The sequence below is a fragment of the Ranitomeya variabilis genome, chromosome 8, assembly GCF_051348905.1.
Source record: "Ranitomeya variabilis isolate aRanVar5 chromosome 8, aRanVar5.hap1, whole genome shotgun sequence".
Taxonomy (NCBI): Eukaryota; Metazoa; Chordata; class Amphibia; order Anura; family Dendrobatidae; genus Ranitomeya; species Ranitomeya variabilis.
Window position 1 is genome coordinate 188,636,421 of NC_135239.1, and position 60,948 is coordinate 188,697,368.

The following is a 60,948-nucleotide window of genomic DNA, read 5'->3' on the forward strand; positions in this document are numbered from 1 at the left end:
TAGTCAGACAAGCCGAGTCAAAAAACAGTCAGAGGCAGAAGTACCAAAGGTAGCAGCAGTACACGTGGTCAGGAACAAGCCAGGGGGTACAGCAACGGTCGAAAGCAGAAAAGACAAAGACAGAAGGCAGAAGCAAGTCCAAATACAAGCCAAGTCAAAAACCAGAGAATCAAACCAACAAACAGGGAAACACTGGAAAAGGGCAGACAGAGGGAGTCAACATACACGGGGCAAGTCAGGGATCACACCAGGACAAAACAAGAGCTACCACAGTCAGGTACACACGCCGAAGGCAGAACTATAGCTGACACCGCCAGCAGGATGCATCGGAGCTAAATAGCAAACCTGAACCCAGAATGAGGCAGAGCAAAGTTAACCCTTGACATGATCCACCCGGAAAAAGGGCAGGTAGGACAAGACCCAGGAACGGATCAAGACATCTGCCAAGGAAACTTAGTGCAGCAGATGAAAGATGCTTACTTCCCTTTGACATCAGAAGATGTCCAGCAGTGCCATCAACTCAGAACTGGCAGCAACCAATAGGACCCAGCTACACCATGTACAGTTTGGAGAAGTCTGCCCAGAAGTGGTCTTCATGGAAGAATGGTGTCCAAAATCCAATACATGTGACATGGAAACAAGGCCAAGTAACTTAATTATGCATAAAAACTAAAGAACTTGGTAGCAGAAATATGTCAGCAGGTGTTCTGGACTGATGAGTCAAAATGTAAAATATTTTGCTGTAACAGATGGCAGTATGTTTGCTGAAGGGCTGTAGAGTGGCACAATAATGAGTGTCTGCAGGATCAGTGAAGATCAGTGGAAGATCCACTCCTTGCAAGTTTGAGCTGTCTTTCAGGAAATTGAGTTGAGGATTAATAAAATAAACTATTAACACTTCTATTTTTAAAGCATTCTTACTTTGCAGCATTTTTTCCACATCTGCTTAAAAATTTGCACAGCACTATATATATCGTAATGATGTAAAATGACTTGATGGAATCAGAAAATATTAATTCTTGTTGACAGGTGCACATGAATGCTTTGTTCTGTAGGCAGCGACAGTATGTGGAATATCAGCTAGAGCAGGCTGCATATAAATGGGTAATTAATGCAAAGATCATCTTTTCTCTGCGAGATCTGCCGGTTTAATGTCAGCAAAAAACCCTTTCTCTTCTACTTTTCTCGAATTTGATTTGCAAAAATAGCTTTCTGTCTCTAATCTGTGCATGAAATATAGATTTGCTGTGCAGAAGATCCTGCTAATCTTCCTTCTTAGATCTGATAGGAAGTGCAAAATGCAAGTGGCACCGAACTTTATTAAAGCAAGGACACCGACTAACCTTGTATTTGTCATTAAAGGCTTAGTCTAATGTTGCGTAAGTGTTACTGGATAAAGTCACCTAAATCTAAATTACGGGAATTTTACTGTCAATATTTTTTTAGAAGAGTTATGTTTCTGTAAACATGGGATATACATGGGACCTACGTGATCGTTGCCATTTTCTTTTCCCCAACAATTGATCTTTTTAAAATTTCAATTTTTAGACATTTTGTAGAAAAAAGTCTAAAAATTGGAATTTTTTAAAAGATCCATTTAGTGACATCATACATATGGCTGTTGTGGAAAATTAAAGTGTAAAATTATGGAAGAAAAAAATCCACGTTACCTACCCACCTGCAGTATATGAACCATCTTTCATTGTATGGAAACATTTTAATTAGGTGTTTTGTTTCTGTAAACATGGGATATACATGGGACATACGTGATCGTTGCCATTTTCTTTTCTACAACAACCATATGCATGATGTTACTGAATGGATTTTTTTAAAGTTCCAATTTTTAGACTTTTTGTAGAATTATGGAAAAACAAAATTAAGAAAAAATCCACGTTACCTACCCACCTGCAGTATATGAACCATCTTTCATTGTATGGAAACATTTTAATTAGGTGTTTTGTGCTTATAGTACAGAATAGACTGGGCCGAAATTAAGGAGGAAATCGGAGCAATTGTCCAATGGCCCCCATTCCCTTGGGGACCCTTAGTGTCTACAGCAGGAGCAATACTGATAAAGCTATGATCACTTTAGCTTCCAATGTAGAGACTGCTTCAGGACCTTTGGTGACATCATGATCATGTAACCCCGTCATGTGACCATTATGTCACCACAGGCCTTGACCGTGTATATACTGTATGTGTGTATATACTGTGCAGTGTATATACTGTGTGTACGGTACATAGTGTATGAGTATTGTATACATGGTGTGCGTACTGTATGTTTATATACTGTGTATGTACTAGATATACTGTATGTACTGCATAGAGTGTTTGTTGAGACTATATATACTGTGTGTGCACCGTTTTATCTGCGTATATGCACTGTGTATACCGTGCGTTTATATATAAAGGAATAATATATGTATATTTATACAGTCATGGCCGAAATTGCTGGCAGCCTTGATATTTTTATGGAAAATTAAGCATTTCTCTCCTAAAATTATTGCAGTTCCACAGGTTTTGTTATACAGATGTTTATTTACTTTGTGTGTACTGGAACAACACAAAAAAAAAGACAAAAAAAAGGCAAGTTGGACATAATTTCACACAAAAGTCCAAAAATAGGCCGGTCACAAGTATTGGCACCCTTAGCTTAATATTTGTTTGCACACCCTTTGGAATAAGAGGGAGGTTTCTTGTTGAGGTGATCTTACAGCGCTGCCCAGAAACATCCAGTCCAGACCGAGAAAAGTAGGTTATAAAAATGTTATTTGCTATGCGTTTTGGAGCAGTTCCTGTTCCTTCTTCAGGATCATTGCCTGAGGAACGAGCAGAAACTGCTCCGAAGTGCGTAGGAAATATAGTTTTTAAAACCTAATTTTATTGGCCTCGACTAGACTAGACGTTAGTGGGCAACGTTGTAAGATCACCTCAACAAGAAACCTCCCTCTTCTACATATTCCAGGTCCTGTGGGGGATTCAGCAGGTGGAGCAGCAGCCCTATTGATTCACACATAGGGGAGCCTTTGACTAACTTTTATCATTGGTGGTCTTAGCTAATGTGCACATGTTGCGCTTTCCTTCCTTCTTTTATATCGCACCTTTTGGAATAAATAGCTGCAATCAACCACTTCCTATCACCATCAACAAGCTTCTTCCACCTTTCAACTGGAATTTTGGAGCACTCTTCTTTTGCAAAATACTCCAGGTCTCCCAACAACAATTTTAAGATCTCTCCACAGGTGTTTAATGAGAATTTGATCAATGACCTAGGATGCAAACCCAGCTTTCTGACTCTGGGCACTATATTGCTACGCAAAATCCTTTGCTAATCTTCAGATTTCATGATACCTTGCACACAGTCATGGCACCCAGTGCCAGAGGCAGCAAGACAACTCCAAAATATCTTTGAACCTCCACCATATTTGACTGTAGGTACTGTTTTGTCTCATTTCATTTTCGGTAAACAGTAGGATGTGCTTTACCAAAAAGCTCTATCTTGGTCTCATCTGTCCACAAGACATTTTCCCAGAAGGATTTTGGCTTACTCACGTACATTTTGGCAAACTGAAGTCCAGCTTTTTTATGTCTCTGTGTCAGCAGTGGGGTCCTCCTGGATCTTCTGCCATAATGCTTCATTTCATTCAAATGTCGACGGATAGTTTGCGCTGACACCAATGCATCCTGAGCCTGCAGGACACTTACTGTGTTGCTTGGTGCAGTTTTGATACAATCGCTGTTTTCTCTGCTGTTGATATAGCAGTGCTCAGAATGTTGAGCTCTGTATAACCCCACCCACACCCCTGATTGACAGCTTTCTGTGTACATTGTCAGCAAGCTGCCAATCAGTGGTGGGGGCGGGGTTACACACGTGAAACCTGACTGTCCTGCACGTAAGACCTAGTCCGGCAGTGATAATCTGGTGATAAAACAGAGATTGTATTAAAACTATAAGGGTATGTTTCCACGTTCAGGAAACGCTGCGTTTTTGACGCTGCGTTTTTCTGCTGCGTCAAAAACGCAGCGTCCAGATGTTACAGCATAGTGGATGGGATTTTATGAAATCCAGACTCCACTATGTGTTTAAAAACGCATGCGTTTTTGCCGCGAAAACGCATGCGTTGTGCGTTTTTTCAAAACGCTGCATGTTGCTACTATGAGCAAAACACGCAGGTACACCGCAGGTGACCTGCCAGTGACCTCAGGTGCAGTTTTGGTCAGGATTTTACTTGCATAAAATCCTGACCAAAGACTGATGCAATCCTGAACGTGGAGACATACCCTAACACACAGCCTAGTAAGTGACACATCGCTGGAATCAGGCTTCTCTACTCCTACATTATGCTACTCTTAGATTAAATATAAAAAAAAACTACTGACAGATCCTCTTTAATTTGTTTCACTCTGCTCGTCTTCAGGGGTTTCTGGAATCAATGCATTCTTGAATAAAGGCATCAGTGAAACCATTCTATATTTTCTTTCTTTCATTTAAAGATGTATTTTCAAGATCACATTTGTGGCTCAGTGCCTTGCAAACTTAGAATCAGAAATCTTTGTAAATAAACTTATATTTCCAAAATGTTCCATTTCTCACTCCCCTAAAAAATCCCTTCTCTTTATCTGTTTCCCCACTATTGCTCCTGGGCACATCCATCAGTCATTTTACATTTGGTAGCCAAGCATGCGCAATATCTTCTCCCTTTTGTCCGATTTGCTCACTGTGCCTCTAGACAGGAAAACCGCGCATGCGCAATCTCCCTTTCTTTAGTGCATGTGCAGAGATGAACCTACTATGACCATCCTTTTTATAGGAAGGCTTCCTCCACCCTACTTGGGCCTAGGGCCGGTTTCACGAGTCCAACAACAAGCGGCTGCATATTCCTGCATATGAAAATCCTGATCCTTTGTTGCGTTCCCACCTGCAACACCGTTTCAATAGAAATTACAAGTTATTTGGACTTAATTTATTAATGAATGCAGCCTTTAAATTTAGAGATTGTTTGCAGCCCTTTGCTCAGTACAAAATGAAATCGTAGATTATTTTTCATCAATTTACATTATTATTATTTTGTGTTTTTTATCTACATAAAAATCCCCAAATAATAATAATATAAATTGATGAAAAAAACAATCTATGATGAGACCTGTTGTCAAAATGAAGAATTGTTACCTTTTGCCTTCGCTAGGTATGTGCTACCATGCTGCCCTCTGCTGAAGAATCTGTATAGATACAGGGTAAATAAATCGGAGCACATCTTGTCAATGAATTGACTTTAAGGGGAAAATAGTCCTTTAATGCCATAGTCATACAAGTTTGGATGCCATTTTTGTTTAACCACAGCCAAACATAGTGGATCTAAAAGCTTAAAGGGGTTGTATCATCTCTTTTCTTCAGGAGCACACAGCTTCCCGGCCTCCTGTTCCTGCTTTGCCAGGAGCGCTGTGCTCCAGATTGACAGGTCTGCCCAACAGTTTGGTCGCGGAGCTGGCCCAAATTGAGCGCTCTCTCGGGCTACAGGCAGGAGAAACATTGCCTCTCTGGAGAAGAGCACGGGCACCGAAGATTCAAGATCCATCTTCAGAGAAGCACTTGCAGGCTTCAAAACAGAACACACTCTTTGCCTAGGACTGTAAAAACGGCAACCGGAAGAAGTTCTTGAGAAGAACGGAGAAGATTTTTAACAAGGGTTAATACAAAGTTCTTATTTTTACAGTTTGCAATTTTACCCATTAAATAAGGTGAGAAAACCCCTTTAAGGCAGATCTATCACCAGATTTCAAAATACAAACTAAATACATTATTAAATAGATCTGTAAGCCCTGATGAGACTGGTATACTTACTTTAAAAATTCATGTCAGAATGCATATATAATACTGATATTAAATTGTGCATTTTTAATAATGGGCAGGGAAACGTTCTCAGCTATTCTGACATGTATTTCCACCAGTATCAACACGTCTTAGAGATACTTTAAATAATACCTATATCACCTATATATGGATATGAAGTATCCATGAACCAGTCAAACAAAAATATAAAATCAGTAAGGTTTTATTCAACATTCATTCTAAAAAACATATAACATACAAACAAAAAACATGTATATATGAGGTCTGTAACAAAGAAGATAATTCAACTATAAGAAAGGGTGGCGAGTCAAAAAAATACATATTATAAGGTAAAAGTGCCCCATCAGACCAAATCAATTAAACATGATTACCGGATGAACATTTATACATCTACGATAAATTTGATCTATGTTCATCTTAAATTCAATCAATTCATCATGAAAATATAGATACCGAATGGCTATCAATAAATAGAGCTACGGTAAATATCAAAATAATCTGATTGGGTTATGCAGATGGTATTGTTGAGAAGTCAGTGCTTACCAATGATCTCTATGGAATCCTAAGCGCCACCTCAAAGCCCCGACGCGCGTTTCGCTCACATGCTTTCTCAAGGAGAGTGTGCTCTTTCGTAGCCTTAATTGGCATTTTTGAGATGGAGTTCTGTGTTCCTCATTTGGAGAAGAGTTTGTTCAGAGGGAATAAGAGTGAAATGGTAGCTCGGCGGTTAGCACTAGAGATGAGCAAACCTTTCAAGATTCGGTTTGGTTCGATTTGCCGAACGTTTAGACATTCACTGAACATGAAACCATTGGTGGTTTGACTGGATTGCTCCTCCCACTTGAACCTGATTGGCCGCGTTACGGCGTGAGTCATTTGACTCTGCCTAAAGACATGCCCTTGTACACTTACTGGTCTCCTGATGGTATAACTCCTCCCAACTTACATCGATTGGCTTCACGATGGTATAAGTCATATGACGCCTATCCATAGACACACCCCCAGGAAGAAGCAACCGCGAAACGTGCGTTGGGGTCAGGAGGCACAGCCTGTCACTCGGCAGTGGATTCTTTGTGGGACACACTTAGAGGTAATATGTTGAGGAACTGATCTTGTGCAATCTATATATGTGTGGGTTGTTGAAGGGATGATACAATGGTATTTGATTAGGGGTGTTCTGTTGTATGGGTGAATTGCGCCCTTAGCACTTGCTTTGAAACTGCGGATATGACTTCCGTCTTTTCCCCTTCTGTCCACCGACAGTATGGATAAGTTGCTAGTTGCAAATATTATACTATTACTGTTCAATGGAAAGTATTGCAATGTGTCATTGACTATACATACATATATACCTCTAGAATTAGAAGATCTCAAATTATGTGGATGAAGGAAAAAAATCTTTTCACCCAGTATTTTTTTGCGGAGTTCCACGTGTTGCTTGGCCTCTGTTTTGTTTTGTTTGGTCTGAGGCACCATCTGTTTTTACTGTTTGGTTGTTTATTGATGTTTGAATAAATAATTTGAATTGTTTTAAAAATCGTGTTTAGTAACACTTCTTGATCCTATTGTTGAGAATCACATGAGGATCGTTATGTTTAAATCTTGTTATGAAGTGTGGCCTACTCCCGTGTAGGGTTTATGGGCTTGGGTAATATGTTTATCAAGGGGTAAACAAGTAGAGTTTCTGGGGCCGGAGACCTGTGTGGGAAGACTTGGCATGGTGACGGAGGAGGAAGAAGCAGCAGATGAGGTTGATGGGAAGGCTGGTGGTTGGCAAGGCCCGCCAGTCCATATTTTAGCGCAGTGAGATTCCCACACTAAGGCATGTTGATCGCGCATGTGCTGGTTCATGCATGTATTGTCAAATTATTGCAATTTTTGCTTCTACTGAGGTTTTTTTTGCAAATTCGGCAGATAACATGAGTTGGGTCATCCTTTGCGGTCTCAAAAAAGGCCCAGGTTAGGCAACTCATGCCACCCCTGCGAACTGCACACTCGCAACTGGTGCTGGCCACAGCCAGATTTGGGGCTGAGGATGTTGTGCTTGTTGTTGTTGCATCACTTCTTGTCTGTGTGGGAAGCCGCAACGTAACCTCCTTATCTTCCTCCTCCTCTGAACTAGTCAGCTGTGTACCTCTGGGTTCGCAACAAGTGGGATCTACAACCTCATCGTCATCCTCTCTGTTCTCACACTCCTCACCGAGAGTCACCCTCCTCGTCTTCCTTCCCTGACACCACAGTACAGTACGCATGCGCCTCTGGTTTCCATCTAGTGACGAGGGTCAGGATTCTGCTCAGACCCTACTTTGTCTGGCCCCGGATCCAACATGAAAAGATTTTGGGCATCGGTGCAGACGCTTTTCTCCTCTGGATTCTGTGAATCTTTGGAACAGAGACCTCTGATGCCCATGGAATAGAATGTGTGAACATCTCTCCAGAATAGCCCATCTGTGGTTCACCACAGTCAATTGGGAGTTTGAAAATTTGTGATGTGGGGGTAAAGAAGGGTGATTGGCGTGCCACCTCTGAGGAGTGTACTGTGTGCGATGTTAAGTAGGAGGAAAGGTCACTTGATGCATCACTTGCCATCCACAGCAGAGAAAACAGGGATTGTATAAAAACTACATGTACACATGGCTGGAATCAAGGTCTCTGCCTCGCCCTACCTCATGCTGCAGTCAGATTACATGGCAAAAAACTGCTGAGAGATTTCCTTTAATACTTTACAAAAAAACTAAGACCACATGCTACTACAAAAATATATATTTTTTAAAACGTATAAAAAATATGTATCTTTAATGCCTCATTTATTCTTTGTTGTTCTTTACCGCCAGAGCTCATTTTTCATTTTCAAACAGCTTTGGTAAACTGTAAGCTGTACTGTGATTGGCTGCTATGAGCAACGAATACTGTTTTGATAAACGTATCAAAAGCATAAATTTCTCTGCCTGTGTGTGGCGCTATTACCCTCGCGTGAATTCAATTCGCCGTTTTATTCTCGCCAAAATCCCTAGTCCATCACCTCTTATAGCATGACGGAACAACCCGCCCTTATGGAAGATGGCGCCGCTAAAATCAACAGACACTGGCAGGCAGCCAATCAGACTCGTCATCACAATGCTTTTTCCAACCGTCACCCGGTAAGTAACGCGAGCGTTGATTGGTCACTCTACGATCCAATGGTTGGCAGTGTTTTTGAGCGGTGCCAGCAACCAACGTACACACTGGGAGTCCGGGAAGTGCTGAGCTCAGGATGCCCGGGGGCTGAGAGCGGAGAGGAGCCTGACAGGACGGTGCTGAAGCCGGGGAGCTGGGGGCCATGAACCTGGGGTGAGTGCGCGGTGTACCGGCCTGGGGCAGCCACTGCTGCTCCATTATTATTAGTGCGGCCATAGAGACCGAGAACGGAGCAGATACGGCCGGTAACGGAGCAGATACGGCCGGGAACGGAGCAGATACGGCGGGAATATACATTTGCACTGGTGATAAATATTGTACTTGACGTGAGACGATATTTATATTCAATGTCTGTTCTCCTGTCTAGTTGCCATAGTGATGGGCACTGCACCACCTTGAGACTATTATTAGGGCTCCATGCAGGGACGAGACGCTGTGGCCTCAATTCATTATTTGGAATTTTTTTGTGTTTTATGCATCGAAGTGTTTGATAAATTGTTGGAAAATTCACACATGCAAATTTTGAGCAAAGTAATTGCTCCGTCTCCTCTGCTGCCGGCGTCGGCAGGAATCGCACGTGTTTCTCACGCACCCATAGACTTACATGGGTGCGTGCGATCCGCATTTGGCATGCTATGATTTTTTCGGTGCAGGAAAATAACAGCCATTTATAACAGAAGCCCAGGATTAAATTTGTACGAATACGATCAGATTTTTAATCCTAATTAATCGCAAGTGGGACTGAGCCTTTACACTCTGTTTGCTTGTGGATTAACCCTGTATCTGCAGGTAAAAAGCATTTTCTCGAGGCAACAGGATCGCTTTAAGTTCAGGTCATTTCTTGCTCTGCGGTGTGTATAAAGATGCGCAATATGGATTTTTTTTAGTATTTTTTTTTATTTTTCAATCGCTTGTTTTGCACTCCTGCTGGAGTTTTCCTTGTGGATAATGTGAGTCCATTCAACAATGAATGCTGAGCTGTGTATAACCTGCCCACAACACTGATTGGCAGTAGTGAGGAGCGAACGTGCTGGGATAAGGTGTTATCTGAGCATGCTCCGGTGCTAACTGAGTGTCTTTGCTGTGCTCAAGTAATATGTTTGAGTCCCCGTGGCTGCAGGTCTCACGGTTGTTTGATATCCACAACACATGCTCATGCCTAACTAACAGGCAGTCTCTGCATGTGTGCGGCTGTCAAACAACCACGAGACCTGCAGCTGTGGGGACTCGAACATATTTTTGGAGCATGCCGAAGACAGTCAATTAGCACTCGAGCGTGCTCAGATAACATTTTATCCGAGCATTGGATCGCAGATATCAAGGTATCATTTTATTCAGCTTCCTATGACCTACCGTACATCTACTATATAATTGTCTAAGGGTCACTTCCGTCTGTCTGTCTTTCTCTCTGTCACGGAAATCCCAAGTCGCTGATTGGTCGCGGCAAAACGGTCACGACCAATCAGCGACGGCCACAGTCCAGCGGCAAAATGGCCACTCCTTACTCCCCACAGTCAGTGCTCACAAAGGGTTAATGGCAGCGTTAACGGACCGCATTATGCCGCGGTGTAACGCACTCCGTTAACGCAGCTATTAACCCTATGTGACCAACTTTTTACTATTGATGCTGCCTATGCAGTATCAATAGTAAAAAGATCTAATGTTAAACATAATAAAAAAAATAATAAAAAATCATTATATACTCACCCTCCGTTGGCCCCACGCATCCAGCCGAGGCCTTTCCCGCTTCTCGCGACGCTCCGGTGACCGGTCCATGCATTGCGATCTCGCGAGACCATTCCGTCATCATCTCGCGAGACCGCAATGCACTCTTGGGACCGGAACGTCACGAGGAGCATCGGTAAACGCTTCGGCTGGATCCGGGGGGCCGACAGAGGGTGAGTATATAACTATTTTTTATTTTAATTCTTTTTTTACACAGGGATATGGTGCCCACATTGCTATATACTACGTGTGCTGTGTTAGATACTGCATGGGTTGTGGTATATACTACATCTCTGTGATATATACTACGTGGCTGTGGTATATATTACGTGGCTGGGCAATATACTACATTGCTGTGCTCTATACTACATGGCCTGTGTTATATACTGCATGGGCAGTGTTATATACTACGTCTTTGTGCTATATACTACGTGGCTGTGCTATATACTATGTGTCTGCTATATACTGCATCGCTGTGCTATATACTACGTGGCCTGTGTTATATACTGCTTGGGCTGTGTTATATACTACGTCTCTGCTATATATTACGTGGCTGTGTAATATATTACGTTGCTGTGCTATATATTACGTGGCTGGGCAATATGCTACATCGCTGTGCTATATACTACGTGGCCTGTGTTATATACTTCATGGGCTGTGTTATATACTACATCTCTGCTATATAGTACATGGCTGTGCAATATACTACGTGGCTGTGCAATATACCGCGTGGCTGTGCAATATACCGCGTGGCTGTGCAATATACCGCGTGGCTGTGCAATATACCGCGTGGCTGTACAATATACCGCGTGGCTGTGCAATATACCGCGTGGCTGTGCAATATACCGCGTGGCTGTGCAATATACCGCGTGGCTGTGCAATATACCGCGTGGCTGTGCAATATACCGCGTGGCTGTGCAATATACCGCGTGGCTGTGCAATATACCGCGTGGCTGTGCAATATACCGCGTGGCTGTGCAATATACCGCGTGGCTGTGCAATATACCGCGTGGCTGTGCAATATACCGCGTGGCTGTGCAATATACCGCGTGGCTGTGCAATATACCGCGTGGCTGTGCAATATACCGCGTGGCTGTGCAATATACCGCGTGGCTGTGCAATATACCGCGTGGCTGTGCAATATACCGCGTGGCTGTGCAATATACCGCGTGGCTGTGCAATATACCGCGTGGCTGTGCAATATACCGCGTGGCTGTGCAATATACCGCGTGGCTGTGCAATATACCGCGTGGCTGTGCAATATACCGCGTGGCTGTGCAATATACCGCGTGGCTGTGCAATATACCGCGTGGCTGTGCAATATACCGCGTGGCTGTGCAATATACCGCGTGGCTGTGCAATATACCGCGTGGCTGTGCAATATACCGCGTGGCTGTGCAATATACCGCGTGGCTGTGCAATATACCGCGTGGCTGTGCAATATACCGCGTGGCTGTGCAATATACCGCGTGGCCTGTGCTACATACCGCGTGGCCTGTGCTACATACCGCGTGGCCTGTGCTACATACCGCGTGGCCTGTGCTACATACCGCGTGGCCTGTGCTACATACATCTCTGTGCTATATATTATGTGGCTGGGCAATATACTACGTGGCAATTTGAACCACGCTTGACTAATTGGTCGCGGCCGGCCAGCCGAATCCTGTGTGTAAATTGCATTATTCTGAAAACTTCATAAATAAACTACATACAGATTCTAGAATACCCGATACGTTAGAATCGGGGCACCATCTAGTGCTCTTATAAACAGCTTAGAAGGGTTGACCCTACTGACAGATTCCCTTTAAAAATGGATGAAGCACAGATGAATCTCTGACATACAAAGTCCGTCTTCTGTGTTCCATTCGTTTTATACGGATTGCCAGAGACTTTAATGGCCGAGTCTGATCTGCAAAAAGGATGAGAATAGGACCAGCTTTGAGTCTCATGGATCGGACACACGGATCCATTTGTAACACTGATGTGTATATGGATCAGTAAAATGCTGTGTACAATGGATTAAAGTTGATCCAAATGAATTCGCAGGACCCAATCTATTGGCCACGTCAGTAATCTGTCGTTCAAGTAGGTGCTGCTGGAGAAAATAGCGCAAATAGGGTCTTATCCAAAATACAATTGGTTTAATACAATCAAATTGCACTCACCAGATGGAGCTATAAATTAAGCTTATAGGAGATATAATAGAAAATTATAAATAGAAATTGGGGATAAAAACGTGGACTTTTATTGCGCAGCTGAATAACTGAAGATCCGGGAATATTAAATAAAATGTGGTTTTATTCAACACGTTTCAGAGTACTGACTCTTCTTCATCAGGAAACAAATTTGATTAGTGGCTGCTGCATATTTGTTTCCAGATTTATTCATTCTTCATGTTCCTTTTATTTATTATTATGCTATATATGAAGTTTCTTCAATAGTCCTTAAGGCTACGTTCCCACCATGAGCTTTTTTTGTGAGTTTTTGACGCTTCAAAATTTTTGCCCCTATTATTTAAATGAGGTTTCTTGCGGTTTTGAAGTGAGATGTTGTAAATAAAGCGACTTTGTTTTTTACGTTCCTGGCATTTGACTTTATTGCTGTACTTATGCGCAGATTACATGGGTTTTGATGCATTTCTGCCATGGAAATGTACTATAAACACGTTTTCCTACAGATTTTCCACACCTAATGGAAGTCTATGGGAAAAAATAACAGCATGGAAGGCAGGAGATCTCTATAAATCCCATCCACTTTGCTGGATCTGTAAGAATCTGCATTTTTTTGACTTCGCAAAAATATTCCCGACAAAAAAAAAACGCACCAAACAGTTATCGTGGCAACGTAGCCTAGAAGTCATTTATTTCTGTGGACTAATGTGCATTATTTTGCAGGGATGGACTGATGCTTGAAACTCAGATTTTGAATGGCAAACCCAAGCTTATCTTGGCTCCCTATGGTAAGATGTTTATCACAAGACATAATGCTTCTCCTGGTTATTCAGATTTCTTTTTTTAATTTTGTGTTTTTTTTTTTTACTAGGGGTGCAAGAGAAAACAACAAAACAGGTACTGTGCAATGAATCAGAAATATCTAATACTCCCTTCTTTCTTGTATGAATGACTCGCTTTCTTTGCCAGGTGGGTACCAAGGGAAGGACACACAAAACGGGGCTGAAAGGAAAGAGTCCGGCTCAAGTGCTGCATGTGGTACAGAACAACAGTGCCAAAGCCGAGCAGCCGGTGCTGAAAGCCAGATCTGCCGTGGGAGGAGCGCCGCCGGGCAAATCTCCTGCCAATGTACTCAAGGACCTTGAAAACAAACATCATGACCAAAATGTGCAACAAACAAGGCTGGACGCCGGCAGAGGGAAGCCCGTGCCCAAAAAGATATCCAATGTGCCAAAGCCGAGACTACAGCAGAAGCCGCCAATCTCTGCTGAGGAGCTGCGGGAGAGTCTGGTGTGTCTCACCCAGGAGCAATTCCAGCAAATCCTGATGACCATTAATCAGGGCAGCAAACCTGTGACCAGCGACCAGACAGGTAGCCAATTGTCTATATAGTAATGTGTAATTCTGCCTCACCGTCACTACCCTGGGGATTTACATAGTGTTTGCAAAATATAAATCTGGGGCTTCCTGATGTTGAATTCCATGAAAATGTGTAAGTGTTCCTTATAGAAACTATTAGAGGTTGTCCGCTACTTTTACATTTATGGCCTATCCTTAGGATAGCTTATCACTGTTGACCCGACTCCCCCAGCAATCAGCTGTCATCTGTGTTGGCGGCCGCTGTCCGGCAGTGCTCCATCTTCTGCTAGTGGCCACCGCGGGGTACTACACATCCGCCGCCTGTTGATTTGAATAGGAGGAGGATGTGCAGTACCAAGCCTCGGCCACTATCAGAAGACGAGCAGTGCCGCAAGTGAGTAGTTCTGGTCGGCGGCTGCCGATAACCGCTGATCGGCAGGAGTGTCGGACCCCGGCCAATCAGATCCTAAGGATCTGAAAAGTGGGTACAGCGTAGCTGAAATTGACGTGGCCACTGTGGTTCTAACAGATTTACTATGATTTTCGTCAGAAATTGGAATAAATTAAAGCACAAATCTAGAGTTGACTTTCTGGCACAAGGGCTGGAAGAGATTTGCTTAATTTTTAAAGAAATGTGCGCCACTTAATAAATTGGACAAATAATTCAACACCCGAATCCAAGGAGAGGTGATGTGATCTACGAATATTAACCCATTGCCCAAAGGCAAATAATTACCACCCCTCCGCTCGCTTATTAAAAGCCATGAAAACAGTTGTTTGCTATGATGTTTGTGCAGCTCGTGCCTCATGTATTTAGGAAGTGCCAGTGCTAAACTTTTTTAACATTAACCTTCTGATATGTTTCGCGGTGTCACACCTTTAGGGCGCAGTCAGACGGCCGTATAACACAGACGACGATGGCACTGCAGTACTCGGACTGGCCGGTGGCTCTTCTGACCTGAGCGTGACAGCTGCATAGAAATACATACTGTCACGCTCATCAGCAGAGCCGCCGGCCAGTCCAGGTACTGCGATTCGATTGTATGTTTTAGTCTCTTAGGTGGACTCAGTAGGCATTTACAAATATTACCCGTGATGCTTTTAATAGTCTATACTGTACATTTTGTATGTGCATACGGTGTGTGGGGTTTTTTTTTCTTTGTTTTCCCAAGTTTTCCTTTTTAGTGTCTTTTTGCAACCTTTTGATTGGTTTGAAAACACTCCAAACAAGGCACTATCCAATCAGTAAACACTTCACAGAAGTAACATGCGCTTTCTTTTCTCCAACCACTAGTGATGAGCGAACGTGTTCAGATCAGGTGTTATCTGAGCATGCTCGGGTGCTAACCGAGTGTCTTCGACGTGCTCGAAAAATATATTCTAGTCCCGTGGCTGCATGTCTCTCTGCTGATTGACAGCCGCGACACATGCAGAGATTACCTGTTTTAGAAAGCTGCAACACATGGAGGGATTGTCGAGCAGCCGCGGGGGGCTTGAACATATTAATCGAGCACACTGAAGACATTGTTAGCACCCGAGCATGCTCAGATAACACCTTATCCACGCACGTTCGCCCATCACTACCAGCCACGTGTTTTTCAAAACCTGAAGTAGAAGAGACCCTCAAAAGACTGAACATACGGACAGCAAAATTGTTCCACAATAGGAATGAATAGTTTCAAGCCGTTATGGTTGTCTTATTCCCTTGCAGACTCTTCCTAAAACTGCGGGTGCTCATTGCCTGAATACACATTAGGCTAATGTCGGGCGAATCCACCAATATTAAGGAATTTGATTGATGGCCTAATGTGTATGGGGCCGTGGCCGACTGACCAGCTGGGATGATGACCATCAGGCATGTCAGATTTTTGGACTGCCGATTGTTCTCTCGGACATGTCATCCGGCAGCGTGCTCGGCCGAGCAATAGCTCCTGTATGTGGGAGATACGGCTGAGAAGGCGATCAGCCAAAGCATTATTTCACCAATAGCTGTTTTCATCTTAAAGGGGTGGTTATATATAATATTTTACTGCTGGACAACCCCTTTAAATATCTGAACTCTGTAACTAATGTAAATATGACTTTTATTTTAGAAGAGGAGAAACCAGAAATAGTAGAAGACCTTACAGAAAACCCTGAGGAGGAGGAGGCAGACAAAAATCTTCTTCCTACCAGTGACCAGACCCGTGATACGTACGTGTCATGTTTCTAATCACATTTATCCGGCATTTTCACACATTGATTATGGAAGTAACGATTATTGCTAATGGTAAATGCATTTTGCTGTGAAGAACACTCGTCCTGCTCGGGCTAAGAAAAACTATTTTGTATTAAGCATAAAATGACAGCGTTCAATATCATCCGAGGACAGAAATGTCCGTGCTGGGAGGAATTTTGACATCTACGGCCATCTATAAAGGGGTGCTCCAGGTCCTACTAAGCAAACTGCTCACCTGACATGATTAAGAGACATTTTTCAATCTGTTAACTAGGGTTGAGCGAAAATATTTGCGCTGCTCTCGTCCATTGTCCACTCCGGTCCTCCTGGGTGATCTTCACTTTTTTTTTTTTTTTATCTTGGGCGCCTCTGGCATTTGCTAGACCTTGCAAGAACATCAAGTCTCCTAATGATTAAGCCTAATAAATGCCAGAGACTCTGAGGATACTGAGGACTGTCATGGAGGACCAGACTGGGCGCTGGACCAGAGCACTGCCAAACTTACTGCTCAACTATCTTTTTAACCCAACAAAACGCCACAAACGGAGACATTGAATACCAGTGAGAACCTGAAATATATATTATATAAGAAAGTGCATGTTTTTTCGACATAAAGCATGTCACTTCTTTTAGTGTTTTTCACCTGTTGACTTGAATGGGTGTTGAAAAAATGCACCAAAAAAGCAGGTATCAGGCTTTGCTTCGTTTTTTGTGCCAAAACCTGATTCTATGGAACAGGACTTTTTTTTTTTTTCAACACTAACTTTATCAACATGCACAAGAGACAAATCTAGTATGCCAAAATGGCCACGAAAAGCGATAGAAAAACCAAGGAAAACATGCTTTTTTTTTCTGCAGTTTCTTTCTAAGAGTTCAGGTTTTGCTGCAGAAAAAAAAAAACGCTTAGTGTGAACTTGCCCTTATTCGTGCTAACAGCCTATTAGGGTATGTGCACACGTTGCGGATTTCTTGCAGAAAATTCCTGAAGAAAACCGGAAATTTTCTGCAAGAAATCCGCATTTTTTTTTTGCGTTTTTTTTCCGTTTTTTTCGCGTTTTTTTAGCATTCTGCAAGCGTAATTAGCTTGCAGAATGCTAAAGTTTTCCAAGCGATCTGTAGCATCGCTTGGAAAACTGACTGACAGGTTGGTCACACTTGTCAAACATAGCGTTTGACAAGTGTGACCAACTTTTTACTATAGATGCAGCTTATGCAGCATCTATAGTAAAAGATAGAATGTTTAAAAATAATAAAAAAAATGCTTATACTCACCCAGACATCTCCTCAGCGGCCGTCCGGCTCCTCTTCTAGCTGGTCTGTGCGCACAGGACCTCCCGTGACGTCACGGTCACGTGAGCGGTCACATGACCGCTCACGACCAATCACAGGACAGTAAAGTCATTCGGCGAGGTCCTTCAGCGCACACCAGCTACAGGAACCGAACGGCAGCGTGCGAGGAGGCGGGAATACATCGAGGGTGAGTATAGGACTGTTTATTATTTTATTTCTTATTTTTTGACCACTTATATGGTGCCCAGTGCGTGGAGGAGAGTCTCCTCTCCTCCACCCTGGGTACCAACCGCATATAATCTGCTTACTTCCCGCATGGTGTGCACAGCCCCGTGCGGGAAGTAAGCAGATCAATGGACCCCTAGGTGTGCGGAATCCCTGCAATTCCGCATTTTTAATGAACATGTTGCTTTTTTTTCCGCTATGCGATTTTTTCACGGAAAAAATCGCAACATTTGCACAAAAAATGCGGAATACCCTGTAAATAATAGGAGGCTTATGTAAGCGTTTTTTTTCGCGTTTTTATCACGTTTTTATAGCGAAAAAACGCGAAAAAAACGCTAACAATCCTGAACGTGTGCACATGGCCTTATACTGGTTGTGACACACAATCTTTTCTTCCAATCAATTCAGGCAAACGGTGAGCTTGTTCAACACCCTGGGGGAGCGGGAGAGAGACAAGAGCGTGCAGGAAGCCAGGAAAGCCCAGTGGAGGAGAGAGCTGGGTACGTGTCCCGTCCAACGCCGCTGATTGCTGTACCGTCTGTGTTGAGCTGTGTAAATGGCAATACTAGCTGCTAGCATAAATTATCTGCCGACTGGTCTCCTCTACAGACAGGCAATGCATATCATCTCATGTGTTCCCTCCCCAGAGAAATCATTTAGAGAAATATATCGTAGATCATCGAGGAGGGAGCTTTGTAACCTTACTGCTGGGAATTTAGCATTCTGTAATTACCGGTGAGGCCTTGGGATCTCTTAACCCTCCTCTCGCGTCACCCGAGGCTCAATTATTAAATCTACACAACCTGAGATATCAATTACATAATCGTATTCCTCCGGGAATTCGGTGGTGTGACGATCCGATCTGCCGTGTCCTTCACTCTGTAGTCCTTGCATTCGCACAATTCAGCTATATAGTTTAGAATTCACAGACTGCCTGAATATTAACCCCCCCTTCACGCCGCAGCCCTTTTTGTTTTTTACTCCACTTCTTCCCAGAGCCATAACTTTTTTTTTTTTGCAATATGGCCATATGAGGGCTTGATTTTTGCCGGACGAGTTGTACTTTTGAACAACACCATTGGTTTTACTATGTCGTGTACTCGAAAAATGGGAAAAAAAATCCAAGTGTGGTGAAATTGCAAAAAAAAGTGCAATTCCTCAATTGTTTTTTCGATTTTTTTATTTATTTATTTTTTTTACCATGTTCACCAAATGCTAAAACTGACCTGCTGTTATGAATCTCCAGATCATTACAAGTTCATAGAATAGTGAGAGAAAAAAAAAATCCCAAATTTGTAAAAAAAAATAAAAAAATCCACCAATAAATTAGGCTAGGTTCACATTGCGTTAATGGGTTAACGCTAACGGACTGCTGCGTTGCACGGCAAAAATGTCGCAATTAACGCTGTGCAACGGGTCCGCTAGCGCACCCATTGACAGCAATGTGATTTGTGTCTGTAGCGCATCGCTAGCGCATGCCATTTTCGGCACGCGCTAGCGATGTGCCGTTCTTTTGTGACGGACCTCGGACGCTGCTTGCAGCGTCCGAAGTGCGTCCGAGTCCGGTCCTCGCTAGGTCCGGTCCTCGCTAGCGCAGATCTGCGCTAGCGGGGACGGCTTAACGGATTGCCCTAACCCAATGTGAACCTAGCCTTAACTATAGCCCACAATGTTGTGTATTGAGGAAATCATCCAGTCCTTCTATAAAAGCTCTTATAGTGTCAGCCATAAATACCTCTTGTGGTCGGCATTCCACATTCTGACTGCTCGAACTGTAAAGAACCCTTTCCTATATAGCTGTCGGAATCTCCTTTCCTCCACTTATGAGTGCCCCCTGGTCCTTAGTAAGGTCCTTTGAAAGCAGAAGTCATGTGCCCTCCTTTTGTATTGACCACACATATTAATACATGTACATGAGATCTCCTCTGAGTTGTGTTTTTTTTCTAATCTAAACAAGCCCAACTTTTCCAACCTCTCATCATATGAGAGGCCTCCATCCCGTGTAATAATCTAGTTTCCCGCCTTTGAACTGACTCTAATTTCCGTTCTTTTTTAAATGTGGAGCACAAAACTGAATCCCATATTCTAGATGTGGCCTCACCAGTGATTTATAAAGGGGTAATAATACGTTGGGATTGTGGGATTTTATCTCTTTATACACCCTAAAATCTTGTTTGCTTTTGCGGCTGCTGCTTGACATTGAGCAGAGCACTGTCGCTCCGTTCATATAACTTAGAAAGCAATTATTCTTCCGTTTTAGTTTACGATATTTTCTGTACTTATAGATGAACAAGTGGCTTTAAAGAAGAAGCTGAAGGAGGCCGATAAGGATGGAATAAATGTCCGACATCGGGAAACTTATGACAGAGACTCTTCTGTTTCCCAGAGGACAGTCTCATCTGATCTGTTAAAAGTAATAATGCAGACATTTCCTTTATTTCTTTTTTCACAGGCTGTAAAGTGGAGATTTTTATTATAGTTGGGCTTAACGGTTTAGAAGAGTGTTACCTAGACAAGTGCTTCCTGATGGGCTCTGCCTATGTCCTGCAGCAATCACATGCCATATATCATTAACCTAACCGCTACAGCCAATCGCCAGCATACGTGGCACTTGACCGGCAAGGCGTTTGGGTGCAATAGTCTTATGAATGGTGCAACAGGCACAGCCGGACAAGTGGCATCAGTGTGCCAACATATTATGTAGTGCTTACGTGGCCAAATATACCAAACCACGGTGGTCCTATACCAAACCACGGCAGGACATGACCACTGATCGGTAAATGTTTAGGATGCGTTAACACTGCGTTTTCGCACCTGTTTGTTGGTCCCGTCGGGGCTTAAGTCTGAACCTCCCCTCCTGGGATTTGAGCGTATGCCCCGACAGTGAACGTGCTCTGTCGTGTGTCGTTTTCGGGTATGTATGCCTACTGGAGACAAGACACCCAGACACAGTCTACTACATCTGTTGGCCTCCAGTAGGCAGATACACAGGCCGGCAAAATTAAAATAATTAGATCTGTGGTGGATTGCACGTAGGCTGACCTGGCTCCTCTTGGCAGTGTGAGTCCTATTTACACACACTGATGCACCGCCAAGAACAGTGATCATTGCACAACAAATAAAATTACCCAACGAACGAGCATTTTGTTTTTTTTGCCGGGTGATTAGTAACCTGTTTAAACAAGATAATCGTGAAATGAGCGTTTTCTGTATAAATCTATCCTTTTTATTTGCTTGGGAACCTATTATACTTCCTATTATGTGACCTTGCAGTAACTAGTGCTTTTTTTTCCTAGAATACACCTCTCAATGATTACAGCACCCCGGACCAAGAAGATCTCATGCTGAAGACGTCCACCGGGACAGAAACCAGCGAGTCCTCACCATTAGGACGGGCTTCAAGTTTTAGCTCCCCTGAGCTTCCTGCCGCAATCCGAAGTGCATTTGTTTTAGGGGTACGACAATGCCTTTTTAATACTTTTATGGCATACACCAAGTGTTTGGTCTTTAAGTCATTTGTTAGAAGTTATCCAGTTTTTTTTTTTTTTGTGTATGAGCCATCTCTTGTTGATCAGTAGGTCTGACTGCATGGACCTCCACTAGACGTGAGATTGATGGGAAGCCCTTTTGTAATTTTCTTGCACAGAGCATCCTTCAACCACGCGCCGTGCAGAGTTTTGTAACTTAATCCTATTCAGCGATTTTTAAAAGAATGTGACAAATGTATAGGGGAAAAAAATCGGGAAAAAATGGTACTTTCATGTATTCATTGGGGATCACAGGCATTATACATCCTACCCATTAGTAAGTGGCATCATATCCAACAGATACATTACTGGTAGCACTGTAGTGAAAATTAAGAATTTGCATGATGCCTGCCATCGGAAATCTGGGTGGTCATCCAGAGAAAGACCCTCCTTGTAGCTACTCTTAGCCACACCTGCTTGAGGTTGGATTTGGGATGAGGGGTCTCCCCACTGTTAATTCAAAATACCCTAATCGGTTACTTGAAAACTGGTTTTCTAAAGCAGACAGTTCCATTAAAGTATATGTTTCATATTAAACCTCTCAAGTCTTAACAAGGTAATTTTTATTAATTACAGGATATTATTTTTCATATTTTAGGAAGCGGCTCCACTGGACCATCCTTTTAGTGCTGTCAAACGTCAGCAGCAGAAGAAATGGTTGGAGGAACTGAACAAGCAAAGGGAGGAAGCTGCCGTGCGAAAAATGGAAGAAAAGCAAAAGCTTCAAGAGGTTTGTAACGTGTAAATGGATCCAATTGAATTACGTGATGAGCAAAATATGATTTTTAAAATTAATACAGTTAATACAGTCTTCCTCAGCTTGATATTACCTTGTTCAAGAAAGAGATTTAACCAGGTAACCAAATCCTGTGTTCTGTAATCCAGTATGCACGGATTAACGTTCTGACCGAAACGTGAAGTACAAAGAGCAAATAGGAGAAATTCCAGCTTCTGGCAACAATCCGTAAAGATATGAAAATTCCTTATTAGAAGCAATTAAAATTCCAAAAGTTTCAAGACGTATTGCAGGGAGCAGGAAACATGGCGACGTGTTTCGAACGCAAGCAGTGTACTTCCTCAAGGCCTTGCAACTTGCTGGGATAAGGTGTTATCGGAGCATGCTCAGGTGCTAACCGAGTGTCTTCGGCGTGCTCGAATACTATGTTCGAGTCCCCGCGGTTGCATGTCTTGTGGCTGTCAACAGCCTCAACACATGCCGGGGCTGTCTAACGGGCGCAAGACATGCAACCATGAGGATTCGAGCATATTATTAGAGCACGCCGAAGACACTTGGTCAAGCTCATGAGCTTGCGCAGATAACGCCTTATCCCAGCACGTTCACTCACCGCTATCATCTGTGCTACACTTGCTAGAAGTGGCACAATACAGCCTCTCACACCATGGAAACTAATATTTTGTCCTTTTTATACTTGATTGTATTGTGAATGTCACTTCTTTCTCTTCTGCAGAGTGTTCAGCACGATCACTGGGCAATGCATTTTGATTCTTTTAAGAAGCCGAGTCCTGTCGCTCAGAATACGGTACCATTTCTGCAGCTTGAGAATCCTCAGCCATCATCCGAGCCGCTGGGAGGTACAGTATCTCTTTCTGCAAATCATCACCAACCGGAACAGTTAGAAACTGTGAAATCGACTGAGGAGAAGGATTTTCAAAGCCAGAAAGCTGGGTAGGCACACCGATTATTGGGCTGAGATGATTTAAAATGTGTGTGTTTCATGGGAGCATTCAGCAATAATGTATCCAGTGCATCACATGATCAAATGAATGGTGTCATTCAAATATACAACTTGTTCCTAAAAAAAAAAAAAGCCTTCATACCGCTATATCGACAGGAAAATAAAGTTATGGCTCTTCCCTGAAGGGAAGGGAGAAAAAAAAAAGAAAATCGTCTGGGGATGAAGGAGATGGTGTAAAAAATGCTTGCTCTGCACATTAGTTTGTTTGTTTGTTTTGTTTTTTTTATAAGCCTTTTGAACGTCTTTTAATCGCATCAGGTTTCTAAAGGCGCTAAAAGAAGTGTTGTGACCATTCTTCGGCTATCTTCCACTCAGAAATGAAAAGGCTCAACAGATACTTGTGTGTCCTTCTGAGCATTTTCTTAGCGTTTTTCGCTTCAAAAACAGACATCAGTTTCTTCATTGTTGAATGGAGAAAAAAAAATAGATACAAAAAACGTTTAAAAAACCACCTTCTGTAAAAAAAAAAAAAAAATGACGAAGCAAGTGCTCCGGAAACGACCACAAAAACACACCAACATGTCCTGAAGCGTCTTCCTCACGGAAAAGTTGGTGGATGTAACAGAGTTTAAAAATTCTGTGTGCACATCGTAGCAAACATAATATTCGGAACAGTGAGACTAAGAGTCCAGATAAGTGTGGGCTGCTGCTGGCAATAGGATCGTTGGCTCGCCATGGTCATTACAAACGGTCGTCACGAACACTTTCATGAGAGGAACTTTTGTCTCTCTTGTCAGAGTTTTTTGTTTTCTTAGCTAAATCTAAAAGTTGTGTTGAGTCCTTCTACTTTCATGATTATGATTACTTGGTTTTAGGTTCCTGCGTACCATGACCTCTTTATTAGATCCTGTGCAGATTGAAGAAAGGGATCGTAAGAGAGTGAAGCAACTGGAACATCAGGTATGTGCAGCAGAGCTGAGCGGAATCCGTAGCTACCATACCAGAGCCCTGCGAAGCTCTTTCTACTTGCCAGCATCTCTGGCTCCTCTTTTGATTAGTAGCCCCGGCGTGACGTCATCTTTGGGGCAGGACACACACGATGATGTGCTAGGCCTACTAGTCGGAAGACGTGTCTGGGATCCCAGCAGGCAGAAAGAGGTTCCCAGAACTCTGGCCTGACATATACTGACTAGTAACGTGTCCTACGGATCTTTTTGCTCAGCTCTAATATGCACTTTTTTGACTGCAATGATCTGATGACTCTAGTTCTTGTTATGATTTTTAAACCTGTTGATGTGGACATGCCACGGGAGTCTGACCTCTGAGACAAACCTTAATTGATCAGTATAATAATGGGGCCACAATGCTGTGAGTGTGTTTTTTCATTGTGTGTGTTTTTATATTTACCTACAACAACCAGGCTGTGAGGCGAATGCAACGTTATGGCCCCTTTAATCTCAGAATAGATTGTGGTCAGACCCCTACGATCATCAAGTGCTGGCATATCTTAGTGATACGCCATCAATTTATGGGATGTGAAGACCTAAATTTGGCAGGTGACTGGGAAAAAAAAAAAAAACACTTGGCAAAATTTGTAAAATCCAATCTAACAATCGTAAAAATGTTTGTAAAGGGAGAGTGACACAGTTGTATAAATTGGATGAGGATCACAATGCAATTCTCGGACTGGCCGTCGGCTTTCCCTACAGTAATGTGACCGCATTTACAGCTCCACTCTGAAATGCTCTAATATGCAAACTTTGTATATATGAAATTGGAACTGGATTACTACTATAGAAAACGTGTTAAAAAATGAAGTACTTGGTTCATAAATTGGCCAATTCATTAGAGCCCAACAGCCAGCGACAAGATGTACCCCTTTGTTGGGACCCTAACCTTATATGCTTCTCCTGGGCTGAAAACCTACCATTTTAAGTTTGGGTACCTAACAAAGGGGTACTCCTTGTCGCTGGTTGATGGGCTATCATGAATTGGCCAATTTTAAGTACTTAATTTTTTAACATATTTTCTACAGCAGTAATCCAGCGAGCAGCTGTATTTTCTTGGTCATATTGAATAGTGATGAAGGCTTGCACCTATTCTCACTTGTATTATTCTGGTTGGAGGTGTTGGTCAGATTTTTTTCTATTTGTAGTACTCTCCTTTCTGACTTGGCACTCCTCAGTGAAATTTGTAGCATGTATTACTATGCAGCTTTCACGCTCAGGTCAGGAACATTCCGTTGTGATCCTCACCTGAGTTACGCAGCCGGCTGACTCACAACTGAAAGCACACTATACATTCCGAAAAGTGAGACTACAGGCTGCAACGCGATTTCCTCAGAATTTCTTAACCTACCTTTCTTCTTGAACTTGCCAGAAAGCCATAGCGGCTCAAGTCGAAGAAAAGCGCAGGAAAAAGCAACTGGAAGATGAACAAAGGCTAATGGAAGAACAAGAGGAGGAGAGGCGACTGGCGAGAGAACGGGAAGAAATGCGACAACAGTACGAGGAAGACTCATTTAAACAGAAGCAAAAAGAAGTATGAGACTGTTCATGCGTGTTTAAAGGATGTCTGTCACCCCCAAAACTGAACTATTAAGGCTTCTTTCACACTTCAGTTGTTTGGCGTCAGTCTGCTCCGCCATAGTGACGGATCGACGGATCCGTCACAATTGTTGAGAAAACGGTTCTAACGGATCCGTTTTTTGACGGATCAGTTACTTGGGGGTTCTCTGGGAAAAGTATCTACTTTTTGGAGCATGCGCAATTGAAAAAGCGGATTGGGGCGACGGATCCAGACAAAAATTGTTATAATGTCCGTCTATGTCTAGATGACGTCCGCCAAATTTAGACGGATCCGTCACATGGCGGATGGAACGGACGACCATCCGTCACAATCCGTCGCTGATGCAAGTCTATGGGAAAATAGCGGATCCGCAAAAAAAAAATGGCGGATCCGCTATTTTATGGAAACGGCAGATTCAAACTGACGCCAAAAGACTGAAGTGTGAAAGAGGCCTAAGACCTTCATACACTGGACTTAACCCCAATAAAAATCATACATATACTAAAGATTATACAAAATAGTTTTAATATAAATACATAAATTACAATACTCCCACCATTCCCTCATGGCATGATTGGCCTGCTGAAGACACTGGAGCCTAGTTGTCATCCCCCTTTCCTTTGTATAGCAGCTATTCGCTTCACACAAGATTACAAAGCAGCAGCGGATAATGTTGACTGGAGAGGCGATGACAACTCACACAATGTCGATTTATGCACACTCTCATCTTCCTCTCCTGTGTATAGTGATTGCACGCTGATGTGTGATGTTGTGTGCAGCGAGCGGCTGCTGAACGCAGGAGAGGGATGAGAACGCACGCTCACCTCCTGCATGTGAGTACAGATGCGCGGTCATCTTTCTTCTGAGTACGCCAGCCACATTCTGCACACAGGAGAGGGATGAGAGCGCACACTCACCTCCTGCATGTGAGTACAGATGCGCGGTCATCTTTCTTCTGAGTACGCCAGCCACATTCTGCACACAGGAGAGGGATGAGGGCGCACACTCACCTCCTGCATGTGAGTACAGATGCGCGGTCATCTTTCTTCTGAGTACGCCAGCCACATTCTGCACACAGGAGAGGGATGAGGGCGCACACTCACCTCCTGCATGTGAGTACAGATGCGCAGTCATTTTTTCCTGTATATACCAGCTGCACACAGGAGAGGGATGAGCGCGCATGGTGATCTCCTGCATGTCAGTGCACATGCACTGTCCTCTTTCTCCTGTATATGCCAGTTGCATGCGGCATACAAGATCACACAACGGTGTGTGGCCACAAGAGAGGCAGATGAGAATGCTCACAATACCCGTGTATGTCCTGTCCGCATCCGCCATCCCTGCATTATTTACTCGCTTTCCCTTTTTACTAATAGGAGGTTCTTGACCAGAAGACGAAAGAATTGTATCAAAGAATGCAGAAGGCACAAGAAGAAGCACAGCGGCTAAAGCAGGAGCAGCGGATGCGCCACCTACTGCAGAAGGGACACGATATATCTAACCTACAGAAGAATACAACTGGTAAACACTCCAGACCTGGCAATGAATGTAATCTTAGTTTATATGTTGTGGTTGAATATAATTTACAATGGGAAAACTGCCTCAGAAAAAGTCTTTATTCTCCTTGAGGAGATCCAGCCCATGGGGACAGTTATTTTGTGATGAGAAGCCGACCTCATTTTCTAATTGGCTGTAATATTCAGTACGGAATGCTCATTACAAATCTGAAAAAAGTAATTGACTCCTAAACGACTATAAATATACTTTCAAAAGGATGAAATTGAGGATGTGGAAGTGCCGCTTCCTCGTCTATATGGGGACAGAAGCAGCTCCTGCATTGGAAACTTGGAGATTTCCAGGACTTTGACATTACTGTAGGTTCCCTGTGCAGACCCACTGATGAGATGATTGCAGGGTCCGTGTTGCAGCCCTGTATATTTCGTAGTGTCTGGTTTTGCAGCTCCGTCTGCTTCACTCTGAATATTAATGTTGTTGCTCGTCACCACCAGTCTAGTTGGCGTTTTAATTTTAACAGGACCACACATAAGAGCTTGCAACTGATTTGGACTTGACATTTATAAAACTAACAATCTGGCCATGTTCACGCAGAGCAGCCATTTTAAAGGGAACCTGTCGCCAGTTTTGTTTTGTTTTTCCGCCTATTGATGTTCTTTGCTCCGAGTATGTTTTTTTTATGATTTTTTATTTTATTTTATTTTACGTCCACTCTGAGCCGACTTATAGCATAACATAGTAATGGACAGTCCCTGTAAGATATTTTATCTGATGCTTCTTTAGGTGACCCGCTGTATCCGGAGATCAGCAGCGCTGCAAGCCGCACCACCGACGTGAGATCAGACGATCAGAATATTACCAGCAGTGTTATGAAACCGAGCACTTTAACCGTTACCTCACCGAGGAGGGACACGGCCGTTCAGACAGGTAACCATTGTTAGATTCTCTATATGGTTACATTTGGAGGAAAATAACTTTGTGGTTTTTTGGTAGACCTGGTAAAACTTGTCGCATTGTGGCTTATTGTGGTCCATTCATTCTTAAAGGGAACCTATCGCATGAAAAAAAACACTTAACGTGAACATATGGGGTTAATCTGCAAATAGCATTCTGAATCTGCCTGGCACTGTCACATAGAGCTCCCTACCAGGAGGAAATGATCTTTAGTCCTCCTGACGGCGCTCAGATTTGTCATGGGGCGGCGCCGGCACGGATTCAGTCACTGCTCTGTGTATAGAGAGCTCCGGCTGTAACCGCCCCCCCGGCACTGACAGCCAGCTCTAATGCTGATCCGGATGTCAGTCAGTGCCGGGGTGCAGCACCCTTGTGACTGAAACCTGAGTGCTGCCAGGAGGAATAAAGTGTTGGTGCCAGGCAGGCTCAAAACCCCATATCTGCAGGTTAAATAGCGTTTTTTTTTTTTCACGTGACAGGATCCCGTTAATAGATGCACCAAAATATGCTCCCGTCTGTGATTTTCTGATGATATATTCCCTTTACTGGTCTGCAATCCCCCTGGAAAGATAAAAGAATGAAAACCGGTTTTAGAAAGGAATTGGCTACAGCTATTAATATAAGGTTCTTATTGCACTTCATCTGTGAATTACATTCATACCCCAAACGAACCCCTTCCCAATGCAAGAACGTCCCATGATAGGGTCTGCATGTATGGCAGCAGCTCAGGAGGTGAGTTTGCTCCCTTTCAGGCAAATGCCAGCTGTGTTACAGTTGGCATCTGCCTGTAACTGCAGCAACCAGAGCTGGCTCCCATCGCTGCTGTTTAACCATTTTAAATGCCTCTCTCTATCACTGTCGCCTTAATAGTTACAAGATAAGGGACATATAGGGATGCTGAGTATGATATAAGTGCAGGTAAATATGTCTGGGCCCAATCAGTTGGCTTCACTCTCTCAGCCTTTGTGGACATATCAGACTTCAAGAGGAAGTGAGTGGCCGGCCGCCTGCGGCTCTCACTTCCTCGTGATGTTTGATTCATCCGAAGGTGGAGCGAGTGAAGCCAACTGATTGGGCCCAGGGATTGCGTGACGTAACAATGTGACGTGATCCCCGGAAGGGCGAGTAGCAACACCGCTGGAATAGCGCCGGCATCGGAGGTTAGTCTAAGTGTTCTTATTTTACTGGGGGCAAACATGCTGATTAAGAAGAGGCTGTCGGTGTAGTGGACAACCCCTCAAATGCCTGTGGCTGGGCTTTATAGGAGAACATCCTTATGTAAAGCAATTAAAATGTCTTATGTACGTTACGGGTCTCAGAAAAAGGCGACAAGCCAATTTAAAAAAATTTTTTTTTTAATTTGACAGGAAAAATATATATATTGGTACCTTGTTAGCCAGATGATAGAAAAATATTAACATTTGAGAGTCCTCAGTGGTTGATACCATCTTTTCAGTTAGCCATTAAACAGGTAACAAATTGCAAGCTTTTGAGACTACTCAGGTCTTTTCATCAGGCATAGACTAATATACAAAATCTGAGAAATTTCAAATTAGAATTTGTCAGTTCAATTTTACCGCACAAGGAATACCATAAAAGCGAATTCCCCCCAAAAAGATGGAATTATGGAACTTTTTTTTACCATTTCCACTCAACTGGAAAAAAAATTTCCGTTCCATGTAACTTCTTTGGTAAAATGAATTGCGTCATTCAAAACTACAACTTTCACAAAAGAAAAACAATTCCTCATACAGTTGTGTGGACAGAAATAGGAAGGCGGCCTGGCTCTTGGAAGCATGTGGAGGAGGGGACTAAAGCGCAAGAGCAAAAACTGCTCACTTTAGGAAGGGGTTAATTCATAGGACTCTAATCACCCATCATATGCCTATATTGCATCCTTTACACCTGCTGGTATGTTTTACCTTCTCTTGCTGGTGTATGCTTCATGCGCACTGCTGTTTGTTTTCCTGTTTTGCATACATGGTGTAACAGCTTTCTTGTAACTCGGAGACTTGTTATGTACGGACTTAATTGTAACCACCTCTCCATTCAGGATGTAGCTATAGTAGATACTGTTAGCTGGTGGTCGTACATGTGGGACCCCCCACTTATCTGCATAAATATTTTAGATGAGGAACACCCAGTAAGGGTCCATATTCTGTTTACAGATTTTTGTGCTGGAGAAATATTCCTTTAACTTCTCTAAGATTTGTGGTCCAGTCCCTAATTTCTCTTATTTGTACCTTTTTTATAGATGACTTGAATTTCGTAATGAAGCCGTATCCTGTATCCCACTACAAAGAGATGACCTGGAGGCATCAGCACAACGCCTCTCCCGATATTCCCATAGAGTTTAAGGACCAACAGCGCAAAGCCGACGTACAGACAAATAAGTCGCACGTCCAGAGAGACAGAAATGACTCCAGCAAGGAAAACTCCAACGCTTACAATGATGTTTACGATCAGTTCGCGAGAACAGAAAAGCAGGGAAAGGAGCACGGACGTAAACCAGACTGGAATAAAAACAAACCTCCGAAAAAATACATCCCAGCTTCGGAGCGGTACCCCAGGGGGCTTCAGAAGCAGAGGGAGGAGAGCAAAGTGCGGAGACAGATGGAGTTGATGCATTTAGTGGAGAAGAATTCTTCTAATAACTTGCATTTGAGAAAAGGGAAATCTCCAGAAAAGTCTCCAATTCCCAGAGAAGAAGCCAAGATCTCTCCACATCGTGAAGACGTGAAAACTGGGCAAGAGGCCAGAAAGGTAGTAATGTGATGGTTTGGCACAAATGTAAAAATTGGATTGATGAAAAGGCTTCTAAAAGTTATATTCCTGAGTTGCCAGTCAAGGATGCTATGGGCCAAAAATACTTTACATAAGTACTTCTATGTCTTCAGGACAATGCCTTCTTTGCCCTGGCCTTCTTTTGTCATAAGAACATTCAATAGATTTAAAGCCCACCTACAATACGATCTAGGTGAATTCGGATGTAACAATTAGTATTTGCATCCATACATATTCCTGTAACAAGACTAAGGCTTCTTTCACACTTCCGTCGTTTGGCCAACGTCGCAATGCGTCGTTTTGGAGAAAAAAACGCATCCTGCAAAGTTGCCCGCAGGATGCGTTTTTTTTCTCCAGACTTACATTAGCGACACATTGCGACGTATGGCCATACGTTGCAAGCTTCGGGTTTTGGCAGACAGTCGTCACGGAAAAACGTTCAAGGGAACGTTTTTCCGTACGTCGCATCCAGTGTTTCACACTGCGCATGCCCAGAAGGAAATATCGCTCTCACGATCTTTCCTGCTCGGCAACGCAGACGGAAATGTGAAAGCAAACACTTCCGTCGGTACGTCACGCCGACGCTTCGTGATGGCCCCGTACCGACGGAAGTGTGAAAGAAGCCTTACCCAACAGATTAGTTTGTGGTTGTGGCCTAGGAATAGCACAAATGTAGGCTTTGAAATTGTTAAGGGGAAACAGTCTTGTACTTTCACCGATCTTCAGAAAGAATGTGCTGCTGCTCATTAGCTTAGTTTCACACCACGTTTCAGCCATCATTACTAACTTTGTGAAGACCTGAAAAGCTGGATTCAGACATGTCCCTAATTAAGCCATAGACTTCAGGTAAGTAGTAGACTACACCATTCTGTCTGGCTTAGAAAACTGACACTCCTGAAAAAAGGTTATCAGGAGTTTAAGAATTGAAAGCTGCGTGCAAGAAGAGTTGGAAGCTGCGTGCAAGAAGAGTTGGAAGCTGCGTGCAAGAAGAGTTGGAAGCTGCGTGCAAGAAGAGTTGGAAGCTGCGTGCAAGAAGAGTTGGAAGCTGCGTGCAAGAAGAGTTGGAAGCTGCGTGCAAGAAGAGTTGGAAGCTGCGTGCAAGAAGAGTTGGAAGCTGCGTGCAAGAAGAATTGAAAGCTGCGTGCAAGAAGAGTTGGAAGCTGCGTGCAAGAAGAGTTGGAAGCTGCGTGCAAGAAGAGTTGGAAGCTGCGTGCAAGAAGAGTTGGAAGCTGCGTGCAAGAAGAGTTGGAAGCTGCGTGCAAGAAGAGTTGGAAGCTGCGTGCAAGAAGAGTTGGAAGCTGCGTGCAAGAAGAGTTGGAAGCTGCGTGCAAGAAGAGTTGGAAGCTGCGTGCAAGAAGAGTTGGAAGCTGCGTGCAAGAAGAGTTGGAAGCTGCGTGCAAGAAGAGTTGGAAGCTGCGTGCAAGAAGAGTTGGAAGCTGCGTGCAAGAAGAGTTGGAAGCTGCGTGCAAGAAGAGTTGGAAGCTGCGTGCAAGAAGAGTTGGAAGCTGCGTGCAAGAAGAGTTGGAAGCTGCGTGCAAGAAGAGTTGGAAGCTGCGTGCAAGAAGAGTTGGAAGCTGCGTGCAAGAAGAGTTGGAAGCTGCGTGCAAGAAGAGTTGGAAGCTGCGTGCAAGAAGAGTTGGAAGCTGCGTGCAAGAAGAGTTGGAAGCTGCGTGCAAGAAGAGTTGAAGCTGCATGCTTTTGTATCTGTTTGCCAATTGATTTCTTTTGCTCCCTTGCTGGGACACATCTGAATTCTATTGTTTAGGGCTTTAGACAGAAGCTCCTGATTGAGTTAGGAATGGAGAGTGAAACGTTGTGGAACAGGAAAGCTAAGACCGCACTTTGAGGTGTTCATTCTCCAGAACGTTATATAGAGACGTTACTTTATAAGATGCTAATAACACTTTGAAGGGAACATGTCAGCCGATTCCTGTTGGCCAAACCACAGGCAGCATGAAATGGAGCTTGGCTTCACGATTACAGTCGGGTATATTTTCTCTGACATGCTTTGGCATTTCATAGGAAAAATATGAGAAGGTGCTGACCATAGTTGAAGACGAGACTAGTCCTGTATCGCCCCCTGCTGGCTTCTTTCCTTGCCACTACCTCTAAATAACAAGCCTCATCCATATCAGACGACTTGTTGATGAACTCTAGCAGCGCTATGAAAAGCTGCCAATATATTTTTGCCACAGTGTTTTGGAGAGGATAGTCCTATTCATGCTGTCTGCAGCTTGAATCATCAGACAGGTTGCCTTTAAACTGTGCAGCATAGGGCATGTAATCTGCAATTCCTGAGATGAGCCAGTTTGTTTGTTTTTTGTTGCCTTTTTTTTTTTTGTGGTCGGCAACTTGAACTATTTTTTATGTCTTATTTTTAGCAAGAAGACCGAGTCCAAACAGTTGAATCAAGTTTCAAGCGGTAAGCAGATGTGTTGCTTGTTGTTGCATCAAGTTTACTTTACTTCTAAAACACGTGAAGTTCTCCGTGACCCTTTAATATCCATGTAAGAATATCTATGTAGTGTGCAGTGAAGTTTGGAAAGTATAAGTGTGCATAGGTTAGTAATGTGTCATTGGTAGAGTGAGGTAGGTAGACCTTTCATCCTCAGATCTGATTTTAGATTGTTACCTTGATGGTGAAGTTACTTTATTGTGATCATAGCATTTTGTCACAGACCAGACTCTCCACCCGTCCCTGCGGTGAAGAACAGATTACACCACGCTCAGAAGAGATCCACCGTTACACCCATTCCTTTAGTTCACAATGGAAACACCGTGTCCATCCAGCGACATGTCACTCCAGACCTGGAGAAATTGGAATCTGACCGACCTCCATCTTCACAATTTGTTCCGTATGTTCGGACAAGAGAGATTTACTATTTAGATCCTGACGCCCCAATGTCCAGACCTTCAACACATGAACCTCAGCACAATCCACCAGGTAAGAAACAAATGCAATCTGATCACCAGTTACAAACCATTTGTGTGTGCGTCTATTTTGACTAAAGTGTCTGTGTGGGTACGCCTATTCATGTACTTATTACATTATTTTGATGTGTGCATGATATGCCCACCCCCCAATGCTAAAAATCATAATTCCTCTACAATGCTTTGAATATTGTCCTAGTGACAACCCATATACAGTACAGACCAAAAGTTTGGACACACCTTCTCATTTTAAGATTTTTCTGTATTTTAATGACTATGAAAATTGAACATTCACACTGAAGGCATCAAAACTATGAATTAACACATGTGGAATTATATACTTAACAAAAAAGTGTGAAACAACTGAAATTATGTCTTATATTCTAGGTTCTTCAAAGTAGCCACCTTTTGCTTTGATGACTGTTTTGCACACTCTTGGCATTCTCTTGAATGTCGTCAGTGGGCGCTGGCTGTAACATACAGCTGGCACCCTGCTGAAGTGTCTGGTGAACGAGCTCTGATGCCAGCTGTTTAACAGGCCAACTAGTCTAGACAGAGGGTCAGGGCTATATCTGTCACCTCGTTAGGGATTCTGATGGGCAACGGCCCCGCGCGTGCCATTTCCTGTGAAACGTAATACATGTATAAACATGCACAATACACTGCTAACCAAAATGGTGGTGTATTACATAAGCTATTAAAAGGAACCTGTCGTCAAGGTTCTTTATACTAAACAGTGTCCTAAATGTTCCCTTGTTACACCACTGCACATCACCGCTGCAGCCAGTCAGTCACTGAGTTCAGCAAAGTATGCCAGTTGCTGAGATCTTGCCAGAAAGGGCACATGAGCCAATGCATGTAAACTCTGGGTACATCAATCTTTTCTAAGCTGGGTGTCTCATGTTGGAACTTGGAGGCAGTAAGGTAAGGGCATTTTATTTTTATACAGTACTTTGGCAGCAGTGTTATCCTCTATAGAATTTTATAGGAGCCATGTAATTCATCTGCTCTATGGAGGTGCGATATCTAATGTACATCAGCCGCATGGCTGGAGGATCCTACTCCACTAGGGTTTGTTATGGTCCACAGCCTTGGAAACCCACATCTGTTGGGGCAGTAACATGAACTAAGAGGAATAAAAAGAGGGATTTTTGTGTACTCACCGTAAAATCCTTTTCTCCGAGCCAGTCATTGGGGGACACAGCGTCCCCCAATGAGGCGAAGGAGAAATCCACATTTCAGGAAGTCACCCTTTTTTCCCCTGCTGCCCATCAGATTTTCATCTCCTGACTTCTGCAATTAGTGGGCCCACAATTATGGGCAAAAAATGATATTACCAGTTCTCAACAAAATACACTTCTCTTTAGGCAATGACCAGGAATCTCAACAAATATTCATCTCTGATCATGCAAAAGACCCTTTGCTGAATCCTAATGTCGTCAGAAATAAGGACCGACAGCAAGCCATACTGAGGGGGTTATCAGAATTACGGAAGGTTCGTATGGTCTCCATTCTGGAATAATCTACGCTAGTTGTTGTAGAGTCAGGGCATTGTGCATTTCATAGTTTTTCAATAAGACTGACCCATAAGTTAATGCTAAAATCAGTGAGCAGGAAAAAAAAAAATGGGAAAGACATGTACGGGTAGTGCGGTAATTATTAGCGTATGCAGTGTGCGTTCTGTGGTTATAACTTTTTGTTCTCTCTCTTTAGGGCTTGCTTCAGAAACAAAGGGAGTTGGAGACAGGGTTGATGCCCGATGTTTAAGCCGACGGACCAGGCTTCTGTGTGCTGTATCATAGGACTCTGTGTGACTATTATTATGTTTACTAGATGCACTGTAACATGATCAATGTGAACTGTGTTTGCTGCTGTGTATTTATCAGACTTCTCATAGGAGTGTTTGTCAATTTTGTAGATTTGTTTTTAATAAAAATTATTTTTGTACTAATTTTTTAACTTTTTTTTCCACAGCCAACATTGGTGTTATTAACCTGTTTAAGGATCAGGATATTGTTCATATTTTTGCACTTTTTTTTTCTACCCAGTGCCATGTTTATTTTTTTTTTCTTTTTATGGCGACATAGCCGTATGACGGCTTGTTGTTTGGAAGTCGTAGTTTTGAATGTTACAATTCTTTTTACCATGCAATGTACTGAAAACAAAAAAAAAATTCCAAGGGTGATGAGATTGTGGAGAAAAAAAAAATGCAATTCTGCCATTTGCAAGGAAGGTTCGTTTTTACAGCATTCAGTGTGTGGTAAAACGACTAGGAAACATGATTGTCAACATCAGTCCGAATACGACGATATCAAACATCTATTTTTTTTTCTACTTTTTTTTTTTTTTTATATAAGTACCATATATCCTCATGTATAAGCCGAGATTTTCAGCACATTTTTTCTTTTTTTTTTTGGGGGGGACGGCATCAGTGTGAGCCATGCATACAACCAGGAAAAGGGGTGAGCCATACATACCAGGACAGGATAGGGATGAGGGGGACAATGCATACCCGGCTTATACTCCAGTCAATAAGCTTACCCAGTTTCCGTGGCAAAAGTAGGTGCCTCGACTTATACTCGGGTCGGCTTATACTCAAGTATATACGGTATCTTTTTTTTTTTTTATTAAAAAATAATTTTTTTCACCACTTAAATAAAGAACCTATACACGTTTGGTATTTACAAACTCCTAATGACCTGGAGATTCCAAATGGCAGGTCAGTTTAGCATTTGGTGAACTTGGTAACAAAAAAAAAACACAAAACAATTGTGGAGTTGCACTTTTTTTGCAATTTCACCGCACTTGGATTTTTTTTTCTTCCCGTTTTCCAGTATATTATATGGTAAAATCAATGGTGCTGTTCAAAAGTACAACTCTTTCCCACAAACGAAAAAAACAAGCCCTCATACTGCCATATTGATGGAAAAATAAAAAAGTTACGGCTCTGGGAAGAAGGTGAGCAAAAAATAGAAAATGGCCCACAACATGCTATTCTTACTCTTCACTCGCCATCACACTAAGATTGACTTTCCTCCCTGCCACCTTACCTCCTCTTGCCACATCTCCTCGAGAATGATTGACCGTTTTTAAAGGGGTTGCTCTCTTCAGATATATAATAATAATCTTTATTTTTATATAGCGCTAACATATTCCGCAGCGCTTTACAGTTTGCACACATTATCATCGCTGTCCCCGATGGGGCTGACAATCTAAATTCCCTATCAGTATGTCTTTGGAATGTGGGAGGAAACCAGAGAACCCGGAGGAAACCCAGGCAAACACGGAGAGAATATACAAACTCTTGGCAGATGTTGTCCGGGGTGGGGCTTGAACCCAGGACTCCAGCGCTGCAAGGCTGCTGTGCTAACCACTGAGCCACCGTTCTGCTGTCTAGCTATCCAGTTTTCAGAATTCTTGTGTACAGCATTCTAAGGTTTACAAAGTAGAATTTTTTTCTTCTTGACCCAAAACTATATTTCCCTTGCCTGCACTGTTCCACCGGAACTCACACCTCAGGCAGCGGGGTGTTTTTTTTTTTTTTCTTTTTAAATGCCATCCAGATTTTTTTGAGAGCAAGAACTGACAGACCCTGGTTTTCAGCTCAGACCACTTCAAGATTTTTTTTATTGAAATTTTTTCGATGTCCTCAGTAAGTATGAACTAGCATTCCCAGCACTGAACCTCAAACACAAGGTGCAAGATATCAGGACACTCACCGCATTGATAAAACAAGGAGAACTGATCTCTATATGCATTTAGAATGCGTATTAATACATATCCATTTGAAATTCTATCAAGCTCATCCACTACCAATTTGCCGCATTCACATTTAGCCTGGCTGCTGCCCCCTAAGGCACATAGTTGTACCATCTCCTACTTTGAGAGCAATGTCAAAGCCTGAGCGATGAAATAGCTGCCTCAAAAGAATATTTTGGCAAACTTGCTGATTCTATACTGCAGCATAGTGACAAAGATGAACCGTGGCAGGATCTGGCATGTTTTATTGTTTTTGTCGATTTTTCTGGTCCATTAGTCTTTAATGTAAAAATTGATTTGCCTTTTTTTCCCCTCAAATTCACCAAAAGATAATCAAAAATGTGATAAATTAACCTACTAATGCCTTCCAAATGATAATCTGTCATAGAGGACAACCAGAAGAGCCTTCATAGTACCCTCTCAGTGTTTCCCAAACTCCAGTCCTCATCGACCCCACGGATCGTGTTTTCAGGATTTCCATAGTGTTGCACAGGTGAGACAATTCCTAATGCCTTGATGATACTTCCACTACTTGCGCAATACTAAGGAAATCCTGAAAACAGGACCCGTGAGGACTGGAGTTTGGGAAACACTGCTCTACATACTTTACCCCCTTTGCGTAGATGATGAGTCTGAACTTTTTTGGGCAGTTTTTTCCTGATTGAAAAAATGTTATACTCTCCATCTGCCTGTTTAATGCATTCAGTCCTACAACCTGCTCTCAGTCTAGAATTGGAGTCAAATTCTCATGGTGTCTTCACTAGAAACTATGCAATATGCCCAGTTTCTTGCTCATTTCCCTCTATACTGGTGACTCTACTTCCCCCTGTTCCTTCCACCTCAATGGAGAATCCTAACCGATGTCAATCTACACAGCTGGGTAGTAGAACTTACAGACTGAACAGTCAGAAATCTGGTCCCGTTGGCCAGATGGTCAACAAGACATCTTGAAATCGGGAAGAAGCCTGCAGTCAACCAAACCAAAAGAACAACCGCCTCTGCAATCCTCATTCCAGGAATGAATAAATGGATAGCTGGCCTTGTCATCCAGACTTGTGCACTGAACTCTGTTCTAGACAGGGTCTTATAGACGTTAACCTCAAGGCTTCATTACTACAATCTGCCAAGGTTTGTGTCCAAGACTCAGAACCCAGGTGCTACTTCAAGCCACCTAACATCTATTCACCACTTCCTCGCTTTCTCCAGGTCACCAAAGAAGGCATATTAGTGCTTCTTATCGCTCCAGACAAAATTGTGATGACAATCTAGTCAAACACCTAGTCAATGCTTAATAGATTCTCAGATAAGATTGTTTCTCCACCCAATAACTTTTTTTCCAAAAATGGTAGCAGTATTCCACCTTAATGATTATGTAGTGTTGCTGTTATTTTGCCATTTTTACCATCCCAGGAAAATGACCATTAATAACTTAGATTTAGCTTGCACCTCTACTTATCTCAAAATGCCTCATTTCTGTTGAGAAATATGTGCCTTGCAAACCAGCAGGGCTGAAGCTTAGCTACACACTACCCAAGAGACCCCCACACCACATGGGTCAAGTGAGCTGTGATCCTTAAAGGAAGAGTCTCATTGTTAATGCAATAAGCCTCCAAAATGGCAGTGTGAATCAAGCAAAAAGTGGTGGCCTTAAAAACTAAAGATTTGCCTGTCTGAGCCCCCTCGAGGTGACCAACTCATAAGGCCTGAAATGGCTCGAATGGAAAAATATTGGCAGATGTTTCTGACATCAGATTTGTGGAGATCTCTCCCGAGCCTGGAAAGTTGCAATCTCATGAGGAGGACAATCTCATTGATATGTAAAATTAAAACCACCTTCAGGAGAAAGGTAGTTGGATGGTGAACAACCTTGCTGTTGTGGAGGATAATGAAGGGAGAGTAACGGGCAAGGGACACAAACTCCAGAAATTTATAAACAATAGTTAAGGTGACATGGAACGACACCTTCCAAGAAAGAAGGAAGAGTAGGACATCCCTTAAGAGGTCCAAAGGGGACCGCCTAAAAACATCCAGCAGCAAGTTCAAGTCCTAGAGAAGGAACGGTACAGGGGAACTACACTGAACAAAATACCCTTGTTTTTGCTCCCATTTTTCATGACATGTACACAAAAGTCCTTTTACTCAGTCGCCTCATTGGGGGACACAGGACCATGGGTGTTATGCTGCTGTCCACTAGGAGGCGACACTATGCATAATCTGAAAAAGATTAACCGTGGCTCCTCCTCTGCAGTATACACCCCTGGACGGCGTCAGCCTTCTCCAGTTTTTGCTTAGTGTCGCATAGGAGGCACACCTAAGATTTTTTACTCCGTTTTTTTCCGACGGATTACAGATGAATTAAAGTGGGTCTCCTGTGAGACTCCCGGCATGGCTCATTCCTCGGCCCCCTATTATGGGGTGCCCGGTTGAAGTAGAGATGGCTATTCCCCATGCCGCTCCTTCCCCAGTCCCTCGGGTGCTGGTTCGAAGTCGAGACTCCCCCTCATTCCCCAATTCCTTTTGGTTTCTGGGTTGAGGTCGAGGCGAGGATAAAGCCCCCTGAAGGTGACAACAGATCCCTCCCTAATCCCCCTCTGCGGGCATTAGGTTGAGACGCCTCAGGTAGGGCCTGTACAGGCAGCATTCTACAGCTCCCAGCAATGGGCCAGCACACTGCGCCTGCATCCAGGGACCCCGGGGGGAGTGCAGGCAGGCATGGCACATACAGACACAGGGCTCCCTGCGCCTCTGCGGCAGCACTAGCTCTATACTGCCTCAGGGGGACCCCTCACAGGGCCCCCCCTTCCGCTTACAGCCCCACCGCTATCCTGCCTTTAAATCCGGGGGGGTCCAGTTCAGATTCGACCCCCCCTCGGGCTTCCGCTCTGGCCTGGAGCCTTTCTGGGCATCAGGCATCTAATTTAGGCCCCGGCTTCGGCCTAGCTGTAGCCGCCGCCTCCTCCCCGCCCCCCGGATGACAAATATGACACTCTACAGTGTCATAAAGGGGGTGGATCGAGACAGAAAAGGCGCGTTTTTACACAGCTTTGCCGCCTTTTTCTCAGCTCCTCCTGCCTCTTCTCCTCGGTGGCCATTTCTACTGCAGCAAGGATTAACCCTGCATCTCCCGATCAGCAGGACCAGGCGAGCCAGTCTCCGGGGGGCACAAGACTGTGGATCTTCGGCGCTGGACCTAGGGGCATACTGGTGGGGTAAGATCACAACTGGGTTGTTTTACTCGGCTGTGAATCCATATTACCTATAAGGCTCCCCTATAAGTTTCTCTACCCCTGTAAGGTCCTCTGCAGCTAGCCCTTCTGCACTCTGTGCACTATGCCGGGCTCAAGGTCCAAGAGAACCAGGCAGGACTGCTATATGCATTCTGCACAGCCTGCAGGACCGCTCTCCCCAGTGGCTCCCCAGGACTGCATCCAGACTACTGCTTCAGAGCCCAAAGAAGCCCCTGCCAATGCCTCGGTGTCTAATGCCACACCGGAATGGGTCACTCAGAGGTCGCAATCTATGACGCAGTCTATAGATAACCAAACCTCCACATTGCTTCAGGCTCTGCTGAGTCATGCCTCGGCTATGACCGCTACCCAGCAAAGGGAGAGCTTGACTCAGGAACAGAACGACCTGGCACATCCACATCTAGGTCAGGACGCAAGCAGACCCATAGATCAAGTCCATCTGGGTCATGGAAGAGTACCTGTCTCCCTCAACTGAAACCTATAGGCACTTACAAGAAGTGTAACAAAACCGATTCCGATCCTTTCGGAATTCCTCGGGCTGGTCCATCTCGCGTCCAGCACAAAATCGTAACCGTTCCCCACACAGGGGACAACTCCTGGTCGACGCAAAGGTCAGACAAGACCTGGCAGTTAAAAGCAGGCCAGTCAAAGCCCAAAGGAGGTAAACCTCAGATTTTTTCCTCATGACTCACGGACCCCGGAAGATATCCCACCCGTAGGCGGCCGACTTTGCTCTTCCAGCAAGTCTGGATGCCTACTACAGAAGACAGGTGGGTCAGGGAACTAGTGTCTTCCGGATACAAGATAGTGTTCAACCTCCAACCCACCGAACTGAGTCTTCCTCTCTGTTCCCCCAAAACCGCCAGCCAAGGCTCGTGCCTTCCACCAAGCGGTTCCCTCGCTTCTTCAAGCAGGAGTCATAGTACCGGTTCCCACGGCCGGGCGCTTCCGAGGGTTCTACTCCAATCTATTCGTAGTCCCCAAGAAAGGAGGCAGCGTACGGCCCATACTGGACCTAAAACAACTCAACAAATATGTACGGGTTCATCACTTCCGCTGGAGTCCCCTTCGGTCCATCATTGCGTCCATGGAGAAGGGAGTATATCTCGCCTTCATAGAAATACAAGACGCATAACCGCATATACCGTTTGCACCTGCTCGTCAGAGTTTTTCTCAGGTTCACAATCGACCAGGACCACTACCAGTTCGTGGCTCTTCCGTTCGGACTCGCCACGGCTCCCAGAGTGTTTACCAAGGTCATGGCAGCCACCATGGACGTCCTGCACTCCAGAGGCATAGTAGTCGTTCCATACCTGGACGATCTACTCATCAAGGCTCCTACCTTCAAGGACTGCGAGCTCAGCGTCTCAATCACAATCGACACTGAGTCGCATGGGCTGGTTAGTCAACCTACAAAGGTCATCACCAACCCTGAGTCAGTCTCTGACCTTCCTGGGAATGCTGTACAACACCTCCAGTGGTCTAGTGCTCTTTCCCAGGGACAAGGCACTGGCTCTCCACCTAGGAGTTCGCTTTCTCCTCCGCAAACCCCCTCGATCTCTCCGGTTTGCCATGAGTCCTCGGCAGGATGGGGGCAGCAATAGAAGCGGTCCCAATTTGGCCCAGTTTCACCTCAGACCTCTCCAACTAGCCATTCTCATGTCCTGGGACAGGAATCCCTTTCTCTCTCGACAGGGAGTTCCGGCTAACACGTCGTCAAGCAAGAGGTCCCTGCACTGGTGGCTCAAGCCAACCTCGCTAGCAAAGGGGAAATCCTTTCTGACAGGTCAGTGGAAGGTTCTGACCACCGATGCGAGCCTGACGGGTTGGGGGTGCAGTGCACCTACACCACAGGGCAAGTGGTCCCCTGTGGAAGCAACCATGCCCATCAACATCCTGGAAATTCGTGCCATCCTCCTGGCATTGAGGGCCTTCCATCACTTACTGGCAGCTTCTCACATCAGAATACAATCGGACAATGCCACCACTGTGGCATATGTGAATCACCAAGGGGGAACCCGCAGTACCCAGGCGATGCGAGAACTGTCACACATCCTCCACTGGGTGGAGGACACAGGCTCGCTTCTCTCGGCGGTCCACATTCCGGGTGTGGACAACTGGGAAGCAGACTTCCTCAGACGACAAGGAATAGATTCGGGAGAGTGGTCTCTCCATCCCGAAATTTTTTGTCAGATCTGCCATCGCTGGGGGACCCCAGATGTAGACCTAATGGCATCCCACTTCAATGCCAAGGTCTCCAACTTCATGGCCAGAACACACGATCCGCGGTCGCTCGGAGCAGACGCTCTGGTTCAGGACTGGCCCAGTTCCAGCCTCTGTACATTTTTCCACCTCTCCCCCTGTTATCCAGAGTGGTGAGGAAGATCAAGCAGGATGGAGTTCCAACCATCTTAATCGCACCGGTCAGGCCCAGACGTACATGGTACGCCGACGTCGTACAACTTTCAGCAGACGCCCCCTGGCGCCTCCCCGACCGCCTGGATCTTCTATCACAAGGCCCGTTCTACCACCAGAACTCGGGCTCTCAATTTGACGGCATGGCCCTTGAAACCTGGGTTCTAACCCAGGCAGGGCTCTCGACGGACATCATTAGGACCATGATCAGGGCACGGAAGGCAGCCTCTGCCAAGATCTATGACCGTACCTGGAAAGTTCTCTTTACCTGGTGCGAATCTCGCGCCCAGACCCCATTCCCTTCTTCCCTCCCCGAACTACCTGTTTTTTTTTTTTCTCCAATCGGGTCTGGAGGCCAGGCTGTCCCTGGGCTCGCCTAAGAGCCAGGTGTCAGCCCTCTCAGTGCTTTTTTTTTTTCAAAGGCGCATTGCTACCAAGCTGCGAGTATGGACTTTTCTTCAGGGGGTTTCCCGATTGGTTCCCCCTACAGACCACTAGAAACGTGGGACCTCAACCTGGTCCTGACAGCATTGCAGGAACCACCCTTAAGGAGGTCCCACTCCGCCTTCTCTCACAGGTGTTTTTTCCCTGGTGGCAATCACCTCGCAACGCAGGGTGTCTGAACTGACAGCACTCTCCTGCAGATGGTCCTTCCTGGTTTTTCACCAGGACAAGGTAGTTCTCCGTACGTTCCCATCCTTCCTTCTGAAGGTGGTGTCCAACTTCCACCTCAATGAGGAAATTTCTCTGCTTTCCCTTTGTCCAGTCCTGGTTCATAGAGTGGAGAAGGCTCTGCATGCGCTTGACCTTATCAGGGCATTGCGTATATATGTGTCTAGGACTGCCTCCTTCCGGAGGATTGACCCCTTTTCCTTCTTCCGGAAGGCGGCCGCAAGGGTCTCTCAGCTTCCAAAGCTACCCTTGCCAGGAAGATCACATTTACCATACAAGAGGCCTACCGCCTTAAGAATTCTCCTCTTCCAGCCAGTATTACGGCACACTCTACATGGGCGGTAGGGGCCTCTTGGGCCATTCGGCTTCGGCACAAGTGTGTAAGGCGGCAACTTGGACTAGCCCACACTCGTTTACTAAACACTACAGGGTTCATACCCAGTCCTCAGCAGAAGTGAGCCTGGGTAGATGTGCCCTGCAGGCGGTGGTGCCCCAAGTATAGGGGCCTGTCTGCACAATATTCATCCATTGCTTCCCACCCAGGGACTGCTTTGGGACGTCCCATGGTCCTGTGTCCCCCAATGAGGCGACAGAGTAAAGGAGATTTTTGTGTACTCACCGTAAAATCTCTTTGTCTTAGCCTCTAATTGGGGGACACAGCTCCCACCCTGTTGCCCTTTTCGGGCCGTTGTCACTGTTGAGTTCTCATATTGTTCTTTGAGCTCGTACATAGTGGCCTTCTTATAGGCATGTCTATGTCATTCATGTTACGTTCCTCCTACTGCTTTTGCACAAAACTGGAGAAGGCTGACTCCATCCAGGGGTGTATACTGCAGAGGAGGAGCCACGGTTAATCTTTTTCAGATTATGCATAGTGTCGCCTCCTAGTGGACAGCAGCATAACACCCATGGTCCTGTGTCCCCCAATTAGAGGCTAAGAAAAAGAGATTTTACGGTGAGTACACAAAAATCTCCTTTTCTCTCTTATTATTCACAAATGTGGCTAAATTTATGTTAGTGAGCCCTTCTTTGCCGAGATAATCCATCCACCTCACAGGTGTGGCATATCAAGATGTTGATTAGACAGAATGATTATGGCACAGGTATGCCTTGGGCTGGCCACAATAAACAGTCAGTTGTTCCCCCGGATCCTCTAATGCTGGAAAACTGCACATTTTAAAGTGACCTTTTATTGTGGCCAGCCTAAGGCACAGCTGTGCAATAATCATATTGTCTAATCAGCATCTTCATATGCCACACCTGTGAGGTGAATTATCTTGGCCAAGTAGAAGTGCTCGCTAACGCAGATTTAGACAAGTTTTTGAACAATATTTGAGAGTGCGAGCCCTTTTGTGTACATAGAAAAAGTTGTATCTTTTTTTAGTTCAGCTCTTGAACAATAGGAGCAAAAACAAAAAAAAGTGTTGCGTTTATATTATTGTTCAGTGTAAATGAGCAACACCCTGGAGGAAGGTCTTGACACGGGTTCTAGAGTACAGAGTCTTGTAAAGGATGAACAAAGAAAGAACTTGTTTTTCAGGGAACTAGGGGTGAGGCCCAATGGAAAAAAGGAGAGAGGGGATAAAACACAGCATGAACACGTCGCCAATTTTCTAAGTAAATATATTTCTAAAAGGTGCTATAAACACGAAATGCTCTTGACCCGAATCCAATAGAAAATTTATGGAAGGAACTAAAGGTAAGAGTACATAGAGTCCACAGAACTTTCAGGACTTGAAGAGCCACAGAGATTCTGCCAAGACATCCATACATCCAAAGGACCAGAAACAGGACAGCAGCCATTTTACATCATGGCTCCATCACAAGGGACAGGGATTTATCATTCCACAGGAAAAAAACCTAGGGGTTTTCTGCCCCAGTAGGAAGAACACAGTTCTGCTCCATTGACCATTGACCATCGCTGAACCATCGACACGTTTGGAGAAGCCAGGTTGTGATCCCCGTATCAACTAGCCTTGTATGGACTGTCATCTTCCTACATTTGTCTTTATCTCTTCTTTGTGTGCATGCCACAGGTGGGTTGGCAACCCTGGAAGATCTGAAGTCACAGCTGCTATTATCCCGGCGAGTCAGCGGAAAGGTGAGACTGTGCACCATCTTGGGTACTGTGCTGGGACTGTTCTATGTGTTATCTGCCTTTTTTGTGGTTCAATAAAGCATTGCCACACTTTTATCCTCACCCCGTGATGTCTGAGTAGCGTTACGCCTATGTTAAAGGGAGAGCGGACGTTCAGTGGGACGATACCTGGTCCACGCGGTTCCGGCTAGCAGACCTGGGGCGCTCACTGACCCCCTGTGTCTCTCCCACACATCAGTTGGATTACAGAGCATGAGAGGACCTCCAGTGGTTATTACAGCAATTCAAAACACCAACACCACATATCTTTTAATGTACTATGTGACCTTATACCAGAACCAAAGTGAGTGCTCACCTACAAGTGACAGGAGGGAATATAAAGGTGCCATCATGAGTTCCGAAAATCCCATTACTGGTAAGTAAATACATATTTTTCACTTACCTATTACAGCACCATGGAGAGAATTACAGAGAATATGTATTCAGGGAGGGACCACAGCCTGCAGAACCCTTCTCCCAAAGATGACATCAGAAGTGGAAGTCAGATTCAGCCTATAGAAAGTGGAGGGAGAAGACCATGTTGCTGCCTTATAAATTTGTTCAATGGATACATCTGATTTTTCTGTCCAGGAGGTTGCCACCACTCTTGTGGAGTGAGCCTTTAACCCCTTTGGAACCGCACTACCATTCGCAGAGTTGGCTAAACTGATAGATTCCCTAATCCATCTAGCTAAGGTACAGGTGCTTCTCACAAAGTTAGAATATCAAAAAGTTAATTTATTTCAGTTCCTCAATACAGTAAGTGAAGCTCATTATATAGTCATTACAAACAGAGTGATCTATTTCAAGTGCTTATTTCTGTTAATGTTGAAGATTATAGCTTGCAGCCAATGAAAACCCAAAAGTAATTTCAGTAAATTAGAATTATTAACAAAAAACACCTGCAAAGGCTTCCTAAGTGTTTAAAAAGGTCCCATAGTGTGTTTCAATAGGCTCCACAATTATGAGGAAGACTGCTGACTGCTGACTTGACAGATGTCCAGAAGGCAGTCATTGACACACTCCACATGGAGTGTAAGCCACAAAAGGTCATTGCTAAAGAAGCTGGCTGTTCACAGAGTGCTGTATCCAAGCATATTAATGTAAAGTTGAGTGGAAGGAAAAAGTATGGTAGAAAAAGGTGCACAAGCAACCGTGATAACCGCAGCCTTGAAAAGATTGTTAAGAAAAGGCCATTCGAAAATTTAGGGGAGATTCACAAGGAGTGGACTGCTGCTGGAGTCATTGCTTCAAGAGCCACCACACACAGATGTATCCAGGACATGGGCTACAAGTGCCGTATCCCTTGTGTCAAGCCACTCATGACCAATAGACAATGACAGAAGCATCTTACCTGGGCCAAGGAGAAAAAGAACTGGACTCACCTCCATGCCACGCCGCATTGATGCAGTAATTGATGCAAAAGGAGCCCCGGCCAAGTATCGAGTGAGTGCATTGACTGAACATACATTTCAGTAGGCCAACATTTCAGATTTTAAAATAATTTTTCAAGCTGGTGTTATAAAGTATTCTGATTTACTGAGATAATGACTTTGGGGTTCATTGACTGTAAGCCATAATCATCAACATTAACAGAAATAAGCACTTGAAATAGATCACTCTGTTTGTAATGACTCTATATACGAGTTTCACTTTTTGTATTGAAGAACTGAAATAAATTAACTTGTTGATGACATTCTAATTTTGTGAGAAGCACCTGTACATTTCGAAGCTTTAAGCCCTTTCCTAGGTCCCTAAAAGGAAACAAACAGCGATCGCTCTCTTCTTCAGGCCTTCATAACCAGTAAGTATTTAATCAGACATCTCTTCACGTCTAAAGTATGAAGTTTTTTGCCCTTTAAGATTTTTGGGATTAGTACATAAGGACGGAAGAACTACCTCGAGACCAATGGAACCGGGAAGCTACTTTAGGTATATAGAGTCATTTTAAAACTAGACCCGGCTTATCGTCCAGGACTTGTGTGAAAAGAGAACTCACTGATAGCGCCTGGAAGTCAATGACGCTGCAGATTGATGTTAAAGCTATTTGGGGAACATTTTTTAAAGGGAGACTCTTGACGGACATTGACTCTATGGGTTGAAAGGGCGAATCTGTCAGGGCTGGTAAGAGCAGATTCAAATCCCATGGGGATAAATTTTGCCTAAGAATGGGTCTTGATTAGTGATGAGCAACCATGCTCGGATAAAGTCTTATCTGAGCATGCTTGGAGGTTATCCGAGTATCTTATAGTGCTTGTATATTATGTTCTCCTCCCCGTGGCTGCAAGATTTGCAGCTGTTAGGGATTGCCTGTTTGAAGAAAACCCTTTATCTTTTAATAGCGACCTTTCAAATTCCATGCCGTTAAATGTAGACTGGCCATTTGATGATGATGCACTGACCCTTGGGAGAGAAGATCGAAAAATCTCCAAAAGGATCCATGGATCGGTGACCGACATTACCCTTAAACAGGAAAATCATGGCTTTCTAGGCCAGAAAGGAGCCATCAGGATAACTCTGGCACTGTCTTCACTGATTTTGTTCAGTACTGCTAGGATTAGAATCACGGGTGGAAAACCATACACCAAATTGTAATTCATGATGCGGGATCAGGAAGGCATCCATTACCTGAGGATTCTCCCTGGAATTCAGGGGAAAAAAAAAATCTTTTCATCCCCCTGTTTAGTTTGTTTGCAAACACGTCTTTGTCTAGAAGGCACCACATACAGTGGGGCAAAAAAGTATTTAGTCAGTCAGCAATAGTGCAAGTTCCACCACTTAAAAAGATGAGAGGCGTCTGTAATTTACATCATAGGTAGACCTCAACTATGGGAGACAAACTGAGAAAAAAAAATCCAGAAAATCACATTGTCTGTTTTTTTATCATTTTATTTGCATATTATGGTGGAAAATAAGTATTTGGTCAGAAACAAACAATCAAGATTTCTGGCTCTCACAGACCTGTAACTTCTTCTTTAAGAGTCTCCTCTTTCCTCCACTCATTACCTGTAGTAATGGCACCTGTTTAAACTTGTTATCAGTATACAAAGACACCTGTGCACACCCTCAAACAGTCTGACTACAAACTCCACTATGGTGAAGACCAAAGAGCTGTCAAAGGACACCAGAAACAAAATTGTAGCCCTGCACCAGGCTGGGAAGACTGAATCTGCAATAGCCAACCAGCTTGGAGTGAAGAAATCAACAGTGGGAGCAATAATTAGAAAATGGAAGACATTCAAGACCACTGATAATCTCCCTCGATCTGGGGCTCCATGCAAAATCCCACCCCGTGGGGTCAGAATGATCACAAGAACGGTGAGCAAAAATCCCAGAACCACGCGGGGGGACCTAGTGAATGAACTGCAGAGAGCTGGGACCAATGTAACAAGGCCTACCATAAGTAACACTACGCCACCATGGACTCAGATCCTGCAGTGCCAGACGTGTCCCACTGCTTAAGCCAGTACATGTCTGAGCCCGTCTGAAGTTTGCTAGAGAGCATTTTGATGATCCAGAGGAGTTTTGGGAGAATGTCCTATGGTCTGATGAAACCAAACTGGAACTGTTTGGTAGAAACACAACTTGTCGTGTTTGGAGGAAAAAGAATACCGAGTTGCATCCATCAAACACCATACCTACTGTAAAGCATGGTGGTGGAAACATCATGCTTTGGGGCTGTTTCTCTGCAAAGGGGCCAGGACGACTGATCCGGGTACATGAAAGAATGAATGGGGCCATGTATCGTGAGATTTTGAGTGCAAACCTCCTTCCATCAGCAAGGGCATTGAAGATGAAACGTGGCTGGGTCTTTCAACATGACAATGATCCAAAGCACACCGCCAGGGCAACGAAGGAGTGGCTTCGTAAGAAGCATTTCAAGGTCCTGGAGTGGCCTAGCCAGTCTCCAGATCTCTATAGAAAACCTTTGGAGGGAGTTGAAAGTCCCTGTTGCCAAGCGAAAAGCCAAAAACATCACTGCTCTAGAGCAGATCTGCATGGAGGAATGGGCCAACATACCAACAACAGTGTGTGGCAACCTTGTGAAGACTTACAGAAAACGTTTGACCTCTGTCATTGCCAACAAGGGATATATTACAAAGTATTGAGATGAAATTTTGTTTCTGACCAAATACTTATTTTCCACCATAATATGCAAATAAAATGATAAAAAAACAGACAATGTGATTTTCTGGATTTTTTTTCTCAGTTTGTCTCCCATAGTTGAGGTCTACCTATGATGTAAATTACAGACGCCTCTCATCTTTTTAAGTGGTGGAACTTGCACTATTGCTGACTGACTAAATACTTTTTTGCCCCACTGTATTTACAATCTGGTTGAAAACCGACTGGTTCAACATCCATCCTTGTTTTAGCTGACTGCGGCTCAAAAAGTCTGCTTTGCAGTTCTTTGTCCTTCATATGAAAAGTTGTCAGTGATAGAACTTGCTCTCAATCAGGAAAGAGTATTTTTATTGTTGAAGTTATAGATTCCATCTTGAATGACAACAGGAATCTGTTTAGGTTTTTCAAGTTGACTATAGTCCTGAAATTTCCATCTGATTTTTTTAAATAAAAAATAAAAACCCTCCCCTTTTTTTTCTCATATAGGGACCTCTAGGAGGGCAGACCTTTTCCACCAGGTCCAGGACTTCGGATTCAAAGGTAGGCTGTTCTCTCAAGGATGCCAGTGGGGTAGTCAAGAGTAAACTTTATCTGAGGAAGTTACTGAAATTCTATACTTAGGGCTGTTCTAACTAGGCTGAGAATCCATTTACTTGTGGATATTTTTCCCAGGCAGTGAAAAAGGGGGATATCCTTTCCCCCACCGAGACAGGAGTCACTGGGAGGATTTCCTTCCATCATCGGAGGGACCTCCAAACATAAAGCCTCTACCCTTTTATGCTTCAGTCATCCCAGCTTTCCTAATCTCCACTTTTTTTTTTTTTTTTTTAAAGTTAAACATTCTCTTAAAAAAAGATTTTCTATAGGCTGGGATGGACAAATTAGGTAACCCTATTTTGTTGTCTCCTGCTTTCTCCAAAATATCGAGGACTGGGCCAAATAGATATTCCCCTTCACAAGGAATATGGCACAACTTTGATTTAGCACAAATATCTCCTGGCCAGCATTTCAACTAAAGAGCCCTACAGGCTAATGGAATTGTACCTAAAACATTGTTCCTAGCCACGATATCCTTGCGCTGATCTTCCAAGCAATCCGACCAGATTATCGAAGACCTCGCAGTACGTGTTGTTGCAATAGCTGGTTTCAAGGCCCAAGGTGAAGCTCCCTCGTACCTTTAAGAAAGCCATCTGCCGATCTGTCCAGTATCCGTTAGCATCCCCAAATGCTCAAAAGGTGGAGAAAATGTTTTAAATGCTTTTAATACAGCCACATCTAACTTTATCCCAGGATGACGACAAGGCTTCTTCAAAAATTTAATTTTAAAATGAGGGAAAGGAACCTCTCTTTTCTGGTTTCTTCTATTCCCTCTTGAATCGTTTGATTCATAGGAGACGTTCGACGCTTCCTTTGTTCTAAGCAACCAAACATGATATCCTGGGTTTTGGTTCAACCACACCCATCATGGATCTATTCACCTTCACTAACTTGTCAGTATGCTCTGTAAGATAACAGTGACGTCCCACTGCACCATCATCAGATGACGAAGTGGAAGAGGGGGATCCTGAAAAAACATCATCTGATTTGCTGGCAGTGTGTGACTCGGGAGATAACCTCTTAGACCTTTTACTTCTCTCTCTTTCTCTTCTTCCCTTTGGGACAGGGATCTCAGGAAGTTTTTGACCTCCAGATAAACCTTAACTCGGTCGTGAAGTTAGGGTATCCTTCACACGCCATCTGTTCGATACAGGACTGACAAAGCTTTTTTCAGCCAGGAATTTAGCAACCCTTCTTTACAGACTGCACACTCCCTGTGTTTAGATTTTGTTACACATTTCTATCCCTGACAATTAAGAAACCTCTTTATAAAGTGAATTTTCATGAAGTACACTTACCACTTGGAAGTAATCAAGGGTACCGGATTTAGAGGAGGAATCATAAGTTAATAGATCCCCTCTGGCATCTGGAGACTGAGCTTTCATCCACAATACTGAAGCCATGGCTTAGATGAATGGTTCTGCTGTCGCTTGTACTGCCCCGCATTCCTTAAGTTCGACCACTGCTGCCACTGCTGATGCTGTACTGGCTGCATACCGCCTGGAGTGACTGACGGTGCAAAGAAATCCACTCTGCTAGTGGTTTAACTACATTTTAATGCGGGACCTGCCAAATACAGCATGTCCATTCAGGTGCCTCTTCCGTTTCTACCCTCAAAAGTGAATAATTACCTCGGGGTCGTGTCTTTGGTGTGGACAATCAGGGCACGCATCCTGGCATGTGCCTCGAGCATGCGCCATCCAAGACGCACAGAAGCCGGCTGACCACCTACCATGGCGTTGCTGCTCAAGCCCACACACAGGTCAAAGCACCCCTGGACTTCTGCCCCGGATGAGGCAGGGATGGGCCTGCTGCCTGAATCAACCGACCAGACCTGGGAAGTCTTATCTTCAGTTACCACCGATCCCGACTAAAGGATCAACAAAAACAGGAAACCAACTAATGCATGGGAGAGGTACTGCCCCTTTATACTGTAGGTTCCCTGTCCTTGAAAAGTGGATCCCCTCTCTCCAAGGTGCAGTCATGGGTAAATGAAAAAGATAGGGGGTAGTCCTCGGATGACTCGATGGCTGTTTGGAAGCTGGCGTTATGACTATTTTTCACTCCTCAAAGAAGAAAAAGTGGAAAGGAAGTATGATTTTTAAAATGTGGAGCCCAAAACTGGATCCCATATTCTAGGTGTGGCCTTGCAAGTGATTTATACAGTCATGGCCAAAAGTATTCACACCCCTGCAATTCTGTCAGATAATACTCAGTTTCTTCCTGAAAATGATTGCAAACACAAATTCTTTGGTATTATCTTCATTTAATTTGAAAAAATGAAAATGAAAAAAAAAACACAAAAAGAATTGTTCTAAAGCCAAATTGGATATAATTCCACACCAAACATAAAAAAGGGGGTGGACAAAAGTATTGGCACTGTTCGAAAAATCATGTGATGCTTCTCTAATTTGTGTAATTAACAGCGCCTGTAACTTACCTGTGGCACCTAACAGGTGTTGGCAATAACTAAATCACACTTGCAGCCAGTTAACATGGATTAAAGTTGACTCAACCTCTGTCCTGTGTCCTTGTGTGTACCACATTGAGCATGGAGAAAAGAAAGAAGACCAAAGAACTGTCTGAGGACTTGAGAAACCAAATTGTGAGGAAGCATGAGCAATCCCAAGGCTACAAGTCCATCTCCAAAGACCTGAATGTTCCTGTGTCTACCGTGCGCAGTGTCATCAAGAAGTTTAAAGCCCATGGCACTGTGGCTGACCTCCCTAGATGTTGACGGAAAAGAAAAATTGACAAGAGATTTCAACGCAAGATTGTGCGGATGTTGGATAAAGAACCTCGACTAACATCCAAACAAGTTCAAGCTGCCCTGCAGTCCGAGGGTACAACAGTGTCAACCCTTACTATCCATTGGCATCTGAATGAAAAGGGACTGTATGGTAGGAGACCCAGGAAGACCCCACTTCTTACCCCGAGACATAAAAAAGCCAGGGTGGAGTTTGCCAAAACTTACCGGAAAACGCCTAAAACGTTTTGGAAGAATGTTCTGTGGTCAGATGAGACAAAAGTAGAGCTTTTTGGGCAAAGGCATCAACATAGAGTTTACAGGAGAAAAAAAGAGGCATTCAAAGAAAAGAACACGGTCCCTACAGTCAAACATGGCGGAGGTTCCCTGATGTTTTGGGGTTGCTTTGCTGCCTCTGGCACTGGACTGCTTGACCGTGTGCATGGCATTATGAAGTCTGAAGACTACCAACAAATTTTGCAGCATAATGTAGGGCCCAGTGTGAGAAAGCTGGGTCTCCCTCAGAGGTCATGGGTCTTCCAGCAGGACAATGACCCAAAACACTTCAAAAAGCACCAGAAAATGGTTTGAGAGAAACCACTGGAGACTTCTAAGGTGGCCAGCAATGAATCCAGACCTGAATCCCATAGAACACCTGTGGAGAGATCTAAAAATGTCAGTTTGGAGAAGGCACCCTTCAAATATCAGGGACCTGGAGCAGTTTGCCAAAGAAGAATGGTCTAAAATTCCAGCAGAGCATTGTAAGAAACTCATTGATGGTTACCGGAAGCGGTTGGTCGCAGTTATTTTGGCTAAAGGTTGTGCAACCAAGTATTAGGCTGAGGGTGCCAATACTTTTGTCTGGCCCATTTTTAGAGTTGTGTGTGAAATGATCAATGTTTTGCTTTTTGCTTCATTCTCTTTTGTGGTTTTTCATTTAAGACAAATTAAATGAAGATATCAATACCAAAGAATTTGTGTTTGCAATCATTTTCAGGAAGAAAATGAGTATTATCTGACAGAATTGCAGGGGTGTGAATACTTTTGGCCATGACTGTAGAAGGGTAACAATACTTTGGGATCACAGGATTTTATCCCTTTTTACACACAGTAAAATCTTGTTTCTTTTTGTACATGCTGCTTGACATTTAGTACTGCTGCTCAACCTACTTGTAAGCAGAATATTTAAATCCTTCTCCTGTTCTGTAGTCCAGAATATACTCCCATTCAATGTATCTGCAGTAGACATTTCTCCATCCTAGATGCATTATTCACCATTTATCAACAATAAACCTCATTTTCCAAGTGTTTGCCCATTCAGACATCTTAGCCAAATTGTTTTAATATTGTATGATCAAGGTCATTTTTTTAATATCCTACATAGTATGTAGACATCAGTAAAGACTGACACTTTACTTTCAATCCCATGCAAAAAGTCATTTATAAAGATCAAAAAGAATTGGTCCTAGCATAGATCCCTGCGGTCCCCACAGCCTACTATATCCCATTTAGAAAAGGTACCATTTGCGATGAACCTTTGTTTCTTTCTTTTAGCCATCTACATATAGTTTTCTCTATCCCATGCTTCTGGAGCTTCAGGATGTTATGTGGCACAGTATCAAATGCCTTTGCAAAGACCACATAATTCACATCAGCTGCATTACCAACAGATTTGCACTTACCTCCTCATAGAAACCCAACATGTTGGTTACGTACAACTTATCTTTCATGAATCAATGTGGTAGTGAATTATATTACTCTACAATATATTTCTGCAGGTAATATCTTTTAATTCCCTCAAAAACTTTGCACACTACTGTCAGACTTACTGGACAGGAATTGCCTGGATCCACCTTCTTACATTTTTAAAATTTCGGTATCATGTGGGCCATCCTCCAATCCTGTGGCACCGACCTTGTTACAAGAGAGTCTAAGATGATGAAATACAGCAATATGTCAATTACTGAATTCAATTTCCTCTATATAAGTGGATGAATGCCATCTGGCCCGGGGGATTTATTAATGTTTAATATTCTCAAGACACAGGCGTACTACTTCTTGTGTTAAATTTGTTATATCTGCTGGTGAACTTTTGATTTTTCCCTTGTTGAATCATTCCTGGAAAAGTTAGTTCATTGTCCTCTGTAATTACCTTGTTATTATCATCTTTTAAGTGGCTGTTATCACCTGTTTTCTTTTCGGAATTAATATATTTATACAATTTGGGGGGATTTATTTTAATGTTGCTGGCTATTTGTTTCTCTGTAGCTCCATCAAGCTGAAAAGTTCTTTTCTACATTTCTTATTGAGATCATTACTCTCCTGAAATGCTATTTTTGATTTCTCGGCCTTCAAGGCTTTGAATGCCCTTTATTTTTGTGTTATACTTTGTAGTGTCTTATTTATCCATAATTGTTTCTTTTTATTCCTGGACGTTTTATTACCAGAGGGTACAAGCTTTCTACCAAACTCTAGTAGTATACCTTTAAACATGCCCCATTTATGTTTGGTATCCCCAGGTACCAGAACATAATACCATTCTGCAAGATTAAGCTCTTCCCTTAATTTGTTGAAATCAGCTCTCCTAAAGTTTCAGGTTTTTTTTTATTTCCCCTTTGAAATGTTTTTTTGAATATTACAATGACACTTACCATATTATGGTCGCTGTTGCCCATATGCTCCCAGACCTGTAAATCAAAAATTGTATCTTGTCTACTTGACAGAACCAGATTCAGAAGATTATCTCCCCTGGTTGGTTCATCTACCAACACAGAGGTAATAGTCTTGAATTATAGATAGAATTATCTAGTTGTACTAAAAGCTGCAAGTTTATATGTCTCATTGAATGTCTGGATAGCTAAAATCCTCTGTCATAAGGACACTATTATTATTTGCTGCCTTTTTAATTTGTTGCAGCATTTCATCATCTACCTTTTCCGCTATATTAAGGAGGCTTGTAGCAAACTCCAAATAACAGCTTTCCATTATTGCAATCCCAGTGTTATATTTACCCTTACTGACTCTACATTATCGCAGCTCCCCCCAATGTCATAATTAAGCACAAGTCTTAAGTTAGATTTAATGAAAATACAAACCCCTCTGCTTTTTTTTTTCTACTTTCCCCTCCTTTCTGAATGCATTGTAACCCTCTTCATGTCAGTCAGTCATGGCTTTCGTCCAGCCAGGTTCCCGTAATGCCCACCACATCATAATCCGTGGCCGACATGAGTCTCCAATTCATTAATTTTGTTTCCAAGACTTCTTGCATTTGCCAGCAGATATTTAATACTATTTGCACACTTATTACTACTACTCACCTCCCTACTTTCCTTGCATATTCCAGCCCTCTCTAAAATGATCACTGACCCCTACATCACTGGCTACTCTATCCCCTTTTTTGTGTAAATACCTTCCCTTCCCCAAGATCTTCATATAAAAGCTCCTCCATCTGTCCAACTATTCTTGGGGAAAAAGTTTTATCCGCAGTTTTATCCTATACAAACTAGAGTGGTGGCGATTAATGATTTCCAAATTACTATCGAAAGAGAAATGAAATCCATACTATCTGGTGGGTATGTGGTTGTCCTGGATAGTACATTATAGGACACAGAAATTAACAAAATGCTAAGTGGCAAGAAAATCTACAGCTAAATTTATTTCAGAACTGTCACGCCTTTTGGAAGAAGGCATGTCTTTGGATATTGACAAAAAAAAAACAATGAGTATCTCTTGGTCGAACAGTCGACTGTTGCCATTTTTTTCTTTGTTTCATTGATTTTCTTGCATCATATTGGTGTCTTCTATATCATTTTTTTATTCAGCATTTGTGGTTTCACCCAATGAATTGTTCTTTCTGCATTTTACACACACCTGACGATTATGTTGTTTTTAATTGATCATGTGATTTTCTATACGTGTGTATTGGTGGATTACTAGTTAAATGTCTTTATGATCAGTTAGATTGCAGCTCTGACAAAGAACGCCATGTGAGTTTGAAACGTATTGCTGCTATGCTATGCAGTCCTTTCATTGATTTTTGTACATATTTTTTGCACCTTCTATCAAATAAAAAGAGGGATCTTTCTTGGAGCCTTCATTGGGGGACACAGGTAACCATGGGTGTATGCTGTTGTCACTAGGAGGCTGACACTATGCAAATAAAGAAGAAGTAGCTCCTCCCCGGCAGTATACACCCTCCGACAGGCACCAGGCAACTCAGATGGTGCAAAAGCAGTAGTAGGAACAGGTAATCTAAAACTCAACCTATGTACCAACCCACAACAACGGCCCGTTGGCCAACACTGTACAACTTCAAGGGAGGGTGCTGTGTCCCCCAATGAAGGCTCCAAGAAAGAGATTTTACAGTAAGAACCAAAAATCCCTCTTTCTTTCTCGCCTCATTGGGGGACACAGGTAACCATGGGACGTCCAAAAGCAGTCCCTAGGGCGGGATATTCTGCAGAAAAAGAGGAGTCAGGTCGGCCGGTGAGAAACAGCCGCCTGCAGTATCCTCCTACCCAGGCTCGCGTCCGCAGAAGCCTGAGTATGCACCTTGTAGAATTTGACAAAGGTGTGAATGGATGACATTGCGGCCTTGCAAACCTGCGAGGCCGAAGCTTGGTGACGAACTGCCGAGGAAGCTCCCACAGCCCAGGTAGAGTGAGCCTTCACCCCCGAAGGAGGCAGTTTGTCTTGGACACGGTATGCCTCCAGGACCGCCGAACGGATCCAACGAGCAATTGTGGACTTGGAGGGGGGGAGCCCCTTTCGCCGCCCCTCCGAGACGATGAACAGAGGGTCGGGCTGATGAAAAGAGGCAGTTCTGGCGAGATAAATCCGGATAGCCCTGACCACATCCAACTTGTGAAGAGATTTCTCCAAGGGGTGAACCGGGGAAGGGCACAAGGAAGGGAGGACAATGTCCTCATTGATGTGGAAAGCCGAAACTACCTTTGGTAGAAAAGAAGGAACCGTACGAAGAACCACTTTGTCCTGATGAAGGACTAGAAAGGGAGAACGACAGGATAATGCCGCCAGCTCCGACACTCTTCTAATGGAGGTGATGGTGACCAAAAAGGCTACCTTCCAGGATAGAAGCGAGAAGGAAATGTCCTGAATCGGTTCAAAGGGCGCACGCTGGAGGGCGTCTAACACGAGGTTGAGATCCCAAGGCTCAACAGGAGGACGATAAGGGGGAGCTATATGAGCGACCCCCTGGATGAAGGTCCTCACATGAGGCAGGGAGGCCAGGTCTCTTTGAAAAAGAATGGACAGAGCGGAAATCTGACCCTTCAAGGTGCTAAGGGAAAGACCCGAATCTAGACCTGCTTGAAGGAAACTGAGAAGGGATGGAAGGGAAAAAGTCATAGGAAACAGATTGCTGTCCTGACACCACCAGAAAAAGGCCTTCCAACATCTGTGGTAAATATGCGAGGAAACCGGTTTTCTCACTCTTATCATAGTCTGGATGACGCTATGAGAAAAACCCGAGTCCTTCAGGACCGCGGCCTCAACGGCCATGCCGTTAAATTCAGATCCCGAGAATTCAGGTGGAAGAGGGGCCCCTGCGAAAGAAGGTCCGGGCGATCCAGAAGCCTCCATGGAACGTCCGATAGCATGTTCACCAGTTCCGCATACCAGGCCCTGCGAGGCCAATCTGGAGCTACCAAGAGAACGGGGACCCCTTCTGTCTTGATCTTTTTTATGACCCTTGGGATCAAGGGGAGGGGTGGGAACAGATAGGGCATCTGGAACTGGGTCCACAAGATCACGAGAGCATCGCATCCGATAGCCATTGGATCCCGAGATCTGGAGACGTACTGGGGAACCTTGTGGTTTGCCCAGGAGGCCATCAAGTCGACGTCTGGGACGCCCCACCGCTGGCAAATCTGGCTGAAGATTGTGGGAAGAAGAGACCACTCGCCCGCCACGATGCCCTGGCGACTTAGAAAGTCAGCTTCCCAATTGTCCACCCCTGGAATGTGGACGGCTGACAGAGAGGGAACGTGACCCTCCGCCCAACGCAGAATTTTTGCCTCTTCCTTCATGACTTGTCTGCTGCGAGTCCCTCCCTGATGGTTTATGTAAGCCACGGCTGTGGCGTTGTCCGATTGAATGCGGACCGGTTTTCCTGAGAGGAAAGACTCCCAGCAGATGAGGGCTAGGAAGATGGCTCTGATTTCCAAGAGGTTGATAGGGAGGCACGCCTCCTGAGCAGTCCAGCGGCCCTGGGCCGTGAGGGGGCTGGCGTTGGTGGTGATAACCTGCCAGCGGGGAGGGAGAAATGACCTCCCGTGCAGAATGGAGGTGGACAGCGTCCACCAAGAGAGACTTTCACCCTGGGAGAGAGGCGAAACGGGTGATCCAGGGAAAGTGGGTCCCTGTCCCAGGCAGACAGAAGGGCCAGCTGGAGGGGACGAGAGTGGAACTGGGCATAGGGGACCGCTTCGATAGAAGCGACCATTTTCTCCAGAACCCTCATAGCGAGGTAGAGAGACAGAGGATTCGGGCTCTTTAGTGCTCTGACACCCCGACGAAGAGAAAGGAACTTCTCCTTGGGGAGAAAGACCTGAGCCTGAGAGGTGTCGAATTCCATGCCCAGGAATTCCAGACGCTGAGTTGGAATCAAGGAAAACTTCTGGTAATTGATTATCCAGCCAAGGTGAAGAAGTGTGTCCAGAGTAAGCTGGAGGCTCTGGCTGCAATCCCGACGGGAAGGACCCTTGATCAAGAGGTCGTCGAGGTATGGGATTACCAGAATCCCCTTTGAACGTAGAATGGCCATGACAGCTGCCATGACCTTCGTAAAGACCCTGGGCGCAGACGCCAGACCGAAAGGGAGAGCTGTAAACTGATAATGATGTTCTTGGATCGTGAAACGGAGGAATCTCTAATAATATAATAATCTTTATTTTTATATAGCGCTAACATATTCTGCAGCGCTTTACATTATGCACACATTATCATCACTGTCCCCGATGGGGCTCACAATCTAAATTCCCTATCAGTATGTCTTTGGAATCTCTGATGCCGTACGCAAATAGGAACGTGAAGGTACGCATCTCGGATGTCCATGGAACACAGAAACTCTCACGGTTCCATGGACGCGACCACAGAGCGTAGAGATTCCATCCTAAAGCGCCGAATCCGGAGATGGCGGTTCAACTGCTTGAGATCCAAAATTGGATGGAGAGAGCCGTCCTTTTTTGGAACCACGAACAGGTTTGAGTAAAACCCCGAAAACTGCTCGCGATAAGG

General features: G+C 44.0%; 1 protein-coding gene across 2 annotated transcripts; it reads left to right on the top strand.

The window, feature by feature from the left end:
* Window positions 1-9,000: 9,000 nt before the first annotated feature.
* Window positions 9,001-36,342, top strand: CCDC66 (coiled-coil domain containing 66). 2 transcript variants are annotated; one of them, XM_077278497.1, is made up of 19 exons: window positions 9,001-9,181; window positions 13,648-13,712; window positions 13,796-13,821; window positions 13,894-14,296; window positions 16,377-16,476; window positions 18,425-18,516; window positions 20,302-20,429; window positions 21,313-21,471; window positions 22,142-22,273; window positions 23,013-23,230; window positions 24,116-24,200; window positions 25,620-25,781; window positions 27,185-27,329; window positions 28,107-28,250; window positions 30,532-31,040; window positions 33,443-33,483; window positions 33,740-34,005; window positions 35,360-35,487; window positions 35,706-36,342. In XM_077278497.1, exons 1-19 carry the CDS (start codon window positions 9,171-9,173, stop codon window positions 35,757-35,759), a joined length of 2,868 nt encoding a protein of 955 aa, XP_077134612.1. In that variant the 5' UTR covers window positions 9,001-9,170; the 3' UTR covers window positions 35,760-36,342. The 2 variants fall into 2 exon arrangements, with proteins under 2 accessions (XP_077134612.1, XP_077134613.1); XM_077278498.1 differs by having other exon boundaries at window positions 9,030-9,181; window positions 16,380-16,476; window positions 35,706-35,941.
* Window positions 36,343-60,948: the final 24,606 nt, after the last annotated feature.

Bases quoted from the DNA above. Each gene is read 5' to 3' on its own strand.
- CCDC66 (XM_077278497.1), top strand. The intron at 28,251-30,531 runs GTAACCATTGTT...CCTTTTTTATAG, and splicing joins GGACACGGCCGTTCAGACAG to ATGACTTGAATTTCGTAATG. The intron at 34,006-35,359 runs GTAAGAAACAAA...ACTTCTCTTTAG, and splicing joins ACCTCAGCACAATCCACCAG to GCAATGACCAGGAATCTCAA.